Genomic DNA, 70,419 nt, shown 5'->3' with positions numbered 1-70,419 from the left:
CATTAATCATAGCACATTGCAAACACATCTCTACCTTGATAATTATGGGTCGCATCCCTGGGATATGGATTCCTGTTAATCTGTCAGAGCCTTGGGCCTCCACCCCTGCTTTGCACTTCATGAAACTTCTAACTCAGCTTACTCATTGTACCCGTAAAGCCTTAGGCATGATAATTTTTGCTATTATTTCCTTGGTCACACTAATAACTTCTGTAGTAATGTCCTCTGTAGCTTTGCATAGTTCTGTTCAAACAGCTCAGTACGTGGAGAACTAGACATGTACCACCAAGAAAATATGGCTACTTCAGAGTAAAATTAACACTGAGTTACAAACTGAAGTGGCAATGTTGAAATCCATGGTTCCATGGTTAGGGCAACAAGTACAAAGCTTACAATTGCAACAGCAATTGTGCTGTCATTTTAATCACACTCATATTTGTGTAACCAACTTAGAATATAACCAAAGTGAGTATCCACGGGACCTTGTGAAAGCCCATTTGCAGGGAGCTTTCACATCCAATATCACCTTTGATATTGGTGATTTACAAAACAAAATTCTTGGTTTAAATAAGCAAACTCAAGAGTTTCAGCCTTCTTTAGAAGCCTGGACCAAATTCCAGTGAGGTCTGGAGAGCCTCAATCCTTGGACCTATCTAAAGTGCCACATTAACATCTCATGTATAGTTCTGGGAATAATGCTGTTCTGTCTTTGTTTTCTGTTCATAGTCTATAAAATTGGATGGACTGCCAATCAGAAAATGAGAGCTGCCCAACCTGGCCTTACATTCATTCAATTAATGCAAAAACAGAAAGGGGGAGATATTGGGAGCTGAAAACCTGAGGGTCATGACCAACTCAGCATTCCATTGGAGGCTATATGATCAAACAGCAAACTGTTTATCATGAATGCAGGATGTGGGCAAACTCACATCTGTGCCTGCCACCAGAAGGTAGGCTGAGGGCAATCACTCCCTGGCACTGTGCACCTTGAGGTTATCTACTGGAATATCTGGAGCCTACTGTTCAAGGAAAGCAGACATGCAGGCCTGCACTAAATCATGCAACTGGCTGATGATCACCTGCTCCTCCCAATTTCCTTTACTCAATAAATACAAACGGCTCTAGAAGCTCAGGGCCCTTGTTCACTAGAAGCAAGGAGCCCCCTGACCCCTTCTTTTAAAACAGATCTTTTTATCTTTGTCTTTATTCCTGTGTTCATCCTCCTTTGCTCAATCCTCTGGGGTCTGTGGCAGAAGATAAAAAACACTATTACATGAGATTTTCCACCTTTTCATTGTCTATCCATTTATTCACATTTTCATTTATTCTCAGAGAAGGAACTGTTTTAATTCCTTTTAAATGTTTTTATTTAGTGTTCTTTGTAAAGTTTTCTGTACTTTGCTTTCTAGATTATATCCTTTTTTACTTTCTTTTCAAAATACTTTCTAAATAAAATACCTACCAATTCTAAATGAGATAACATGGAGCTATTTTATTTGTAAAGCCAAACTCCTAACATCAGTTCTTTGGTCACTGGTTGCATCTTCTCTTCCATAGAAGATGTGAGCATGCAGAAGAAAGAATCCACAAATTTGAAGATAGAACCTTTGAAAAATATCAACTCTGAGGGGACTAAAGGAAAAAGAATGAAGACCAAACAGAACTTAAAGGACCTGTAGTACACCATGCATCAGACCAACATACACATTATGGAAGCTGAAGAAAGATAAAAGAGAAATAAAGGGGAAGAAGTAAAATGTGAAGAAATATTAAGCAAAACTTTCCAAATTTGATGAAAGACATGAATCCTTAAATCCAAGAAGCTCAACAAAATCCAAGTAAGAGAAACTCAGTCGGGCGTGGTGGCAGGTGCCTGTATTCTCAGCTACTTGGGAGGTTGAGGCACAAGAATCCCTTGAACTTGGGAGGCAGAGGTTGCAGTAAGCTGGGATTGCACCATTGCACTCCAGCCTGGGCAACAAGAGCAAAACTTCATCTCAAAAAAAAAAATTAAAAAAAGAGAGAGAAACTCAGGCCTACAGTGAATCACATTATCATCAAAATGTCAAATGGCAAAGACAAAGAGTGCTGAAAGAAGTGATTCTCAATACTATTAATAACAAATATGTCATCAGAAATCATGGGGGACATAGTCGGTGAGATGACACATTTAAGAGCTGAAAAAGAAACACTATCAACCAAGAATTCTGTGCTCACCAGAAATGTTCAAAAATGAGGGAGAATTTAAGACATTCCTAGAAAAACTAATGCCAAGGACAGTTACCACTACACTTGCCATACAAGAAATGCTGCTGGACGCGGTAGCTCATGCCTTTAATCCCAGCACTTTGGGAGGCCAAGGCAGGTGGATCACGAGGTCAGGAGTTTGAGACCAGCCTGGCCAACATAGTGAAACCCCGTCTCTACTAAAAATACAAAAACTAGCCAGGTACAGTGGTGCACGCCTGTACTGCCAGCTACTTGGGAGGCTGAGGCAGGAAAATTGCTTGAACCCAGGAGGCAGATGTTGTGGTGAGCCAAGATCGTGCCACTGCACTCCAGCCTGGGCAACAGAGTGAGACTCTGTCTCAAATAAATAAATAAATAAACAAATAAAATAAACATAAAAGAGATGCTAAAAGGAGTTCTTCAGGATGGAATAAAAGGATGCTAGACAGTAACTCAAGCTGTGTGGAGAAATAAAGATCTCTAGTAAAGGTAAGCATATTGGAAAATATAAAACCACATTTATGGTATTTTTGTATCTAACTCCAGTTTTTACTTTTTACTGAATTTTTTAAAAATCAATAAAAATTATGTGTATGTTTTAGGCATACAATATATAAAGATATTTTGCAAAAAAAAAAACAACAGAAGCGTGCAGTCGTATAGCAGAATTTTTGTATGCTATTGAAGTTAAGTAGGTACAAATTCAAATAATATAACTTTGGAATGGTAAATATAATCCTTATGAGGGCTGTTAAAGTTCTGGCTGGGTGCAGTGGCTCACTCCTGTAATCCCAACACTTTGGGAGGCTGAGGCAGGCAGATCACCTGAAGTCAGGAGTTTGAGACCAGCGTGGCCAACATGGTGAAACCCTGTCTCTACTAAAAATACAAAAATCACCCAGGCGTGGTGGTGCGTACCTGTAATCCCAGTTACTTGGGAGGCTTAGGCAGGAGAATCACCTGAACCCAGGAGGTGGTGGTTGCAGTGAGCTGAGATCACACCACTGCACTCCAGCCTGGGCAACACAGCAAGAAGACTCCATCTCAAAAAAAAAAAGAAAGAAAGAAAGTAAATATGAATGAAAGCCTGGTGTGGTGGCTCACACCTGTAATCTCAGCACTTTGGGAGGGTGAGGTGGGCAGATCACATGAGGTCAGGAGTTAAAGATCAGCCTGGCCAACATGGTGAAACCCTGTCTCTACTAAAAATACAAAAATTAGCCAGGTATAGTGGCACAAGCCTGTAGTCCCAGCTACACAGGAGGCTGAGACATGAGAATCACTTGAACCTGGGAGGCAAGATTGTGCCACTGCACTCCAGCCTGGATGACACAGCAAGACTGTCTGAAAAACAAAACAAAACAAAACAAAATCAATGAAAATTAGAAGAGAGTTAAATGATTCACTCTAAAAATCAAGTAAACACAAAAAAATCAGCAGTGGAGGAAATAAGGAGCTAAAAGTATAAGACATTCAGAACACATATAGCAAAATGGCAGGAAGAAAATCCTTCTTTATTTTTACTTTAAATGTAAATGAATCAAACACTCCAAGAAAATGTCATGCTGTTGAAGAATGGATGAAATAATAAAGACCATGATCAAATCGTATTCTGTCTACAAGAAATTCACTTTATATAAAAAGCAACAGATAGGCTGTTACTGAAATGATGGGAAGAAGATATTCCATGCAAATAGCAACCAAAAGATAATTGGATTGACTATAATGATATCAGACAAACGAACTTTAAGTAAAAGACTTTATAATATACAAAAGATGGCAATGTATTGATAAAAGCTTCAATTCATTAAGAGATGTAATAAGCCATGCATGACGGTATATGCCTTTAATTCTAGCAACTTGGGATGCTGAGGCAGGAGGATTGCTTGAGCCTAGGAGTTTAAGTTCAGTGTAAGCAACGTAATGAGACTCTGACTTTTATTTATTTATTTATTTATTTTTTTGAGACAAAGGCTGACTATGTCGCCTGGATGGAGTGCAGTGATGCAATCTCGGCTCACAGCAACCTCCACCTCCCAGGTTCAAGCGATTCCCCTGCTTCAGCCTCCTGAGTAGCTGGGACTACAGGTGTGTGCCACCACACCCAGCTGATTTTTGTACTTTTAGTAGAGATGGGCTTTCACTATGTTGGCCAGGATGGTCTCAATCTCTTGACCTTGTGATCCACCCTCCTTGGCCTCCCAGAGTGCTGGGATTACAGGAATGAGCCACGGTGCCCAGCCGAGACTCTGTCTCTTAAAAAAATAAAAAATTAGAAAAAGAAGATATAGCAATCATAAACATGCATGCACCAAAAACAGACCCCAAGGTTATATGACAAAACTTAAGGGAGAAATAGATTGTTCTATAGCAGTAATTGGAGAGTTATGTATGACACTTTTAATAAAAGGACATCTACATAGAAGATTAGTAAGGACATAGCTTGAAAAATACTGTAAGCCAACTAAGCCTTCAGAGACATGTAGAACAGTCCATCTGATATCATGAGAACACACATTCTTAAGTTCACATGGAACATCTTCAGGATATGTCAAATGTATATGCCACAGAACGAGTCTCAGGAAATTTATTTTTTTTAATTTTTATTTTTTTTGAGACAGAGTCTTGTTATGTTGCCCAGGCTGGAGGGCAGGGGTGCAATTTTGGCTTACTGCAACCTCCATCTCCCAGGTTTAAATGACTCTCCTGCCTCAGCCTCCCAAGTAGCTGGGATTACAGGCATATGCCACCACACCTGGCTAACTTTTGTATTTTTAGTAGAAGCAGAGTTTCACCATGTTGGCAAGGCTGGTCTCCAACTCCTGACCTCAAATGATCCATCCACTCTTGGCCTCCCAAAGTGCTGGGATTACAGGTGTGAGCCACCACACCCAGCAGAGTCTCAGTAAATTTAAAAGCACTGAATATATATAAAGTACCTGTCAGAACACAACAGAATTAAGCTAGAAATCTATAATGGCAGAAAAACATTAAAATACATAAATATGTGTGAATTAACACACACTTAAAAAACAGGGGATCAAGAACAAATTACAAGGCACCTGTTTTTACCACAAAATATAATAAGTACTTGAGGTGGTGGATATGTTAATTAGCTTCGTTTAATTATTCTGTATTATATTCATAAATTATAATATCACTTTATACTCCATTAATATGTACGATGAAAATTTGTCAATTAAAGCAATTAGGTTGGGCACAATGACTCATGCCTGTAATTCTAGCACGTTGGGAGGCTGATGCAGGAGGATCACTTGAGGCTGCGAGTTCATGACCAGTCAGGCAACATAGTGAACCCCTGTCTCTACAAAAAATTTTCTAAAAAATTAACTGGGTATGGTGGCATGTGCCTGTAGTCCCAGATACTCTGGGGATTGAGGTGAGAGGATTGCTTGAGCCCAGTTGGTTGAGGCTGCAGTAAGCTGTGATTTTTGCCACTCTACTCCAGCCTGGCCAAGAGAGCAAGATCCTTTCCCAAAACATATCAAAAAACAAAGTAATTTTAAAATGAGAGGCCCAGATAGCTGCCTTTCCCTTTGCACTATGTGAAGACACAGTGAGAAGACAATCGTATGAATCAGAAAGCAGGCCCTCCTGAGACATTGAATCTGCTTGTGCCTTGTTCTTGGACTTTCCAGCCTCTAGAGCTATAAGAAAAAAATTTCTGTTAGTCACAAACTACAACAACAACAACAAAAACAAATTACAAAAGAAAACATGTAGAGAAAAACAAAAATGGACAGGACAGACCTAAACTTATAGGATGCAATGAAGAGAGTGCTCAGTGGAAAATTATTATTATTATTATTTGAGACAAGGTCTGGCTCTGGTCCCCCAAGCTGCAGTGCTGTGGCACGATCACAGCTCACTGCAGCTTTGAATTCCTGGGCTCAAGCAATCTTCTCACCTTGGCCTCTCAAAGTGCTGGGAGTACATGTGTGAGCCACATTACCTGGCCTCAGTAGGAAATTTATAGCTGTAAATACCTATAAATAATTTTATATCTTGAGGAACTACCAAAAAAGAGGAAAGTAAACTAATCTAACAGAAGAAAGGAAATAATAAAGAAGGGAAATACGTGAAATGGAGAATAGTTAAGAATCTATTCAATGAGAACCAATGAAACTAAAAGTTACTCTTTGCAATGATCGATAACATTGAAAAACTTCACCTAGATTGACAAAAAAGGCAGAAGATGCAAATAATTAAAATTAGAAATGAAACTGGGCACACTACAACAAACTATTCAGAAATAAAGATTATAAGAGGATACTATGAACAATTAATTGTACAACTAGTTAGATAACCTAAATGAAGTGGACACATTTCTAGAAACACAGAAAGTAACTGGATTAAACAGTAATGAAAAATCTCAAGAGACCTATAACAAGAAAAGAGATTAAATCAGCATTTCAAAACTTTCCAACAATGAATTGTCAATTCACAAATGAATTGTACTAAACATTTAAAGAATAATCAACACCAGTGTTTCTCAATATCCTCCAAAAAAGTAGAACAGGAGGCCGGGTGTTGTGGCTCATGCCTATAATCCCAGCACTTTGGGAGGCTGAGCCAGGTGAATCACACGGTAAAGAGATCAAGACCATCCTGGCCAACATGGTGAAACCCCATCTCTACGAAAAACACAAAAATTAGCTGGGCGTGGTGGTATGCACCTGTAGTCCCAGCTACTCGGGAGGCTGAAGCAGGAGAATTGCTTGAACCTGGGAGGTGGAAGTTGCAGTGAGCCGACATTGCGCCACTACACTCCAGCCTGGCAACAGAGCGAGACTCTGTCTCAAACCAAACCAAACCAAACCAAACCAAACCAAAACAAAACATGAGAGAACACTTTTTTTTCTTTTTTTCTTTTTTGAGATGAGATCTTGCTCTGTCACCCAGGCTGGAGTGCAGTGGCATGATTTCAGCTCACTGCAACCTGCGCCTCCCGAGTTCAAGCGATTCTCCTGCCTCAGCCCCCCCAGTAGCTGGGATTACAGGTGCGTGCCACCATGCCCAGCCAATTTTTTGTATTTTTAGAGCCTGGCTTTCACCATGTTGGCCAGGCAGGTCTCAAAGTCCTGACTTCAAGTGATCCACCTGCCTTGGTCTCCCAAAGTGCTGGCATTACAGGCATGAGCCACTGTGCCTGGCCAGAGAGAACACTTTCTAAATCCATGAGGCCATTCATTACATTGTTACTGAAGCCAGATAAAAAATATCTCTTGCTGGGAGTGGTGGCTCATGCCTGTAATCCTAGCACTTTGGGAGGCCCAGGTTGGTCAGATTGCTTGAGCTTAGGAGTTGGAGGCCAGCCTGGGTAACATGGCGAAACCTCATCTCTACAAAAAAAAAATACAAAAATTAGCCAGGTGTGGTGGCTCATGCCTGTAATCCCAGCACTTTCGGAGGCTGAGATAGGTGGATCACCTGAAGTCAGGAGTTTGAGACCAGCCTGGCCAACATGGTGAAACCCTGTCTCTACTAAAAATAGAAAAAAATTAGCCAGGTGTGGTGATGCACACCTGTAGTCCCAGCTACTTGAGAGGCTGAGGCAGGAGAATCGCTTGAACCCGGGAGGCGGAGGTTGTGGTGAGCCGAGATCACACCACTGCAATCCAGCCTGGGCAACAAGAGCAACACTCCACACACACACACACACACACACACACACACACACACACACACACACAAAGTAGCCAGGCATGGTGATGCGTCTGTGGTCCTAGCTTCTTGAGAGGCTGAGGTGGGAGGATGGCTTGAGCCTGGGGTGGTCGAGACTGCATTGAGCCAAGATTGTGCCACTGCACTCCAGCCTGGGCAATAGAGTGAGACTCCATCTCAAAAAAAAAAAAAAAAAAAGCTAAAGAGAAAGAAATTAGAGACTATCTTTCATGAATATAGATGCAAAAATCCTTAAAAAATATTAGCAAATCATATCCAACAGCACATTAAAAGCACTGTACACCATGACTAGTGAGATTTATCTAGGAATGCAAGGTTGGTTCAACAAAAGGAAATTTAAAAAATGTAATTCTTCACATTAGTACAAAAGACAAAAAATCCCACAGAATCACCTCAACTAATGCAGGAAAGGCATTTGATGAAACCCAACACTTTTCCTTGATAAAAATTAAGAAAACTGGCCAGGCGTGGTGGCTCACGCCTGTAATCCCAGCACTTTGGGTGACCAAGGCAGGTGGATCATGAGGTCAGGAGTTGGAGACCAGCCTGGCCAAGCTGGTGAAACCCCGTCTCTACTAAAAATACAAAAAAATTAGCCAGGTGTTGTGGTGGGCACTTGGGAGTGCCCACCTACTTGGGAGGCTGAGGCAGAGAATTGCTTGAACCTGGGAGGTGGAGGTTGCAGTGAGCCAAGATCATGCCACTGCACTCCAGCCTGGGTGACAGAGCGAGATTGTCTCAAAAAAAAAATTAAGAAAACTAGAAATAGAAGGGAGTTTATTCAACGTGACAAAATGCACTTATGAAAACACAGCTAACATGATATTCAATAGTGAATGCCTGAAAATTCTCCCTAAGACCAGGAAGGAGAGAAGGATGTCTGATTTTTCTATTGTTATTCAACATTCTACAGGAAATTCTTTTTTTTTTTTTTTTTTTTTGAGATGAAGTTTTGCTCTTGTCGCCCAGGCTGGAGTGCAATGGAGCCATCTCCACTCACTGCAAACTCTGTAACCTCCGCCTCCCAGGTTCAAGTGATTCTCCTGCCTCAGCCTCCCGAGTAGCTGGGATTACAGGTGCCAACCACCACGCCTGGCTAATTTTTTGTATCTTTAGTAGAGATGGGGTTTCACCATGTTGGTCAGGCTAGTCTTGAACTCCTGACCTCAGGTGATCCACCGACCTCGGCCTCCCAAAATGTTGGGATTACAGGAGTGAGCCACCGTGCCCAGCCTCTACAGGAAATTCTAGCCAGAGCAATTACACAAGAAAATAAAATAAAAGGTTTCTCAATTAGAATACAACAAATAAAAATATATTTATAGGTGATATTTGATATATAGAGAATTTTGAAGAATCTACAAGAAAACTAGCAGAGCTTGTAATAAATTCCGTAAAGTTGCACAGTACAACATCAAGAGATGAAAATTAGTTTTGTATCTATACACCAGCAATGAACAATCAGAAAAGGAAACTGAGAATGTGATCCCTTTTACAAATAAGTTACATGGGAATAACTTTACCCCAAGAGGTAAAATATTTGTAAACTGAAAATTTCAAAACATTACTGAAAGAGTTTAAAGAAGACCTAAATAGAGAGATATTGTATATTCACACATAGGAAGACTCAGTATTATAAAGATACCAATATAAACCGAAGATTCAACTAAATCTCTACCACAAGTCCAACAGTCTTCTTTTTTTTTCTGCACAGAATAAGTGAAGAATGCCTGGTATCAGTGGTATTTCATAAAGTAGTACAGGAGGCTTTGAATCATTTGATAAGATTTGAGAAATAGTAACAAATACATTGTTGAAGAAGAAAAAAAATACAATAAGGCCAGGCATGGTGCAAGATGGCTCACGCCTGTAATCCCACTTCGGGAGTGCAGGGCGGGCAGATCGCTTGAGCCCAGGGGTTCCAGACCAGCCTGGGCAACATGGTTAGATCCTGTCTCTACAAAATAATAATAATAATGATAATAATAATAATAATACAAAAATTAGCCGGGTGCGGTGCGCCCGTGGTCCCAGCTACTCGGGAGGCTGAGGTGGAAGGATGGCTTGAGCCTGGAAAGGTCGAGACTGCAGTAAGCCGTGTTCCTACCACTGCATTCCAGCCTGGGCAACCGAGCCAGACCCTACCTCAAAGAAAAAAAAAAAAAGAAAAGAAAAGAAAAAAGAAAGAAAAGAAAAAAATTGCAATATTTACAGAAAGTATCGATAATTGAAAACGCAGAGGAATCAATGATTAGAGTTTAGCAAGGTCAGATAAATAAAAAGAAATAAGAGAAAATAAAGTTCTAAAGACGTGATCGAATGCAGGAAGCAGGCCATTTTGTGGATTGGCACGTTATCAACTGGAGAGAATCCTGAAAGGGGTCCAGGAACGTGGGGAAACTTTCTAATGAGCATCCTGAGGGGCAAGTCCATCGCCCGACGTTTCGCCTTCCTGGTCCATTCTGCCACCAAAGCCACCGGCTGGGTCTGGTCCCACCTCCAGCCCCGCCCCCGGGCATGGGCCCCGCCCACAGCCCCTCCCACAGCCCTGATTTAACCCCCATCTTTGTCTGTGGGCTCATTTCTCTCTTGCCCACCCAGGCACTGAGCCGACCCCTTGATACCTCCGCACCCACGCGGAGGGAAACTAGAATCCTGAAGAGTTTCATCCTGTCCAACTGCCCACACAACGAGCCACGCCCCTTCCAATGCCCCAAACGGAAGTGACGTTAGCGGCGCGCCAGTTCTCTCTTTTGGTCGCTGGCGCCTATTGCCTCAGAGCCACTTTTTCCTTTGTGTTGTCTGGTCGTTCACTACTTTGGTGAGGCTTGTGTGGACTAGTGGGTTGGGCGGTGTTTCGGGGGGTGGCAGAGGTCACAATCGACCCAGGGTAATCGAGGAACCTCCTTACAGAGGCCTGGACCACTCCACAGGAGTCCGCAGGAGTCGCGGAGCCATCGGGTGAGGCCACGTCGAAGAGGCCATTGGACCTTCGGTCCCCTAGAGGAGCCGGGTGGGAAGTGCAGTATGGGCGCGTCCGAGGGATGTTTTCAGCCGTGTGTTCCCGTCTTCAAAAGTGTCCAAGCGTTCTGAGGCCTTAAAAAATAAGTCTCCAAGGCAACGTTTGTGAATTGTGTTTCAGAGGGAAAAGAATTTTGCCGTTCGCGTTCGATTGACTCCGTCCCCAAGATCCTGTAGCCCCACGGACCTGGCGACTCCACCGTGTTCGGGTGAGCATTGGGAGAAAGTTGGTTTAAGGGGGCAGCTGCTTCCTTTTTTATGCAAACGAGTGTTTCATGTGAGATTTTGGCATTTCGCCTTTGTGAAACCTGTATATTTTTTATTGACACATTACGTTCCGGTAGAAAGGTGCTTTCTTAGTTGTCTAGGGTGTGCGTATTTCTGCATGTGCATATAAACGTTTGTAGACCGCGAGTCTTTCTACTAAAGAAACCTAAGAATACTCAGCCATTCTTTTCATCTGAAGTTCCTAGCTCTGTACGTCTCCAAAGAGCTTCATAACCAGGCTGCCTGGAAGAAAGGATGGAGGGTTTACACACTAATACTAGAATAATCGAATTTACCATTAACAGGATGACTGTACTAAGTGTATTTTTCCCGCATTTTTCTTTCGAAAAAACTTAAACCTATGGGTATGTTGACCATCCAGTACGACGAATAAATATTCATTGTAGCTGCACCTGTTTTTTAGCGTTTTGTGTATTCGCCGTCTCGTAAATAAATTTCACGGTGAACAGTTTGAGAGTCAATGGGAAATTCATTGCAGAGATGAAGCTCGACTTTTTTTTTTTTTTTTTTTTTGAGAAGGGGTCTAGCTCTGTCGCCCAGGCTGGAGTGCAGTGGCGCGATCTCGCCTCACTGCAACCTCTGCCTCCCGGGTTCAAGGGATTCTCCTGCCTCAGCTTCCCAAGTGGCTGTAATTACAGGGGCGTGCCACCATGCCCGGATAATTTTTTGTATTTTTAGTAGAGATAGGGTTTCACCGTGATAGCCAGGATGGTAAGCTCGACATTTAGTTAGTGGGTAATGCCTGACTCAATGATAAGAGTGTTGTTTTACTAAAACCGTAATACTATTTGCATCAATAAAATTAAAAATAATAATGTTATCTAATATTTACTATGTATAATAAATGAAAATTCTCCAAATTGTTCTAAAATATAACGGAATGTTTTTGGATCTGAGCTCTATTCAAGATTTTTTTTTTTTTTGAGAGTTTTTTTGAGGCAGGATGTTGCCTTGTTGCCCAGGCTGGAGTGCGGTGGCATGATATTGGCTCGCTGCAACCACCGCTTACCACGCCCAACTTTGTGTTTCTGTGTCTGGTTTATTTCACTTAACGTACTGTCCTCCAGTTCTATCTACGTTGTTGAAAATGACAGGATTTCATTCTATTTTTTTTTGAGACACAGTCTCGCTCTGTCGCCAGGCTGGAGTGCAGTGGTGCGATCTCGACTCACTGCAACCTCTGCCTCCCTGGTTCAAGCGATTCTCCTGCCTCAGCCTTTTGAGTAGCTGGGATTTCAGGCACGTGCCACCAAGCCCAGCTAATTTTTGTATTTATAGTAGAGATGGGGTTTCACCATGTTGGCCAGGATGGTCTTGATCTCCTGACCTCGTGATCTGCCTGCCTCAGCCTCCCAAAATGCTGAGATTACAGGCGTGAGCCACCGCGCCTGGCCAGGATCTCCTTTGTTGTCTTTTGTTTTTCTTGCCTTCCTCCCTGTACCCCCCACCCCCACCTTTCTTTTTTTCCCAAGTTCAGCTTTTTATTGAACACATTTCAGAAGAGGTTTAGTCAAAAAGACCAAAGCCAGGCCTGGTGCGGTGTCTCACGCCTACAAGCCCAGCACTTTGGGAGGCTGAGGCAGGTGGATCACGAGGTCAGTAGTTCTCTACCAACCTGGCCAAGATGGTGAATCCCTGTCTCTACTAAAAATACAAAATACAAAAATATATATATATTTGCGGGTTTTTTTTTGAGATTCGTTTTGTCGCCCAGGGTGGAGTGCAGTGTCACGATCCTGGCTCACTGCAGCCTTGAACTACTGGGCTCAAGTGATCCTCCCACCTCAACCTCAGAAAATGTTGGGATTACAAGCATGAGCCACCATCCCTTGCAGGACACCCAGAATATCTTGTTCCTCGGCAACGTTCCTACTAATTATTTTAGCATCCATGAGTAAGCTGCAGTAAATGAACTTCTTTATATGTAGTTAACATTTTTATAAGTGTATTACTAGGTTAAACCTTTAATATTGGACTTTAGGTCAGAGGACAAATATACATTTAATTTTGCTGGATATTATAAATTCCCATCCATAGGTCTTGTAACATTTGGCAGTTTCTGAATGGATGTATTGTAAAGTGTAAAAATTATTCTGGAAAGAAATAAGGAACAGACTTTAGTTTGTTTTTTGTTTGTTTTTTCTGTTTGTTTGTTTTACTGTTGCTACATCTGAAAATAGATTTCAGTTTTAACTGAAAGCCACTTGTTTTCAAAAAGAAAGTCAGTGTCTTATTCAGTTTCATCCTGAATAAGAATACTCAAATATATTTTCAGAAGTATAGTGTTCTTTCTCTCTTTTCTTTCTTTCCCTGCCCCTGACTTTTTGATACAGATTCTTGCTCTGTTGCCCAGGCTGGAGTGCAGTGGTGCCATCTCAATACACTGCACCCTCTGCCTCCTGGGTTCAAGCGATTCTCATGCCTCAGCCTCCCAAGTAGATGGGATTACAGGCATGCACCACCACGCCTGGCTAATTTTTGTATTTTTTTGTAGAGATGCGGTATCATCATGTTGGCCAGGCTGGTCTTGAACTCCTGGCCTCAAGTGATCTGCCCACCTTGGCCTCCCAAAGTGCTGGGATTGCAGCCGTGAGCTACTACTGTGGCTGGCCAGAAGTGTAGTGTTTTGGTTTATATTTTATGTGTGAGACATTTTGTATGAGTGTTGTTTAATTCTTGTGTTGTATATTGTTTCTTTTTTAAAAATAAATATCCTATTTATTCAGTGTATCACTCCAGCCTGTGGCCGTAATTTTGAATCCAGTTCTATCAGTCATCAAATTCTATAGTCCATTTACAAATTTGATAAGCATGCTGTGTCTTGTTTAATTGCCTTAGCTGAAACCTACGGTACAATTTTATTATTTTTTTTTATTTTTTGGTGATAGAGTCTTGCTCTGTTGCTCTGGCTAGAGTGCGGTGGTGCGACCTCGGCTTGCTCCAACCTCTGCCTATAGAAGAATGTATTTCCACACTCAGTCAATAGGCAAAATTCATTTCCTTGTAGTTACAGGACTTGTTGCTGGCTGTTGCTGGAGACTGCTCAGCTCCTAGAATCTACCTGCAGGTTTTTTGTTTGTTTGTTTGTTTCTTTTTTTTTGTTTTGTTTTGTTTTTTTTTGAGACAGAGTTTCACTCTTATTGCTGTCTGGAGTGGAATGGTGTGACCTTGGCTCACCACAACCTCTGCCTCCCAGATTCAAGTGATTCTTTGGCCTCAGCCTACTGAGTAGCTGGGATTACAGGCATTCGCCACCATGCCTGGCTAATTTTTTGTTTTGTTTTGTTTTGAGACGGAGTTTTGCTCTTGTCGCCCAGGCTGGAGTGCAGTGGCGTGATCTTGGCTCACTGCAACCTCTGCCTCCCGGGTTCAAGCAATTCTCCTGCCTCAGCTTCCCGAGTAGCTGGGATTACAGGCACCTGCCACCATCCCTGGCTAATTTTTTGTATTTTTAGTAGTGACAGGGTTTCGCCATGTTGGGTAGGCTGGTCTCGAACTCCTCACCTCAGGTGATCCACCCACGTTGGCCTCCCAAAGTGCTGGGATTACAGGGGTGAGCCCCTGCACCTGGCCTCCCTCCCATCTTTTAATGCAACATGACAAAGCTTAACATGTTCCATTAAAAGATAAATGCTTAAGGAATGCAGCCCTTTGTTCCGTAGCAGATATGATCGTGAATTTGGAGCTGAGATGGATAAATTGGTAACTGGCATGTTCACAGTTTTGCCTAGTCAGCATCCACATGTGCCTATCTATACACACTTTGCTTCTCTTATAATGGTTAAGTCTGCATTTCCACTTAACAAGATTGAAGGGAGAATTTCTCACCCCTAAGTGAGAATGTGCACAGCCCCTCATCACAGGCCATATTAATTTCTTTTTTTTTTTTTTTGTGAGATGGAGTCTCACTCTTTTGCCCAGGCTGGGAGTGGTGGTGTGATCTCAGCTCTCTGCAGCCTCCACCTCCCAGGTTCAAGTGATTCTCCTGCCTCAGCTTCCAAGTAGCTGGGATTACAGGTGCACACCACCACGCCCAGCTAATTTTTGTATTTTTAGTAGAGACAGTGTTTCATCATGTTGGCCAGGCTGGTCTGGAACTCCTGACCTCAGGTGATGGGCCCGCCTCAGCCTTCCAAAGTGCTGGGATTACAGGTGTGAGCCACCACGCCCGAAGCCATGTTAATTTCTACTGAAATTTAGTCATATTCTCCTTGAATATTCTGTTATCTGAAGACTAAATTAAAAATTTAACCTCTAGTAACTTATATACAAAATAGAAATAGAAAAGAGACAGAAGTGAATGATTGGTTTATGTAAATACATGCTTAGAAACTAACATGTATACATAACAATCAAAGAGAAAACCTGGGGCTGGGTGTGGTGGCTAACACCTGTAATCCCAGCACTTTGGGAGGCGGGTGGATCACTTGAGGTCAGGAGTTTGAGACCACCCTGGCCAACATGGTGAACCCCTGTCTCTACTGAAAATACAAAAATTAGTTGGGCGTGGTGGGCGCCTGTAATCCCAGCTACTTGGGAGGCTGAGGCAGGAGAACTGCTTGAATCTGGGAGGTGGAGGTTGCAGTGAGCTGAGATGGCACCACTGCACTCCTGCCTGGGCAACAGAGTGAGATTCCGTCTCAAAAAAGCAAAAACAGAAAACCTGCCAGACTACTGCAGTTGTTGTTTCTGTCATTGATCTTGAAGTTATAGTTGATATCCATGGTTTTACTTTTTCAGTGAACATTTTTTGTATTTTCCTTGCCCTCAGCCAGAAACTCAGCAGCTCTGGGTTCTGTACCTGATGGAGTGACTCAAACCTTCCTTCTGAAGGGATCTTGGGCCTCCATTTTCCTGCCCTTTTTCTACTGTAATTTTTTGTTAACCTTTCTAAGTGGTATGGAAGTGCTAGGAGGTTCTAGACATCATTCTTTTTGCCTCAGTTGTATAGCTGTACCCCAGTTTCCCTTTGGTAGTTGAGACTAATCCCTTCAGTTAATAGATTATTCCCTCTCACCTCCTTATTTTTCTTTTTCTTCTTGGTTTAATGGATATGAAACTTATAAGGACCAGATGTTAATCTCACTTTCCAGTGTATTGGGACCAAATAGTTGCCCCTGGGGAAGCATTCCCCATTATGGACTCAGATCTCCAAATTACAGTGCTCTACATTGCTGGGATTGGAAGCAAAATTTTTGTCTTAGAGCTAATTCTGCCTTCACCCATCAATTCCTGGGCCTGTTTGTTCTGACTGTGGTGAGATAGTAGTATCTAGTGATCTCTGATTCAGAGCATACACTGTGTCTTGTGAAACAGAATCCCATTCTTTCAGAGGTTGTCTCCCAGTTGGCCCTGTATCTGAATTTTCAGTAAGCTATTTCACCTTTCATTTAGACTAGCTGCTTCTGAGTGATGGGGTGTGTGATGAGACCAGCTGATGAGAGGGACATGTTCCCACTGTTGCACTTCCTTTGCAGTGAAATGGGTCCCTTGATGAAAGATGGTATTGTGTGAATGCTGTGACTGCAGTGAAAGCATTTTGTGAGTGCATGGATTATGCATTGTATAGGCAAAAGCCTAGTGGATTTGCCTCTCCCCTGTACAAATCTGCCTCTATACAAATCCTATATGGATTTGCCTCTCTACTAGTTAGGCTTCTGGTAAATCCATATCCAGAACACGAGTCTATTCCAGTGAAGATGAATCTTAGTCACCTTCATGATAGGAGTGGTCCAATGTAATCATCTTGCCACCAGCTGGCTCCCCTGGTTACTCTAGAAATTAATGCCCTTGGTTCAAGACTAACCTGGGCAACATGGTGAAATCCCATCTCTACAAAAACAAAAAATCAACCCCCCCACGAAAACCACCCAGATTAGCCAGGCTTGGTGATACATGCCTGTAGTCCTAGCTACTCAGGAGCATGAGGCAGAAAGATTGCTTGAGCCCAGGAGATTGAGGCTGCAGTGAGCTGTGATCATGCCACTGCACTCCAGCCTGGGTGACAGAGTGAGACCCTGTCCCCCTCCCCCCAAAAGAAAAAAAAGAAATTAATGCCCTTATATATTCAGTTTTGGTTTTTGCTTTTAGCAGATTAGGCACCTAGCAGTAGCATTAGCTGCATTAGCTTTGGTAAATGGAAGTCCATACTGTTGAGCCATAGTAGCCTTTATCCCTGTTTTTATGGCCATCTTATTCAAGGGCCTATGGAGCAAACATTGGGGTGGCAGGGGAAAGCAATTGACTTCTATATAGAGTATCATTTTGTCCACCTGATTATTAAAAGTCTCATTTTCAGTGGATTGCCTTTGCTGGCCATTTACATGGGACACAAATATCTTCACGGCCCATGTCCTTTAAAAGAGATCTATCCATACATGTTTTTCTAGACTTACCAGTCTTGTTCCATATACATCCTTGACCATTCAGTGAAACCATTAGCAACTGCTCATGGATCATTGTTTACATGTCCTTCTGGCCATGTCCTCCAGACCCAGAGGATAGTCAGATATACTACGAGAAGTTCTGCCACTGGGATGCTATTTTTATCTGAAAGATATTACAGTCTTTTGGTGTCATCGTTCAGCTGAGCTATTGTGTTTGTGCTCCCACTTTTGGGTCGTGCTAGCATATTGTGCAGACACAGCCGTAAACAGGACTTGTCTCAGATAGGCATAAGAAATAGCTCAGGAAGCCACAGGCATGGATTGAGGGAAATGAGACAGTGGGAATGGAGCTTGTGTTGAGTCTTTGCCATTTGCTCATGCAGTTTACTTGTACTCGCTGGAACTTCTAGAGCTCAATGTCTTCTGTGCCATTTCCATTTGATAACAGATTGCTGCTGCATTTTCCCCAAACTTGGAGTTTTGTGGGTCAGACAACCTCAAGTTCATGGTAGGAAGCTCAGGCCACTTGGTCACTTGATGTCCCATGTACAACTTCTGTGTTGAACCCAGTGGTAACTGTTTACTCAAAAGGAGACTAGTTTCCTGCAGAAGAGGGAATATATTTATTCTGAACTACTGCTATGATTTTCCTACTGGTGCTTGCTAGAGGCTTCCAGCAACATATTATTTATTATGGATACTTTGAGTATCATTGTATCTGGTGGATTATATTGACCAAGTGCTTAAAAATCTTGTACTGCAGTCTGAGCTTGGTGCACTGCAATCACTTGGTGTTCGCTCACTTGTAAGCATTATAACCATCTCTGTAGATGGGTTAAAGCACATTGAAATGTGGTATATGCTGTCTTAAGAATTTTTTTTTTTTTTTTTTTTGAGACGGAGTCTCGCTCTGTCGCCCAGGCTGGAGTGCACTGGCGCAATCTCGTTTCACTGCAACCTCTGCCTCCCAGGTCCAAGTGATTCTCCTGTCTCAGCCTCCTGAGTAGCTGGGACTACAGACATGTGCCACCACACCCAGCTAATTTTTTGTATTTTTAGTAGAGATGGGGTTTCACCATGTTAGCCAGGATAGTCTCAATCTCCTGACCTCATGATCTGCCAGCCTCAGCCTCCCAAAGTGCTGGGATTACAGGTGTGAGCCACCATGCCTGGCCAAGAATCTTATAGGTCTGCCAAGTGTTGCACCTAATTTTGGGGAGCACTAACTAGGAATGACACCTTGGAGGGGATATCTTGATATGGTCTAGACAACTGAACCCCCAAATCTTTGCTGATTGGATGGGGCATGGTGGCTCAGGCCTGTAACTCTTAACACTTTGGGAGGCCAAGGCAGGCAGATTGCTTGAGGCCAGGAGTTCGAAACCAGCCTGGCCAACATAGTGAGATCCCATCTCTACCAAAAAAGATTAAAAGAAAAAAAATTACCTGGCGTAGTAATGTGCACCTGTAGTCCCAGATGCTTGGGAGGCTGAGGTGGGAGGATCACTTGAGCCTAGAAGGTGGAGGTTGTGGTGAGCCATGATCACACCACTGCACTCCAGCCTGGGCAACAGAGCAAGACCCTGTCTCAAAAAAACAAAACAAAACCAACTTTGTTTATTTAGCTGGCTCTTGAATCTCCCATTCTCTACTTTGTAGCCTGTAAAGGTATCCAAACTATTTACTGTTTCCTGTTCATGGGATATCATATACAAAATATTTTCAATGTGATGGAGTGTTGCAATGTTTTGTGTAATAGCAAAACCTCTGAAGACTATTTTGGTGGAAAACAGGAGAATTGATATAAGTTATGATAGTCCCCCGTAATTCTCCAAAGTCGATGTGACTTCTACACAATCCTGAGTGGTGTGTTACCTAGGTCTGGTGATTGGGCGAGAGACTTTGAATCTCCCCTGTGGTGACACTTATCAGGTTTTTGGCCATTAGACTTGAGACTTCTTGTTACATAGATCAAGCAATATTCCAAGACTTACATTGGCAAACTATGGCTTATGGGACACACCTAATCTTCAACCTGTTTTTGTAAATTATAATTGGAACAGAACAACCATGTTCATTTGTTTATATATTTTCTGAGGCTTCTTTCATACTACAGGGACAGAGTTGAGTATTTGTAACAGAGACTGTGTGGCCCACAAAGTATAACATTTACTATATGTCACATTATAACAAGATTTATTAATCCCTGTTGTAGTAGGGTTCTTATCTGTTTCATGCTAGGGATGAAATGTGATCAGTTTGCTAACACCAATAATCTCTGCAGGCCAAAGCGTTCCAATTACTGGTACATTCAGTATGCCCTTGACATTCGATGTAGCCTCATTGTCTTTGATAGTTAAGTGCTACCCACTTGGTTTTTGGCACTCAAGGTTCTCATCATCCCCATTGAAACAGGGAACTCATCTTAATGATTGTTATCTCCTATAGTCTTAACAAATGTTTAAAGGAGAATAAACAGAACTTTTCAAGAATGGAAGTATTCCCTTCAGTTATCTATTTCTGAATGCCTTTGTGAAGAGGGTGTCTTCTGGACCCTTAATGTAGGTTGAAGAAGGGAAGCTGTGCAGATCACATGTGATAAATTCAGTGCAACCTTCCTATGTGTCTAGGATTCCCTCCTTTACATTAGCCAGGGAAGCTCTTACATATTAACTCTGTTAACTAGGTCATGAGTACAAGTTTCAATCATCCAACCAGTTTAGCTATTAGAATCATGCCATGGTCCATTAGCTAATATGTAAAACTCAAAATGTCTAGTAAGTGCCTGTATTAGGCTATTCTCACATTGCTATAAAGAAATACAAGAGACTGGCCGGGTGCAGTGGCTCACACCTGTAATCCCAGCACTTTGGGAGGCCGAGGTGGGCAGATTGAGGTCAGGAGATTGAGACCATCCTGGCTAACACAGTGAAACCCTGTCTCTACTGAAAATACAAAAAAATTAGCCGGGTGTGGTGGCAGCTGCCTGTAGTCCTAGCTACTCAGAAGGCTGAGGCAGGAGAATGGTGTGAACCCGGGAGGCGGAGCTTGCGGTGAGCTGAGGTCACGCCACTGCACTCCAGCCTGGGCGACATGTCTCAAAAAAAAAAAAAATACATGAGACTGGGTAATTTATAAAGAAGTTCCCGGCCGCCCAACTGTCTGGGAAGTGAAGAGCACCTCTGCCTGGCCGCCGCCCTGTCTGACAAGTGATGAGCACCTCTGCCCGGCAGCCCCACTGTCTGGAAAGTGAGGAGCGTCTCTGCTCAGCTGCCTACCATCTGGGAAGTGAGGAGTGCCTCTGCTCAGCCGCCACACTGTCTGGGAAGTGAGGAGCACCTCTGCCTGGCTGCCGCCCTGTCTGGGAAGTGAGTAGCGCCTCTGCCTGGCCACCACCCTGTCTGGGAAGTGAGGAGTGACTCTGTCTGGCCACTGCCGTGTCTAGGAAGTGAGGAGTGCCTCTAACCGGCTGCCACACTGTCTGGGAAGTGAGGAGCACCTCTGCCTGGCCGCCCCACTGTCTGGGAAGTGAGGAGCACCTCTGTCGAGCCACTGTGCAAGCCTCCAAGTGTGAAGTGACAGCCTTGTGTGTGATCTTTCTGCCCTGTCCAAGTTTGCATTTTCAACATTAAAGTTTATTTTTTAATTAAAAGTTTTAAATTGCAGAATAAAAAAAGTTTAATTGGCTCACAGTTCTGCAGGCTGTACAGGAAGCATAGTGACTTCTGCATCTGGGGAGGCCTCTAGAAGCTTCCAGTCATGGCAGAAGGTGAAGCAGGAGTAGGTACATCTTATATGGCAGGAGCCAGGAGCAAGGGAGAATGAGGGGGAGGTGCTGTACACTTTTAAATGACCAGTTCATGAGGACAGTATCAAAGGAGATGGTGCTAAACCATTCATGAGAAATCTGCCCCCATGATCCAATCATCTCCCACCAGACCTCACCTCCAACACTGGGGACTACAGTTCCACATGAGATTTGGTGGGGACACAGATCCAAACCATATCAGTGCTTCATATCAATGAATTTGGGCCTATCTAATGTTACATTTTAACCTTCTTGATCTAATACCCTTAGAATCCATCCCATACATGTTCCCTGGGTTTCTTGTGATACGTTATCAGAGTTGGAATTTTTTTGTTGTGTGAGCTTTTTTCTCTTGCATTATGTTGTATATCTTTGCCCCTGGATTTTGGAAGAATTAGGACTCTAGTGATAAAAATAAGTGATAATGGTGTGGATCTTGAGGAGAATATATATTACCTTCCAAGGTATCTGGACCAAATGAGATTGTCACAAAAATTTCAAGCAGAAGGCTTTCTCCTCAGAAACCAAAGGGTAAGCTATATCCCTGGTAAGGGAGGCTCAAAGTGTCTTAGGCTGTGTTAGTCTCTTTATTGTTGCTATGACATAATACCTGAGTAATTTATAAAGAAAAGAGGTTTCTTTGGCTCAGGATTCTGCTGGTTGGAAAGTCTAAGAGCATGGCCCCAGCATCTGCTCTACTTCTGATGAGGCTCACGTGTTGCAGCAAAACATGGTAGAGAGGCAGAAGAGGAAGCAGGCTTGTGCAAAAGGGGCCAAACACAAACAGCAGCCTTGCTTTATAACAATTAGCTCCTGTGGGAACTAATTCAGTCCTGTGTGAGCTAAAATTCACTTCTGCCTGACAACATTAATCTTTTTTTTTTTTTTTAGAATTTTATTTTATTTAATTTATTTATTTTTTTTAATTGATCATTCTTGGGTGTTTCTCGCAGAGGGGGATTTGGCAGGGTCATAGGACAATAGTAGAGGGAAGGTCAGCAGATAAACAAGTGAACAAAGGTCTCTGGTTTTCCTAGGCAGAGGACCCTGGGGCCTTCCGCAGTGTTTGTGTCCCTGGGTACTTGAGATTAGGGAGTGGTGATGACTCTCAACGAGCATGCTGCCTTCAAGCATCTGTTTAACAAAGCACATCTTGCACCGCCCTTAAACCATTTAACCCTGAGTGGACACAGCACATGTTTCAGAGAGCACCGGGTTGGGGGTAAGGTCATAGATCAACAGCATCCCAAGGCAGAAGAATTTTTCTTAGTACAGAACAAAATGGAGTCTCCTATGTCCACCTCCTTCTACACAGACACAGCAACAATCTGATTTCTCTATCTTTTCCCCACATTTCCCCCTTTTCTATTTGACAAAACCGCCATCGTCATCATGGCCCGTTCTCAATGAGCTTTTGGGTACACCTCCCAGACGGGGTGGCGGCCGGGCAGAGGGGCTCCTCACCTCCCAGAAGGGGCAGCCGGGCAGAGGCGCCCCCCACCTCCCAGATGGGGCAGCGGCTGGGCGGAGGTGACCCCCGCCTCCCTCCCTGATGGGGCGGCTGGCCAGGCGGGGGCTGCCCCCCACCTCCCTCCCGGACAGGGTGGCTGGCCAGGCGGGGGCTGCCCCCCACCTCCCTCCCGGACCGGGCGACTGGCCGGGCGGGGGCTGCCCCCCACCTCCCTCCCAGACGGGGCGGCTGGCCGGGCGGGGGCTGCCCCGTACCTCCCTCCTGGACGGGGCGGCTGGCCGGGTGGGGGCTGCCCGCCACCTCCCGGATGGGGCAGCTGCCGGGCGGAGACGCTCCTCAGTTCTCAGACGGGGCAGCTGCTGGACGGAGGGGCTCCTCACTTCTCAGATGGGGCGGCCAGGCAGAGACGCTCCTCACCTCCCAGACAGGATGGCAGCCGGGAAGAGGCGCTCCTCACTTCCCAGACTGGGCAGCCGGGCAGAGGGGCTTCTCACATCCCAGATGATGGGCGGCCAGGCAGAGACGCTCCTCACTTTTCAGACAGGGTGGCGGCCGGGCAGAGGCTGCAATCTCGGCACTTTGGGAGGCCAAGGCAGGCGGCTGGGAGGTGGAGGTTGTAGCGAGCCGAGATCACGCTGCTCCTGGGCAACATTGAGCACTGAGTGAACAAGACTCCATCTGCAATCCCGGCACCTCGGGAGGCTGAGGCTGGCAGATCACTCACGGTTAGGAGCTGGAGACCAGCCCGGCCAACACAGAGAAACCCCATCTCCACCAAAAAAATATGAAAACCAGTCAGGCGTGGCGGCACGCGCCCGCAATCGCAGGCACTCGGCAGGCTGAGGCAGGAGAACCAGGCAGGGAGGTTGCAGTGAGCAGAGATGGCAGCAGTACAGTCCAGCTTCGGCTCGGCATCAGAGGGAGACCGTGGAAAGAGAGGGAGAGGGAGACCGTGGGGAGAGGGAGAGGGAGAGGGAGACCGTGGGGAGAGGGAGAGGGAGAGGGAGCATTAATCTATTTGTGTGAGATCTACCCCCATGACCCAAACATCTCATTAGGCCCCTCCTTCCAGTGCTGTGATATTGAGGACCAAGCCTCAACAGGAGTTGTGATGGGGACAGACCACATCCAAATCATAGCGGGGTTTAAGATCATGTCTTTCATCTGGATCCAACCAAATGTCTTCATTCCAGGTTCCATATTGTCATTCTTCCCTGAATACATTGTACATTTTAAAAAATTCATATTTTCTTGATGCCTCAGCATTCTAACAAACAGGCTGTGAGCTCCCTGCTCAAGTGACCAGATGTACAAGGATGATAAGGTACTTATGCTACAAGTTCTTCTGTTGGCCCTCCCCTGACCATGACCTAGTAACATTCAAATGCACCAATGAAATCTAATGCCTTTTGCTTTAGTACTATACCCCAATCCCCAGTAAAGGCAGTTGCCCTCAAGGGAGGCTTCTCTCTCAGCTCCCTACATGCTTGTCAGAGCCTCCTGCTTTGGTCCTCCTCCAGCATGGACCCCTGCATGGCGTGGCATGCCTCCCTCTCTAGGATCTATGAGTGTAATAAATCTAATATCATGAGCCTCTCCAAGTGTAATTGCAAGAGTGTGTTGGAGGGATCCTGAAACATCCCACAAAAGTGACTTAGTGCCCCATTTACAACACAGTTGGTAAAAAGGGTGAAGATCACTTTGAACTGGGGTGGAAAGTCTCTTGTGAGTGCGCTTTGACCTTTCGTGGCTTGCTGATTGGCCATATAAGTAAAATGCTTATTCCTTTAGAAATGCTTGTTCCTAGGTGCTGAGAAGAACTAGCACTCAAAGAATTTTCTCAGCAAGGCAATTTTACTTTCTGCAGAAAGGGTGCTCCTCGCAGATGGAACAGTGGCGAGATGACACATGAACAAAGGAGGGAAGCAATTTTTATCCCTTATGGAGCTTGTCCCCGCTACTGTGTCCTGTCTTCATTGGCTGGAGGGGGACCACACAATCTAAGCTAAACCTGACTGGCTAATAACTTAAAACTTTCCTAAATAGGTAAAGGCAAGGGAAAACAAAGGAAAAGAGGAAGTTGCTTACGAAAAGACTTAGAGAAGTAATAACATTTCCAAATAAGGAAGGGGCATAAGCTGTGAGCTGGGACATGGCTGAGCATGTCTAGAATAAATATCTTGGTTAAAGTACAAGGACATAGAATGTACTCATTCCCTTACATCTAACAGCTGCATAGGATAGGGCTTAACAAAGAGTTATTAGCACAAAGCAAGGAGGCTTGAAGGAAGTTAGTCTTTAAAAGAAACTATTATTTCTTTTTTTTTCTTTTCTTCTTTTTTTTTTTTGAGACAGAGTCTCACTCTTGTTACCCAGGCTAGAGTGCAGTGGCATGATCTTGGCTCACTGCAACCTCCACCTCCTGGGTTCAAGTGATTCTCCTGCCTCAGTCTCCCAAGTGTCTGAGATTACAGGCACCTGCCACCACGCTTGGCTCATTTTTGTTTATTTGCTAGAGACAGGGTTTTGCCATGTTGGCCAGGCTGGTTTCAAACTCCTAACCTCAGGTGATCCACCTGCCTCAGCCTCCGAAAGTGCTGGGATTACAGGTGTGAGCCACTGTGCCCAGCCTAAAAGAAAATATTATTTCTAACACTTATGATTTATTCTTTAACAAGAAGGGAAACTTTGAAGAGGAACTTTTTTACTTTCCACCCTGTACCATTTGGGAAGGCTGCCTGTCTTGTTGGAGTTTATGTGTATTGCTGTGTCATGCTTTGTGTTGTCCCTTCCAAGTGTTGGCCAAGAGTCTTTGTCATAAAGTTTGGACCCTGTGCTAGTCCCCGTAATGCACCCCAGGATACTGCTTACCAGCCATGATCCCAGGAAGAGGGGTAATTATCCTGTTCTTCTCCAGGATCTGGAGTCATTTGTTCATGTGAATTGGGCATTTCTTAGTGCACATACAAGTGACTGTGATTTGAAGAAGGGATGCTGGCAATAGAATTGGGCTCCTCTTTTGTATATTTGCACCAGCTACACCTTGCTAGGTGCCTCCTATATTGCGATGCTACTCTGGTTTGGTGCTGATGCTGCCTGCCCCTGCCAGCTCCATGGGTTATGGCAGATGCCTTTCATGGAGAATGGTAGCTCAATGTTTTTTAAAAAGATGAATGGAAGGAGTACTTGATCCCTCTCCCCCTAAGATACTTGAGCATGTTTCTCAACTTATTTGAGGTTACAAATCTTTTGGGGCTGGGCATGGTGGCTCATGCCTCTAATCCCAGTACTTTGGGAGATAGAAGCGGGAGGATCACTTGAGGCCAGGAGTTCAAGACCAGTGTGGCCAAACCCTGTCTCTACTAAAAATACAAAATTAGCTGGGTGTGGCAGTGCACGCCTGTCATCCCAGCTACTAGGGAGGCTGAGGCATGAGAATCAATTGAACCCAGGAGGTGGAGGTTGCAGTGAGCTGAGATCACACCATTGCACTCCAGCCTGGGTGACAGAGTGAGACTCTGTCTCAAAAAAAAAAAAAAATCTTTTGGTTAATGTTCTTCAGCACTTTTTTTTTTTTTTTTCTTGAGATGTAGTCTTGCTCTGTCGTCCAGGCTGGAGTGCAGTGGTGTGATCTCATCCTTTTTCTGCATCTGTTGACAAGATCATATGATTCTTATACTTAATTCTGTTAATGTGGTTCTAATCACATTGATTTGCATATGTTGAACCATCCATGCATTCCAGGGATAAATCCTACTTGATCATTATGAATGATAATTTTAATGTGCTGTTGAATTCAGCTTGCTAGTATTTTGTTGAGGATTTTTGCATCTGTATACTTAGAGATATTGGCCTGTAAGTTTCTCTTTGTAGCATCCTTCTTCAGTTTTTTGGAATAATTTCAGAAGGATTAGTTTAGATATTCTTAGATGTCTTATATAATTCAGCCATGAAGCAGTCAAGTCCTAGGTGTGTGTTTGATGGGAGATTTTTAGTTAGTGATTTGGTCTCCTTCTTCATTATTGGTCTGTTCAGATTTTCTCCTTTTTAGTATTTAGTGTTTGGTAGGTTGTGTGTGTCTAGAAATTTGTACATCTCTGCTAGGTTACCCAGTTTGTTGGCATGTAATTTTTCCAAGTAGTCTTTTATGATCCTTTGTATTTCTGTAGTTAACAGTTGTAATGTTTCCTCTTTCATATCTGATTTTATTTGAGTGTTCTTTTTAATTTTTTCTTTCATTTTGAGAAAGGGTCTTGCTCTTGCCTGTGCTGAAGTGCAGTGCTGCAGTCATGGCTCAATGCAGCCTTGACTTCCTGGTCTCAAGTGATCCTCCTGAGTAGCTAGGACTACAGGTTTGTGCTACCATGCCTGGCTTCCTTCCTTTCTTTCTTCCTTCTCCCCCTCCCCCCCTTCCTTATTTTTATTATACTTTAAGTTCTAAGGTACATGTGTACAATGTGCAGGTTTGTTACATATATATACATGTGCCATGTTGGTTTGCTGCACCCATTAACTCGCCATTTACATTAGGTATTTCTCCTAATGCTATCCCTCCCCCATCCCCCCACCCCACAACAGGCCCTGGTGTGTGATATTCCCCACCCTGTGTTCAAGTGTTCTCATTGTTCAGTTCTCACCTATGAGTGAGAACGTGCTGTGTTTGGTTTTTTGTCCTTGTGATAGTTTGCTCAGAATGATAGTTTCCAGCTTCATCCATGTCCCTACAAAGGACATGAACTCATCCTTTTTTATGGCTGCATAGTATTCCATGGTGTATATGTGCCACATTTTCTTAATCCAGTCTATCATTGATTGACATTTGGGTTGGTTCCAAGTGTTTGCTATTGTGAATAGTGCCGCAGTAAACACACATGTGCATGTGTCTTTATAGTAGCATGATTTATAATTCTTTGGGTATATACCCAGTAATGGGATGGCTGGGCCAAATGGTGTTTCTAGTTCTAGATCCTTGAGGAATCGCCACACTGTCTTCCACAATGGTTGAACTAGTTTACACTCCCACCAACAGTGTAGAAGCATTCCTATTTCTCCACATCCTCTCCAGCACCTGTTGTTTCCTGACTTTTTAATGATCGCCATTCTAACTGGTGTGAGATGGTATCTTATTGTGGTTTTGATTTGCATTTCTTTGATGACCAGTGATGATGAGCATTTTTTCATGTGTCTGTTGGCTGCATACATATCTTCTTTTGAAAAGTGTCTGTTCATGTCCTTTGCCCACTTTTTTATGGGGTGGTTTGATTTTTTTCTTGTAAATTTGTTTAAGTTCTTTGTAGATTCTGGATATTAGCCCTTTGTCAGATTTGTGGATTACAAAAATTTTCTCCCATTCTGTAGGTTGCCTGTTCACTCTGATGGCAGTTTCTTTTGCTGTGCAGAAGCTGTTTAGTTTAATTAGATCCCATTTGTCAATTTTGGCTTTTGTTGCCATTGCTTTTGGTGTTTTAGACATGAAGTCCTTGCCCATGCCTGTGTCCTGAATGGCATTGCCTAGGTTTTCTTCTAGGATTTTTATGGTTTTAGGTCTAACATTTAAGTCTTTAATCCATCTTGAATTAATTTTTGTATAAGGTATAGGGAAGGGAGCCAGTTTCAGCTTTCTACATATGGCTAGCCAGTTTTCCCAGCACCATTTATTAAATAGGGAATCCTTTTCCCATTTCTTGTTTTTGTCTGGTTTGTCAAAGATCAGATGGTGTAGATATGTGGTGTTATTTCTGAGGCCTTTTTTTTTTTTTTGAGATAATCTCTGGCTGTATTGCCCAGGTGGAATGCAGTGGCATGATCTCAGCTCACTGCAGCCTCTCTCTCCTGGGCTCAAGCTATCCTCCTACCTCAGCCTCCTGAATAGCTGGGACTACAGGCATGCACCACCACACCCAACTAATTTTTGTATTTTTTGTAGAGAGGGTTTTACTGTGTTGCCTAGGCTGGTCTCGAACTCCTGAGCTCAAGCAATCTTCCCACCTTGGCCTCCCAAAATGCTGAGATTACAGGTGTGAGCCACCATGCCCAGTCCCAGCTATTTTTGAAAGCATTTTTTGTACAGATGAGGACCTTGCTATGTTGCTCAGGCTGGCCTTGAACTCCTGGGCTCAATTGATCCTTTTACCTCAGCCTCCCAAAGTGCTGCGATTACAGTTGTGAACCACTGTGCCCAGCTTTTTTTTTTTTCTTCACCCCTTGATCTATCTAAAGGTTTGTTCATCTTTTCAGAAAACTTTTAGTTTCCTTTATCTTTTGTGTTTTTTTTTAGTTTCATTTATTTCAGTTCTGGTCTTTATTATTTCCTTCCTTCTACTAACTTTCAGCTTACTTGTTGTTGTTCTTCTAAGTCCTCAAGGTGCAGTGTTAGGGTGTTTACTTGTGATTTTCTTTTTTCATATAGGCATTTATTGCTATTAACTGCCCTCTTAAATCCTTTGCTTGTTCAGGTGTGTGTTACTTCATTTCCACTTATTTCTGAATTTTCTAATTTTCTTCCTATTGTTGATTTCTATTTTCTTACAGCTGTAGTCAGAAAAGATGTTTGATATGATTTTAAGCTTCTTAAATTTGTTAAGACTTGCTTTGTTGTTGTTGTTGTTGTTTTGTGGCCTAATATATGATCTATCTTGGATAATGTTCTGTGTGCACTTGAGAAGAATGTGTATTTTGCTGCTGTTGGATGGAATGTTCTGTGTATGTTGTTAGATTGTTTTGGTCTAAAGTGTAGTTCTAGTCTCATGTTTCTTTGTTGATTTTCTGTCTGAATGATCTGTCTGTTGTTCAAAGTAGGGTATTAAAGTCTCCCATTATTTTATTGCAATCTATCTCTGTCTTCAGATCTATTATTAATTTGCTTTATATATTTATGTGCTCTGTTGTTGTTGGCATATGTAGTCATCCTTTGGAATCTGTGGGGGATTTGTTTCAGGATAACCCCCCTTCCTATAACCCCTCCCCCACCTGTGGATACCAAAATTTAGGCATGTTCAAGTCTCTTATAAAATGATGTTGTATTTGTTTGAAAATCATGCACATCCTCTCATGTACTTTAAAATATCTTTAGATTACTGTAATACTTAAAGTAAATGCTATGTAAATAGTTGTTTTGCTGTATTATTTGGGGAATAATGAGCAGGGAAAATATGTGCACATATATAATAAAGTTGGACCCATGCATTTTTTTTTCTGGATATTTTCAATCCATGGCAGGTTGAATCTACCCTAATAAGTGGAGATGTGGTACTCATGAATTCAGATGGCCAATTGTATATTTATAATTATTCTATCTTATTGATTGGTAGATCCCTTTATTATCATATAACGACCTTTGTGTCCTGTTACAGTTTTTGACTTAAAGTTCACTTTGTCTGATATAAGTAATACTTAACCTAGCTGTCTTTTGGTTTCTATCTGTGTGGAGTGTTTTTTCCCCTGCCCTTTTGTTTTTAATTTATGTATGTCCTTAAGGATGAAGTGAGTCTCTTGTAAACAACATATCATTTGTGTCTTTGTTTGTTTTTTTAATCCACTTGGCCATTCTGTCTTTGAATTGGAGAATTTAGTGTGTGTACATTCAGAGTAATCATTGTAGGTAGGTACCTACTACTGCCATTTTGTTAATAGTTTTCTTTCTTTCTTTTTTTTTTTTTTTTCCATTTTGGAAAAAAAAAAAGCCCAGGCTGGAGTATAGTGGCATGATCTTGGCTCACTGCAACCTTCATCTGCTGGGTTCAAGCGATTCTCCTGCCCATTCAAGCGATTCTCCTGCCTCAGCCTCCTGAATAGCTGGGATTACAGGTGCCCGCCACCATGCCTGGCTAATTTTTGTATTTTTAGTAGAGGCAAGGTTTCACCGTGTTGGCTATGGCTAGTCTTGAACTTCTGGCCTCAAGTGATCCACCTGCCTCCACCTCCCAAAGTGCAGGGATTAGTGGCATGAGCCACTGCACCTGGCTCGTTAAGTTTTCTGGGTTTTTTTTTTATATTCTTTGTTTGTTTCTTCCTTTGTCTATTTTTGTGATTAATAATTTTCTCTAGTGGTGTACTTTTGATTCTTTAATTTTTATCTTCTGTGTGTTGGCTATACATTTTTGCTTTGTGGTTACCATAAGACTTATATGAAACATCTTATAGCAGGATATTTTAAGCCGATAACTGTGATCACATAAAATAACTATACTTTAACTCAACCTCTCCTCATTTTATTTTTCTGATATTGTAATTTACATATTTTTATATTGTATATCCCTTAACAAATTATTTTAGCTCTTACTGTTTCTAATACTTTTATCTCTTAACCTTCATAGTAAGGATATAATTCATTTATAAACTGCCATTACAGTGTTTGAGTATTGTGAATTTAGCTACGTGCTTATTTTTACCTGAGTTTTGTGCTTTGTTTTCTTGTTACTAATTAGTGTCCTTTTTTTAAGCTTGAGAACTCCCTTTAGCATTTCTTATTAGGTCTGGTGTCGATGAACTACCTCTGCTTTTGTTTTTCTTTGAAAATCTTCATCTCTTTTTCATTCCTGAAGGACAGCTTTGCTGGGTGTGGTATTCTTTGTGAGCAGTTTTTTCGTTTGTTTGTTTGTTTTTCCTGACAGCAGTTTATATATGTCATCCCATTCTCTCCTTGCCTGTAAGGTCTTTGGTGACAGGTCTGCTCATAACCTTACTGGAACTCGTTCATATGTGATTTGCATCTTTTTTTCATGCTGCTTCCAAGATCTTCACTTTGCTTTTCATTTTTGACTGTTTGATTATATCTTAGGGTAGCCTTGTTTGGATTGAATGTGATTGGAGATGTTTGCCCTTCCTGAGTATGGATATTTATATATTTTCCTCAGTGTGGAAACGTTGTTATTGTTTCTTTAAGTATGTGTTCTCTTTGTTTCTTTCTTGTCTTCTTGTACTCCTGTAACTCAAAAATTTGCTCTTTTGATGATGTCCCTTGAATCTTGTAATTTTTCTTCATTTTTGTTTTTTCTCCTTTATGTATTTCTAAATAGTCTGTTTTCAAGTTCAAAGATTTTTTTCTTTTCCTTCTCTACTGTTGATGATCTCAATTGCGTTTTTCATTTGATTTGTAAGAACCATAAAGAAAGGAAGGAATAAAAATACAAGCAGAAATTTTAGGAAAAAGAGAACTCATGAATAATAATAAAAGGTGATTTTCTGAGAAGACCCATCAAATAGTCAATATAGGGGGCAGAGTCTGATTTGTGATTGCTGCTCTGCATGTTTTTTGTCCTCTTGCAGGAGCAGTGGGCAGAACTCTGAACACTAACTTCAGTGTTTCTACTTGGAACCCTGTTGAAGCAACCAGAGTTGGAAATGAGTTCTGACTTGTTTGTAAAGGATGACATTCTTGTTCTAATTCTTTATAGTCAAAAGTAGAATAGCACATTTTAAGTAAGCCAGGTATCAATTCCTAGAGTCCTTTATATGGCAGTCATTATGGGGGAGTAACAACAACCACAGAGGATTAGACTTAGGGACAAACTTGACTGCATTCAAGTCCTGGTTCATCACTTCCTAAGTAGATGATATTAGAAGAGTCATTTGTGTTTTCTGAATTTAGATTTTTTTCAGCACTAAATAGGGATATTGTTCAGATAAGTGAGCATATATATATATGTATATATGTATATGCACATATATGTGTATATATATGTAATGTCTAACATATAACAGTCCCTAGTAAATGGCAGTTGGTGTTATTAATACTCATTTTATACAGAACATATACTATTTCTAGTGGGTTTCACACATATCACCAGCAGTAAAGATTTAATATATGATATTTGATGACTGATAAGTAACGCTTGTTGATTAATGATTGATGTCTACATGAGTCCGGATACTCTATATAAAGAGGAATAGATTGCCAGTTATCCACTTAGATTTATAAGCTACCCTGACATGTCCTTGGAATCACAAAAAACTGTGTCCAGACATATTTCACTGTCAGCCTCACAGGATAGAAGTCATGGATTTGCCCTATGGTAAGTTTTTCCAAAAATCCGCTTTAGGTAACCATATTAGTCTGTTCTCACTGCTATGAAAAAATACATAAGACTGGATAATTATAAAGAAAAGAGGTTTAATTAACTCACAGTTCCACATGACTGGGGAGGCCTCAGGAAACTTACATCAATGGCAGAAGGCACCTCTTCACAGAGTGGCATCAATGGCAGAAGACACCTCTTCACAGGGTGGCAGCAGAGAGAATGGGTGCAGGCCGGGGAAATGCCACATACTTATAAAACCATCAGATTGGCCGGGCGCGGTGGCTCACATCTGTAATCCCAGCACTATGGGAGGCCGAGGCGGGTGGATCACAATGTCAGGAGTTCGAGACCAGCCTGACCAACATGGTGAAACCCTGTCTCTACTAAAAATACAAAAGTTAGCCAGGTCTGGTGGCACATGCCTGTAATCCCAGCTACTCAGGAGGCTGAGGCAAGAGAATTGCTTGAACCCGGGAGGCAGAGGTTGCAGTGAGCCGAGATCTCGCCATTGCACTCCAGCCTGGGTGACAGAGCAAGACTCTGTTTCAAAAAGAAAAACAAACAAAAAAAACCCCCCATCAGATCTTGTGAGACTCACTCATTATCACGAAAACAGCATGGGGGAAGCTGCAAGCTGCCCCCATGATCCAATCACCTCCATCTGGTTCTGCCCTTGACATGTGGGGATTATCACAATTCAAGATGAGATTTGGGTGGGGACGCAGAGCCACACCATATCAGTACCCCATACAGAATATATAGTCCAGGGCTCTAGGCCTTAGTATTCACACTAGTAGTTCCTTTCTGAGGTGTTGAAGTGCGCCAGAGAGGGCTGTTGTGTAAGTTAGCCCCCTTATGTGTGTACTTTGAGAAGAGGTGCTGCATAATCTCATTTGTGAGTTATATCACCATGGGCACAAAAAGACTTACATTCCTCAGGTCTTAAGTTTCTTTACCTGGCTAGGTGCAGTGGCTCATGCCTGTAATCCCAGCACTTTGGGAGGCCAAGTTGGGCGGATCACGAGGTCAGGAGATTGAGAACATCCTGCGTAACACGGTGAAACCCCATCTCTACTAAAACTAGAAAAAATTAGCCGGGCGTGGTGGCGGGCACCTGTAGTCCCAGCTACTTAGGAGGCTGAGGCAGGAGAATGGCGTGAACCCAGGAGGCAGAGCTTGCAGTGAGCCGAGATCGTGCCACTGCACTCCAGCCTGGGCAACAGAGTGAAACTCCATCTCGAAAAAAAAAAAAAAGTTTCTTTACCTGTGCAATGAGGATATTATACTTTTACTTACGACAGCTTGGCTCACAGTTCCTTTTTCTTGCTCTAGGTTAGACAGAAGTACAGTGGCATTTTATGGATGTAATGTATATTTATGTGAGTTTATATGAATTATAAGAGAATTTCGAACCAGGTTGGAATAACTTCCATGCATGCGAATGTTGGAACTGTGATTATGTCTGGGCTCTTATGCCTTCTTTCTTTTCCAGGTCTTTCTAGGAACCCAATCTGCCTTCATGAAGAAAAGACAGAGGCAGAAAGGAAGATGGCTTACTGTCTGACCAGTTGTTATCAGGTATGCAGAAAATGTATACTTCCACAAAATGACATATTTGCATCACCAGGTAAACACATTTCCTTCTAGGCAGATGTGTCTCCAGAGCTTCTTTAAGTAAATAAAGACTCACTCAAGCACTGAGTCACTTGTTGAATTTCCCCAGGGAGTGGAGGTTCTCATACTGATAATCCTTGAAAAGCATTTCAGCATTTCAGTAATTGTTAATTAATTTTGTCCCTTATGGTGCCAGATATATGTTTCTTATTTTGCTGAGTGGTCTGGCAGATGGAAAGGAAGATGAAAGCATCCTTTACTCAAAGGGTAATCCTGGCCAGGTGCAGTGGCTCACACTTGTAATCTCAGCACTTTGGGAGGCTGAGAAGTGAGTGGCATTATCTCTTGATCTTAGGAATTTGAGACCAGCCTGGGCAACATACTGAGACATTGTCTCCACAAAAAAAAAAAAAAAAAAAAAATGCCAGGCATGGTGGCGCATGGCTGTAGTGCTAGCTACTCAGGAGGCTGAGGCAGGATGATCACTTGAGCCCAGTAAGTCAAGGCTGCAGTGAGCCATGATCACACCGCTGCAGTCCAGCCTATGTGACAGAGCAAGACCCTGCTTCCCAAAAAAATAAAGGCTAATCATTCATCGCTGTTTATCAAGTATATGATGCAGTGTACTCTGGGATATCTTTTAGTAGAGGGAAATAAGTTGAGAAAGCACTCACAGTCTGCTTGTGATGAGAAGTTCATGTTTGAGATGTGCCATTAAAGCCATACAACTGGAATTGTTAAGTAGTGAAAGAGCAAGGATAGAGAGAGGAATACCTGAGATTTACCTGGGATTATTAAGCTTTGGGTAGATAATGAGAGACCTCACAACTCTTTATAGGCATTGGGGTCTGTTAACTGATTCTTCAGTGAACACTGGTTAATCTGTTACTTGGCTCAAGTCAACATGTATGTGATGGTTTAGGACTCGGTGACCTTTGAGGACACAGCTGTGGACTTCACCCAGGAGGAGTGGACTTTACTGGACCCAGTTCAGAGAAACTTATACAGAGATGTGATGCTGGAGAATTATGAGAATGTGGCCAAAGTAGGTAAGACTGCCATCATTTTATGCAGCCTCTTAGGGAAGAGATATACATTGTGTACTTGCTGTGTTCCAGAATTGGTTTGTTCAACACTGAATTCACCAGAGACGTTGTCCCTGCCATAATAGGTCTTAATTACTGTGGTCGTTTTCAAAGTGTGGTCCAGTTTCGACAGCATCGCTGTTACTCCCTTAGAAATGTACAGTCTTAGTCTCTGCCTTTGACCTACTGAATCAGAAACTCTCCACTTGGATTGTCATCTGTGTGTTAACTATCCTTCCACATCAATTTGATGCACTATAATATTAAGAATCACTGGTGTAGTTTTATTCTCCAAGTATACAAGGGTCTCTTTGTTTCACTTTTTTTCTTTTTTTTCTTCATTCAGGAGTTTGACAACATACTTTATTTCTGTGAATAAAAGGTTATTGCTTTGTAAATGTGCACATAAGCATGAATTTGCATTTCAGAGGTCAGAGATAGCCAATTTTGGGGTGCACAGAAATAAGAGATATTTTCAGTTTTAGTCCATTTGAAATAATTTCACTGCTTTCTCTAAGAACTATAGTTCTATAATGTAAAGTTTATCATCTCTTGCATGAGCCTCTTCCATTATTTTTTTTTTTTGAGATGCAATTTTGCTCTTGTTGTCCAGGATGGAGTGCAGTGACATGATCTCAGCTCACTGCAACCTCTGCCTCCTGGGTTCAAGCAATTCTCCTGCCTCAGCCTCCCAAGTAGCTGGGATTATAGGCACACGCCATCACACCCAGCTAATTTTTGTATTTTTAGTAGAGACGGGGGTTTCACCATCTTAGGCTGATCTTGAACTCTTGACTTAAGGTAATCCACCCATTTCAGCCTCCCAAAGTGCTGGGATTACAGGCATGAGCCACTGTGCCTGGCCTGAGCCTCTTCCATTAATGTATCATTTGTTTATGTAAAGGATTTCAGCTCCTTAAACCTAGTGTCATCTCTTGGTTGGAAGAGGAAGTGTTGAGAACCTTGCAGCAAGGAGTTCTCCAAGGTGAGTATTTGTGAAGAACAACCTTGGTCAGTGAGAAGTTCAGTATGTTTGGAAGCTGTGTTAGTCTGTTCTTGTGTTGCAAGAAAGAAATACCTGAGACTGGGTGATTTATAAAGAAAATAGGTTTATTTTGGCTCACGATTCTGCAGGCTCTACAGAAAGCATGGTTCTGGCATCTGCTTCAGGTGAGAGCCTCAGAAACCTTACAATCATAGCAGAAGGCAAAGGAGGAGCAGACAAATTACATGATGAGAAAGGGAGTAAAAGAGAAGTTGGGGGTGGTGTCATAGTGTTTTAAACCAGCGGTCCCCAGCCTTTTTGGCATCAGGGACCAGTTTCATGGAACACAATTTTTCCACAGACCAGGTGGCAGGGAGATGGTTTCAGGATGATTCAGGTGCATTACATTTATTGTGCACTTTATTTCTACTATTATTACGTTGTAATATATAAGGAAATAATTATACAACTCTACCATAACTCTACCGTAATGAAATAATTTACAATTCTACCATAATGTAGAATCAGTGGGAACCCTGAGGTTGTTTTCCTGTAACCAGGTGGTCCCATTTGGGGATCTGGGGGTGATGGGAGACAGTGACAGATCATCAGGCATTAGATTCTCAAAAGGAGCGTGCAAGCTAAATCTTTCACAAGCACAGTTCATGATAGATTTTGCTCTTTTATGAGAATCAAGTGCTGCCACTGATCTGACAAGAGGCGGAGCTCAGGAGGCAATTAGGATGGAGAGCAGCTATAAATACAAATGAAGCTTCACTTGCTCTCCTGCCACTCAATTCCTGTGCTGTGGCCTGATTCTGGTCCATGGCTCTGGAGTTGGAGACTCCTGTTTTAAACTACCAGGTCTCACATGAACTCAGAACAAGAACTCACTTATTACTCCGAGTATGTCACTAAGCCATTCATGAAGGACCCACCCCCATGATCCAAACATCTCCCACCAGGCCCCACCTCCAGTATTTGGTGTTGCATTTCCATATGAGATTTGGAGGGAACTAACATCCAAACCATCAGAAACATAATGAGGGAACTTTTTTTTTTTTTTTTTTGAGACAGAGTCTCACTCTGTCCCCCAGGCTGGAATGCAGTGGCGCGATCTTGGCTCACTGCAACCTACGCCTCCCAGGTTCATGCCATTCTCCTGCCTCAGCCTCCTGAGTAGCTGGGACTACAGGTGCCTGCCAACATGCCCGGCTAATTTTTTGTATTTTTAGTAGAGATGGTGTTCCACCGTGTTAGCCAGGATGGTCTTGATCTCCTAACCTTGTGATCCGCCCACCTCAGCCTCCCAAAGTGCTGGGATTACAGGCGTGAGCCACCACACCCAGCCCTCTGAGGGAACTTTTTAAGATGCACCTTCTCTCACAAGCTTAAGGCCATTTATCTCAGAAGTTAGAAAATATTCAATTTCTGATACTCTTTAAATTTCCATCTACTCCAACTTTCTATGATTTTATGAAACTATATATTTTGTTTTTCAAGTTCTTTGCTTTGAAATATGGCTTTGGCCCAGATCTTTCCTACTTTTCTGATAACATTCTTTCTGTTTAACATTAGTTTTAAATCTAAATGAGTCAATTTGTAGCAAATTAGCTAAAATTTTGACCCTTTAATCTCATTATTGCCAATTTTTTGACACAGTCTAAATGTTCAAATTTAGCTTTCTTTTTTTCTTATGTTTATTTTAAAAACAAATATGAATGAGGCCTATAATTTTTAACTCTTTCATTTTACCTTTTTTTTAAAAAAAAAAACACCTCAGTTTATGTTTTTGTTTCAGACTGGGCAATAAAACATCAGACCAGTGTTTCAGCACTGCAGCAGGATTTTTGGAAAATACAAACTTCTAATGGGATACAAACGGTAATGTTAAGAAAGGGTATTTCTTATTTTTCACACTCAGAGAATATTGGGACTTCCAATGTAGAAAATAAGCACAAAAGATAATTGAGAGGAATAGCATTCACTCAAGAGGGAGCAGTGTCTCTGGAGAGATGCTCTGATAATGATGAATTTGGGGAGATCTAAACTTAGTGCGAAAGTTGTATCCTTCTAAAATTGGAGTAATGATATCAACAAAGACTCATTTTCTTGTAGGTACTCCTGTCTGTTTTCTTCTTTAAAGCAAATATAGACCCTAGTTGAATTTTTCCCAGAAAGTCATACCTCTCATATTGGTGAGGAATTACCCTGGAAATTATCTCAGTATTTTTGTATTTATGAATTAGTGTTCATTTTCCTGGTGCCAACTGCATATTTATTTTTCTGGGTGCCAGGACAGATGGTAAGGGGTATGAAAGTGTTCTTTTCTTAAGGAATTTATCCATATCCTCATTTATCAAGTATTTGTCATGTGCTCAGGAGTGTATTGCAGTAGAGAGGAATCAAATGAGATGAGCTCCCGGTCTAGTTATGGTTGATAAGTTTCTGTGTAAGAGGTTCTGTTACAGCCATGTTATTGGAGGAAATTGACAGTGAGTGAATGTGGATAGAAGAGTTCCTAGGGCCACTGAACCTTGGGGTGTAGATAGTGGAAGCACTCAGTACCCTGTACAGGGATTGGGTCCCCCTTCCTCATTCTTCAGCCAACACTGGTGGAGATGTTGCTTGGCTCAAATCAGCATGTGTCTGATGGTTTAGGACCTGGTAACCTTTGACAGTGTGGCTGTGGAGTTCACCCAGGAAGAGTGGACTTTACTGGACCCAACTCAGAGAAACCTGTACAGTGATGTGATGCTGGAGAACTACAAGAACCTGTCCTCAGTAGGTAAGTCTGGCATCATCCCTTGTAGCCTATTCTGGAACAAGATACAAATTATGTACTTACTGTATTCTAGGATTAGTGATGTCAAATCTGAATACAGTGGGATATATACACACTGAAAAAAGATTTTTTTTAATGAGTAAAATAGGAAATAACAGAGACAGTTCCTGTACTAATGGGTTTTAATCTTATATGGTAGTTTGCGTCAGTAGCATCACCATCACTGTCTTAGATATGTGTACATTCTCAGACTCGATGTACTAAATCAAAAAGTCTGCTGTTGGGGCCCTGTATTCAGATGAGTAATTCACTCTAAAGTTCAGAACTACTGAATGGGAGTTTTCCCAGGAGAATCAAGATCTCTCTTTGAGCTTCCATTAGTTTCTATTTTAATAAAGGTTTTAGTGGTTTTTAGAATTTGTATTTAACATTTGCCATTTAGAAAGAAAAAGTGCAGCTCACTGCTAGTGCTTATTTCTTGGGGCAAACAGGAAATGGGTTAAGCTTGAATGTGAATTTCAGAGGTCAGAGATAACCAGTGTCTTCAGAGAACAGAAAGATGGGATATATGCAATTTAAGTGCTTTTCACTGCTTTAATTAGAAACGTAGTCCCTGTTTCATGGAAAAGTTTGCCATTTCTTGCATGAGCCTCTTCCATTGGTGTATCTTTCCCTGTGTACAGTTTACCAGCTCTTCAAACCCAGTCTGATCTCTTGGCTGGAGGAAGAGGAAGAGTTGAGCACACTGCCAAGAGTTCTCCAAGGTGAGTGTTTGTGAAGAACAACCCTGGTCCATGAGAAGTTCTCAGTATGTTTGGAAGCACAATGAAGTTTTATAAGATGCCCTTTGAATCAGAAGGCTGTCCACTGGACTTGGATGTTTTGGGATATCTTAACTTTTCATACTCCATTGCTTTGCATCTATCCAGACTTCCCTAATACCTAACAAATGACCTTCTTTATGTTTATGGATTTATTGTATGCTTTTGTTCCAATTTTTCCGACTTTTCCTTCCCTGATAGTATTGTTTCTGTTCACCATTGTGTTTAATTTTCATAGAATAAGTTGTTTTAAAAATTACTAAAACTTGACCCCATATGATTGCCAAATTTTAGACATATATAAATTGCTCAAATCTATCTGCTTTTTATTTAATCTACCATTTCATGTGTAAACTCTCATGTATATTTTTCTCTTTTATTTCAGAATGGAAAATGTGCCTGAAAACCAATGGGCCAGCCCTTTGGCAAGATAATTTTTGTTTAAAAACATTAAATGGGATACAGTTGGTAAGATTAACAAAAGAACTTTCTTATTTTTCACATTCAGAGAAGACTGGTATTGCATTATAGAAATCAGCAGAAATGGCCAGGCACGGTGGTTCATGCCTCTAATCCCAGCACTTTGGGAGGCTGAGGCAGGCAGATCATGAGGTCAGGAGTTCGAGACCAGCCTGGCCAATATGGTGAAACCCCATCTCTACTAAAAATACAAAAATTAGCTGGGCGTAGTGGTGTGCACCTGTAGTCCCAGCTACTTGCGAGGCTGAGGCAGAAGAATTGTTTGAACCCAGGAGGTGGAGGTTGCAGTGAGCTGAGATCATGCCACTGCACACTCTAGCCTGGGCAACAGAGCGTAACCCCATCTCAAAAAAAAAAAAAAAATCAGCAGAAATGATAGATATTTGGGAGAGGTGGCATTCACCCAATTCACCCAAGGGGAGAAATATCTGGAGAGAGATCCCATACCTTGTGTGAAGCTTGGTACTTAAGACTTCCCATGAATGTTCATTCTGACATGTATAACTAGACATTTGAGTTTTTAAAATAACTTCATGAAAAGCTACAGGAATCTTGCCAAGATTAGAGCAGATGACATAGGATTCTTACAGTAGGGTTCCATTATTCAAGTTGAAGGAAATCCAAAAGGTAGAAACTATATGCATGTTATAAAAGTGGCAAAAATAATAATTATCATGTTTCTTAGAAGAGTGGTATCTATTAATAAGTCTGCTAAAATGCTTCCTTTATTGTTCATTCCTGTGTTAACAGGCAAGAAACCAAAATGGAGAGGAACTCTATGACTGTAAGCAATGTGAAGATGTCTTCTGTAAACATCCATGCCTTAAGACCAACATGAGTACTCAAAATAGAGGCAACACGTCTGAATGTATTCAGTATGCAAAAGACCTCTTTTCTCTATACAATAAAACCTCTACCATAAGGAAAGTTTCTGTGTTCAGTAAGCATGGAAAATCTTTCCGCCTGATTTTAAATGTTCAGGTCCAGAGAAAGTGTACACAAGATAAATCCTTTGAAGGTACTGACTATGGGAAAGCCTTCATTCATCAGTCACACCTTGAAGCACACAGGAAAACTCAGAGTGGAGAAAAACTCAATGAATGGAAGCAATGTGGGGAAGCATTTACTCACTCCACAAGCCATGCTGTAAATGTTGAAACACACATTATTAAAAACCCCTATGAACGTAAGGAATGTGGAAAAGATTTTAGATACCCTACCCACCTTAATAATCACATGCAAACCCACATTGGGATAAAACCTTATAAATGTAAGCACTGTGGCAAAACCTTCACTGTGCCGTCAGGCTTTCTTGAACATGTACGAACTCACACTGGAGAGAAGCCCTATGGGTGTAAGGAATGTGGTAAAGCCTTTGGTACATCTGCAGGCCTTATTGAACATATAAGATGCCACGCCAGAGAGAAAACCTTTAAATGTGACCACTGTGGGAAAGCCTTTATTTCTTACCCATCTCTTTTTGGACATTTGAGAGTTCATAATGGAGAGAAGCCATATGAGCATAAGGAATATGGGAAGGCCTTTGGTACATCCTCAGGTGTTATTGAAGATAGAAGAAGTAACACAGGACAGAAACGCTTTGATTGTGACCAGTGTGGGAAAGTCTTTGTTTCTTTCTCATCTCTTTTTGCTCATTTGAGAACTCACACTGGAGAGAAGCCCTTTAAGTGTTACAAATGTGGGAAACCATTTACCTCTTCTGCCTGTCTTCGTATTCACATGCGAACTCACACAGAAGAGAGACTCTATCAATGTAAGAAATGTGGTAAAACTTTCACTAAGTGCTCATATCTTACCAAACATTTACGAACACATGCTGGAGAGAAACCCTATGAATGTATGAAATGTGGGAAAGCCTTCACTGAGCGCTCATACCTTACTAAACATTTACGAAGACACAGTGGAGAGAAGCCATATGAATGTAAGAAATGTGGAAAAGCCTTCACAGAACGCTCAGATCTTACTAAACATTTACGAAGACACACTGGAGATAAGCCCTATGAATATAAGGACCATGGGAAAGCCTTTGTTGTCTCCTCCAGGCTAGTTGATCATTTAAGAACTCACACTGGATATAAACCCTATAAATGTAATGCATGTGAAAAAGCTTACAGTAGGTCTTGTGTACTAACTCAACACTTAAAAACTCATGCAGCAGAGAAGACCTCTGAATGTAATGCATGTGGAAATTCCTTTCGAAATTCCATGTGCTTTCATGATCGCTTAAAAACTCTCACCGAAATAAAACCCTATAAATGTAAGGACTGTGGGAAAGCCTTCACTTGTCATTCAGATCTTACTAATCATGTGCGAATTCACACTGGAGAGAAGCCCTATAAATGTAAGGAATGTGGGAAGGCCTTCCGTACATCCTCAGGACGTATTCAACATTTAAGAACTCATATGGGAGAGAAACCCTTTGAATGTGACCAGTGTGGGAAAGCCTTTGCTTCTTTCTCAGCTCGTATTGCACATTTGAAAACACACTAGAGAGAATCCCTGTGGATGTGAAGAATGTGGAAAAACTTTTGCTGTTTCTTCAAGCCAAACTGAACATGTAAAAATTCACAGGAGAAAGTAACACAATCAATGTAAGGAATGTGAGAAAGCCTGAACAGTTGAATCTTTCTAGATATGTACAAACTCACACTGTAGAGAAACCCTGTAAATGTAAGGGATGTAGGAAAACACTAGTTCTTCTCTCTTTTTTTTTTTTTGAGGAGTCTCGCTCTGTCACCTAGGCTGGAGTGCAGTGGCATGATCTTGGCTCACTGCAACCTCTGCCTCCCAAGTTCAAGCAATTCTCCTGCTTTAGTCTCCTGAGTAGCTGGGATTACAGGCATGCACCACCACACCTGGCTAATTTTTTATATTTTTGGTAGAGACAGAATTTAACCATGTTGGCCAAGCTAGTCTCAAACTCCTGACCTCATGTGATCATGTGCTTCCACCTCCCAAAATGCTGGGATTACAGGCGTGTGCCACTGCACCTGGCATTCTTCTCATCTTACTGAATGTGTAGAAACACCATGGAGAGAAACCATGTTTTTTTTTTTTTTTTTGAGATGAAGTCCCACTCTGTAGCCCAGGCTGGAGTGCAGTGGCATGATCTTGGCTCACTGCAACCTCCACCTCCTGGGTTCAAGCGATTCTCCTGCCTCAGCCTCCCGAGTAGCTGGGATTATAGACACGCACCACTGCACCTGGCTGATTTTTTGTATTTTTAGTAGAGACGGGGTTTCAACATTTTGGCCAAGCTGGTCTTGAAGTCCTGACCTCAGGTAATCTGCCCACCTTGGCCTCCCAAAGTGGTAGAATTACAGGTGTGAGCCATCGCGCCTGGCCAAGAAACCCATTTTATGTAAGGAATGAGGAAAATCCTTTTGGAAGTCTATATGCCTTAATAGTCACATTGTAATTCACACTGGTGAGAAAACATCAATGTAAGCACTGTGTCAAAGTGCTCATTTGTCCCTGTTCACTTCAAAGATAGGAAAGAACTTACACTCTGATGATGCTCCATAAAGTTAAAGGCATGTGGGAGAACTGTTGGAATCTGCTGACAATACACTGTGTAAGAGTTCATCCTGAAGCTGTACAATGTTAGAAACATAGAAAACTGGCCAGGCGCAGTGGCTCATGCCTATAATCTCAGCACTTTGGAAGGCTGAGGCAGGTGGATCACAAGATCAAGAGATCGAGACCATCCAGGCCAACATGGTGAAACCCTGTCTCTACTAAAAATACAAAAATTAGCTGGGCATGGTGGTATGCCCCTGTAATCCCAGCTACTCGAGGGGCTGAGGCAGGAGAGTCACTTGAACCAGGGAGGCGGAGGTTACAGTTAGCCAAGATCACGCCACTGCACTCCAGCCTGGTGACTGAGCGAGACTCCATCTCAAAAAAAAAAAAAAGAAAGAAATAGCTTTCACTGTTTCCTTGGGTTCTTGGAATGGAGATAAACCCTTTTTATGTAAGATGTTTGACGTAAGATATGTTCAGAAGTTTTATTCTTGCCAAATACTTTGGTGTTTACCTGTAATTTTATAGTGGAGAAAAACTTCATGAAGGTAATAAATGTTGGAAAGTAATTTTTTATATTCTTCATCCTTTAGTGAATATGAGGGGCATTCACACTTATGAGAAACTGGGCATGTATGGAATATCAGAATTGCTTCTCTGAAACCTGTCAGAGACATGGCTTTCTTGGTGGTTCTATAGAACTATTTTGGGAGTTTCTTATACCCCGCTGCTCATTCCTGGCATGGTATGTCTTTCTCCTATAGCAACACCATTCTAGTTGCTATACATCCTCTGGGTTACAACTGACCTAAAGTGGGCCTTCAGGATTCAGACAATCCTGTTTTAACAGTGTAGATTCTCTTTTTGGTTTGTCATATTTTTAGACATGGTCCACCTGTAGTGGCTCACACTGGCCAAGGTAAAAGTTATAATACAGCTTTAAAATGTAAAAATACTCTTGTTCCTCTTTTCAAACCTGATCTTTTCAGATAAATGGTCAGGGTTGAAGAAGGGTCTGAGTGGAGAAAGGTTGCACTAACAGATAGTAACTTAAGATACTGTGAGTTCATGGCCGTGGAGGGACACCCATAACCCTTCACCTGGAGAGGTGGGAACTCTTGTACTATCAGGCAGTGCAGAGAGGTGGTGGGAACCACGAATGTTGTCTTTGATGCCACTGTTTGGCAAAGCAGTCATATATGCCTGACTCAGTTAACTGCTATGATTGGCAGTATGACCTATTTCTGGGGTTTCATTTTGCCCATGTGCTATGAAAACAGAAAAACTCCTGTGAACATGGATGATCATGATATTCTGCTGTGCTTGACAACCATCACTGGCACTTCCCGAACGTGGCCCTGGAATACACACACACACAAGCTGCATAACCAGGTTCCAGTCTGAGTGGTACAAATTTAAATATTTCTGTTATATCATGTACAGCAATTAAGGCTGTTTCTTGGTGATTCTTTCTGTGGTTCTTAATCCAGCCAGTGTAATGGTAATCCAAAGCTTCAGGTAAATTTACCAATCCTGAATCAGCTGGGTGTAATAGCTGATGCCTGTAATCCCAGCACTTCGGGAGGCCAAGTCAGGCGGATCACTTGGGCTCAGGAGTTCAAGACCAGCCCGGGCAACATGGCAAAACCCTATCTCTACAAAAAATATAAAGATTAGCCTGGTGTGATGGCACGTGCCTGTAGTCCAACCTACTCAGGAGGCTGAGATAGGTGTCTCACTGACCCCAGGGAGGTCATGGTTGCAGTGAGCTCAGATCGTGCCATTGGACTCCAACCTGGGTGACAGAGGCCTTGTCTCAAAAACAAAACAAAACCAAAAAAACTGAATTGAGGTCCGTGCATTTTCATGTTACATGTTTTCTTATGGAGAGGAACGGGTTTTAGAGTGGTTCTCTTGTGGTATAAGTGTGATTATTTTAACCCATCTTTGTTGCGTTTAACTGTTACCAGTGACACAAAAGACGCAGATTAGTTTTAATTGCCTTGTGTGACTTCTGTCACCTCATAGACTGTCCTTAGATGCCATCCTGATTGTCTCAAATAAAACCTATAAGTTCTTCCTGAAACTTTTTCACAGTTGTTGGAGTATGAGCACTTGTGGGTCATGGGTGAGGTCAATACTGTAGGTTGGCCTCATCCTGGTGCTTGGACTAATAGTGATGTATCACTAAGAAATGATACCCTAGTCTCACAGCCTAGAAATTGCCTAGCTTCAGAAGCTGATTTCCTTTATTTTTTTAGAAGCTGATTTCTGATTGTTTATATAAAGTCACTTGATCTTTGTATACTGAATTTTACTAGAAGCCTTGTTCAACATTCTTTAACATCCTAGTTTTATGTATTGTTTTGGGTTTTCCACATTTCATATTATCTGTAACTGACTTAACGTGTAACCTTCAGTCATTTATGTCTTGTCTAGGCAGAAAATACTAGAATAACAACTAGAAGTAGTAAAACAAGCATACTTTTATTTCTAATCCTAATGGCAGATGTTTTCCATCATTACTAATCATTGTATTGGTTGCTGTAGATTTTTAAAAGGTCAAGGCTTTTTTCTACTTTTCATTGCTTAGGGAATCTTTCCCATGAATGGCTTAAGAATTTATTGAATGCTTTTCCCTGATTCCTCTTTGATGATCTTGCCTTACTCAGAAAATTCAGGTACCTAGGACTGACTGCACTTGCCCTTGATAGATACCTAATATTTAAATGTGTAAGTAAATAAAAGTTTTTTTAAAATGTGGAAAGATAACTGATTGACATTCCAATGTTATATTATCTTTGTAATTCCAGAAAAATGCAATTTGAGTATAATGGATTAACTTTTTTTTTGCTAGAATATTTTATATACCTATAGTGTAAAGATTTTTAAAAAATATTAACATTGGCATGTAATATTTGCCAAGACCAGGTCGGTCATGAAGACCACAATCCAGCAGCACTAGAGGAATAAAGACATAGACAGAAATAGAGTGCAAAGTGGGATCAGGGGGCTAACAGCCTTCAGAGCTGAGAGCCTCGAACAGAGTTTGACCCACCTATTTATTGACAGCCTGTGATAAACATCGTTTCTGTAGTTTATAGATTAACTGAAAGTATTCTTTAAGGAGAACAAAGGGACAGGCTCTGGCTTGTTATCTGCAGCAGGAGCATGTCATTAAGGCACAGATTGCTTATGCCATTGTTTGTGGTTTAGGAACACCTTGAGCGGTTTTCCGCCCTGGGTGGGCCAGGTGTTCCTTGCCCTCATTCCGGTGAACCAGCAGCCTCCAGTGTGTGCATCATAACCATCACGAGCATGTCACAGTGCTGCAGAGATCTTGTTTATGACGTTTCTTATGGCTTGTTTATGGCCAGGCTTGGGGCCTATTCCCAGCATGTCCCCCTTTTTGTTTTACCAGGGCAATAAAAGCAAAGGCGGCTTTATCACAGTGAGCTACTTCTTGCAGGAGTCAGGATCTGCATCTGCAGACTACACAAAGACAAACAACACAGATTAATAGGACAACCATCATAGAAATCACAGAGCCTCCAAGTGTTTTTATGCATTTCATAGGATTTATGGCTGCCAATCCATCTGCAACTCCTTCAAGCACTCCAATTCCTGGCATTAAGGTCAGGTGTGCCTGGGATGCTTGAAGTATTTGTTCTCTTAATTTTGCAACATCCAAAGACAAGTTTGTAGAGTGTCCTTCCAGATACTTTTTTAAATTCTTTCCCATTCATGGTCTAATTCATTGTAAGGGTGAGGAGTGATACAAAAGTCAGAAGTATTCCAGTCGCATTTCAGCTGCATTCCATATTCCAAACTAGCTACTTGATCTCCCAGCCACATTACAGTTGGTTGGAGATCATTGATTGGATTAACTATCTTTTGGTCTATTTTAGTTTGAGAGTTCCACAGCAGAGTAGAGTTCTTTTGCCATTATTTACAAAATCTGCTGTCTGCACTGATGAATGTAGTGCCACTCCAGCTACTGCAGCAGTAGCTGTGACAGCAATCAGTCCCATAATAATCAAGATTAAAGTAGCAATGAAACACTGAGAACTTCTTAGAATTTTCTGAAGAATTTCAGTAATAATATGTACAGAGGGAGAGGGTTCCCAAGGATGGGAAAGCTTCGCCGGTAACCAACTCCTTCTTGAGCTCTCACTGCTAGTATAGAATGATTAGTATTAAACAAGGAAGAGTTCACACGAGGACAATCTACCTTCCTGGCAAGTTACATGATAATTAGGGGTGTCAAACTTTAGATCGCCCATTACCAACAAAAGGAGGGTGAACACAACTTTGTATCCAAATTATATTATTTTCAACAAGTTCTAAAATGTAATTAGGATTATATTGTGACAGCATAGTATATTTTCCTTCCCAAATCTTGATCTTATCAAGAACTATTAATAGTTTCCTTATGTTTAGCTCCTACAGTGGGCCATATCATTTGAGGTGCCACTATACCGCCATGTTTCCAGATAATAGGAACTCTTGTGGTACTTCTTATCATTTTTACCATCTGATCGTCTTATTCAGACCAGCTGAACATACTGTGGCCATCACATGCAGACAGAGGTGCAATTCATGCTAAACATCCCCTTAGGGGACCAATCAATAATGATTCCATAGGAATCATGCAGCACCTCTGCCTGTCCTGCAATGCAATCTTCCCAAATGAGTACATTCATTTTTTCTGACCGGGTCCAATCCTGTTTACAAATAGGTTTTTGAGGGCGGTATGCCTCAATTAGAGGAGCAGATTCATTATGGTAAATACTGAGACCAGAAAGCATGTGTAACTGTGCCATAGAGTGATTACGTCCAGGCATTATTGCCAGCCAAGATTGATACTGAGGGGGTGGGCAACTAGCGGCCTTTCCCAAACAGATGGGTGGATGTTTAAATCCTAAAGAAATACTCATAACAGTTCCTTCCTTGTGTGGGTGAGATGGGCCTCTATCATCTGTAGGACCAGGCATCCAAGAGCTATTATTAGTGTATACCTCCACTGGGGGGTCCAGCCAAGTTACAGGCCATGGAAGTGGTGGAAAAGGTAAATATGCCCAATGAGTATAATTGCTCTTTTTGTCAGTCCTTGCTGAAGGAATACTCATGGCAATGGTTATCACCGCTATCATAAAATTACTCACTGTGACTGCTTGTCCTGCTTTCCTCAGGTTTTCTTCCACCATCTGTGACAGCTTCTTGATCTGTCCCCAGGTAGGTGGCTGCTTTCGATGAGTGTTGCTCGTGACAGTTGGGGGTCATCCTCAGCATCAACTTGGACAATGCTGCCACCAATGGGTGTTTGGGATCCTCCCAAAACCTCTTCCTCGTTATCTGGCTCATAGTAGGGCTTTAGATATCTCGATGGCACCCAAATTGGCTGTTGATTCTGTCCTGGAGAAACACAAGCATAACCTCTGCCCCATGTTATTATTTTACCTGTTTCACAACCTTTTGTTATCAGGTCTTTCCACCAAACCTGTTGTTCCACTTCTGTGTCAGTAGAAGGGCTGAGGCAGGGCCTGCTTGTCTGACATAATGTAAAAGAGTCTTGGAACATGTCCTGGGTCCAGGGTCTAAAACCCCTTGCGGCCTATGGAACACCAAGCTCTGTGCCTAAGGATGGAAGGCTGCCCCGCTGCACTACAGTCTAAGCCCAGGGCATAAAACCCCTTGTGGCTCATAAATTGATTGTATCTTGAGTTAGAAGAACCTATTCTCCATTATCTCAAGTAGCAGAGCATATGCTAAACCATCACAGCTACCTTTCTACCCCCACATCCTCACCTGTCTACCCCCACATCCACACGTCCTCACCACCTGCTTCTTTGATCACCAATAAATAGTGTGGGCTCCCAGAGCTCAGGGGCTTCGCAGCCTCCATACTAGTGTTGGCCCCCTGGACCCACCCTATGAACTCTTAACTTGTCTCATTCCTTTGACTCTGCCATACTTCATAGCCCCCATGGCCTGGTGTTCGGTCTGATCACCCCAACATAGTAGGGCTTTAGATGTCTCAATGGCACCCAAATTGGCTGTTGATTCAGTCCTTTAGAAACACAAGCATAACCTCTGCCCCATGTTATTATTTTACCTGTTTCCCAATCTTTTGTTATCGGGTCTTTCCACCAAACCCATTGTTCCACTTCTGCCTTTGCAGCTGTCTTCTGTAAATGTTTTTCAGCTGCTGATAACAATCGGCCTTTAGGTAGCCTCAAAAATTTTAAAGTTAATAATGCTAGATTTAGTTGCATGTGTGGAGTCCTATAGTCACTGTCTCCCCCTTTCTGTTTTTGCAACTGCTGTTTTAGGGAGAGATTCATTCTTTCCACTATAGCTTGTCCTTGAGAATTATATGGGATACCAATAATGTCTTCAATATTCCATATAGAGAAAAATGTAACTAGAGCTTGCCTAGTATAGCTTGGGGCATTATCTGTTTTAATAGAAGCTGGAATGCCCATCACCACAAAACACTGCAAAAGGTGATGTTTAACACAGGCAGAAGACTCTCCTGATTGGCATGTAGCCCAGACAAAGTGAGAAAAGGTGTCTACACATACATGTACATAAGCTAGTCTCCCAAACGAGGGAACATGTGTGACATCCATTTGTCAAAGAGAATTAGGTTCCAATCCTCAAGGAATCATTTGGCAAGTTGGGCATCGCTGGTTAATAGCTTTAGCTTCTTTCCAGGTAATGCTGTATCTGTGTCTGAGACCAGAGATATTAACGTGTTAAATTGTGGAAGTGTCTAGCATTAGATATTGCAGTAGCAACTAGGTGATCAGCCATTTGATTCCCTACAGTCAAAGGTCCTGGAAGAGGTGTATGAGCCCTAATGTGAGTGATGTAAAAAGGGTGCATTCTACTCCTAACTGCTGTTTGCAATTGGGTAAATAAAGTCATCAGTTGCTCATATGTGTGGAATCGTAGCTGAGCATTTTCAACTAACTGTGTAGAACCACATATGAAGAATCAGAAATCATATTAATAGGCATATTAAAAGCAGTCAATGCCTCAATTACGGCCTCAAGCTCTGCTTTTTGAGCTGAAGTATAGGGCATCTGAAAAACTTTACCTTTCGATCCAGAATAAGAGGCTTTACCATTACTAGACCCATCTGTGAGGCTTTACCATTACTAGACCCATCTGTGAAGACATTCTCAGTACCTTCAATTGGTTTGATTTAGTTATTTTAAGGAGAATCCAATTAGTTAATTTCAAAAATTGAAACAGTTTCGTGTTAGGAAAATGGTTATTGAGAATACCCACAAAGTCAGCTAAATGGGTTTAACAAGTAAGACTATTTATAAAATCTTGCTGTATTTGTGTCTTTGTGAGAGGGATAATAATTTTTCCAGGATCATATCCATGTAATTTAACAATCTGAGTTCTCCCATTTCCTATCATAGTAGCAATTTGATCCAAATAAGGAGTCAAAGTCCGTGAATTAGTATGTGGAAGGAAAAGCCACGCCACAAGATCTCGCTCTTGAACAATAACACCAGTAGGTGAATGCTGAGTTGGAAAAATTAGCAAATCTAGAGTATTCTCTGGATCTATTCTATTTATTTGGGCCTTATGGACTTGCTTTTCAATTAGCTGCAGCTCTGCCTCAGCTTCTTTTGTTAATTGCCAAGGGCTTGTGACACTAGGATTTCCTCTAAAGATAGAAAACAGAGTACTCATGGCATAAGTCAGAATGCCTAGAGCAGGCGGTATCCAATTAATATACCCTAGTAAATTTTGAAAGTCTGATTCAATGTTTTCAATTGATCCTACATATGGCTACTTTCTGTGGCACTATTGTGGTGACATTTACTAAGGTTCCCAAGTAGACGTAAGGAGTAGTAGTCTGAATTGCGTCAGGAGCTATAATTAAACTGGCATGAGAAATTGAATTTTCCAAGTGATCGTAACATTGGAGTAATATTTCCGGAGTGGGGGAAGCGCAAAAAATATCATCCATATGATGAATAATGTAACACTGTGAAAATCTTTTTTGAGTAGGTTCAATTGCTTGCCCTACATAAGTCTGGCAAATTGTTGGACTGTTTAACATGCCTTGTGCAACACTTTCCAATTAAAACGCTTAGCAGGCTGCAAGTTGTTTACCACAGGAATCATAAATGCAAACTGTTCACAGTCCTGCTGAGCTAAGGGGATAGTAAAGAAACAAGTCTTTTAAATCTATGACTATTAAAGGCCAATTTTTGGAATCATAGCAGGAGAAGGCAGTCCTGGCTATAATGCCCCAATAGGTTATATAGCTGAATTAATGGCCCTTAAGTCAGTTAACATTCTCCATTTACCTGGTTTTGTCTTAATTACGAAAACTGGGGAATTCCAAGGGGAGAGCGTTTGAGCTATATGTTCCTTTTGAAGCTGTTCTTTGACTAGTTCATTTAAAGCCTCCAGTTTCTCTTTACTCAGCGGCCACTGTTCTATCCATATTGGCCTGTCTGTCAGCCATTTTAACGGGAGAGGCTCTGGAGGTTTAACAATGGCCACCATCAAAAATGGTATCCTAAGTCTTGGCGGGAACTTTGTCTTTCTGCTTGAAGAGATTCCTTCAAACCTTGCAAATTTTTTCCTAGTTCCATACCATGGACATACCCCATTTCATGCATCATATGTTGACTTTGAGGGCTGTATAATTGCTCAGGAATTAGAACTTGTGCTCCCCATTGTTGTAATAAATGTATGGGGGGAGAGCCCCCATAAATTTATAGGTATAGAAGTTATAATTGGTTGAATAGTCCCAGGTTGTCCATCGGGCCCTTTACAATGCAAAGTATAACTACTTTGATATACTTCAGGGGCTTTATCAACTCCAACTATGTTAAATTGAGCGGGCTGAATTGGCCATGCAGATGGCCAGTGATGTAGAGATATGACTGAAATGTCCACTCCTGTATCTACCAAACCTTTAAATTTCTTTCCCTGAATAGTTATTTCACAGGTAGGATGGTTATCAGTAATTTGATTTACCCAGTAGGTGGCTCTCCCTTGTTTATTTGTACTGCCAAATCCCCTTGTTCTTTTAGTTTCACTTTTTCCTAGTCCCACATACGGTAAAATCAGAAGCTGCACTATACGCTCTCCTGGTTCTGCCTTTTAAGGAACGGAGGGAGATATAACGATTTGAATTTCCCCATTACAATCCAAATCAATTACTCCTGTATGAACCTGCACTCCTTTTAAATTTAAACTAGATCTTCCCAGAAGTAGTCCTACCATTCCTGCTGGCAGAGGTCCGCAGACTCCTGTTGGTACTTTCTGCAGTGGCTTTCCAGGCAGGAGACTCACAGCCCTGGTGCAACACCGATCTACTGCAGCACTACCAGCCGTGGCGGGGGACAAGCATTATACAGGGTTGAGGGAGTGGTCTGAGCCAGGAATGCCCTGGTTTGGAATGTGGCTCAGGATTGGCCCCTCATGGCGTTTCTCGAAATCGGGTTTCCGTCTTTATCAAATTTAGAATGACACTGATTGGCCCAATGCTTTCCTTTTTTACACTTCAGGTATAGACCTGGTTCAGCAGTTTTCTTTTTTCCATCAATGGGCAGTTGGACCCTCTGATTTTTTCTACATTCTCTCTCAGATGCCCATGTTTCCTGCAGTTGAAACAAGCTTCAGGAAATGGAGCATTTCCTTTACCCACTCTCAGTCCTCCCATGGCTTGCATTAACAGAGTAGCTTTATGCAGATTACCTCCAATACTGTCACAGGCCTTGATATAATCAACTAAATGTGCTTTCCCTCTAATAGGTCACAGAGCAGCCTGGCACTTGGGATTAGCATTGTCAAAAGCTAATAACTGCAACACTGTATCCTGAGCAGTTGAATCTGCAATCACCTTTTTAAGAGACTCCTGTAACCAAGCTATAAAATCTGCATAGGGTTCTTTTGGCCCCTGCTTAACAGCACTAAAATAAGGGTATTGTTCTCCACCTGAAGAAATTTTTTTCCCAAGCTCTAATGCACACTCCTCTAAGCTGATCTATAGCATCATCCTGCATGACCACTTGTGCGTCTAATGCAGCCCAGCCACCAACTCTCAAAAGTTGGTCGGTAGTTACATTAATTGGAGGTTGAACTTGTGCACTGCAGGCAGCTTGAGTAGAAGCTTCATCTGGTCACCAGGTCTTAAACTGTAAAAACTGAGCAGGAGCCAGACAGGCTCGAGTAAGGGTGTCCCATCAATGGGAATCATCTGACTGGAGGTAGCAACATTCTTTAACAGACCCATCACGAAAGGAGAACGTGGTCCATACTGATTGATAGCCTGTTTAAACTCGTTCAGTAATTTAAAGGGAAAAGCCTCAAATGTAGCCATAACATTCCCCTGTTGATCTGGGTGATGTATCCTAACAGGGAACTGCCAAGCCTCTAAATTACCCTCTCTTCTAGCTTGCTGAATTCCTGCCTGAAGAGAACTGAGGGCGGTCACTCGGGGTGCTGCTCGAACAGTTGCTGGGGAGACTACTTTTCACTCAGTGTCCTCCAGAAAAGAAAGATCCAGAGGGTCAGGCCATTCCCTATCTTCAAGGTATTGAGGAGGTGCTGAGGGGCAGGGACAAGCTTCCCCTTCTTGGGTCTCTTTAAGTGGTTGACGGATCTGTTCTTTTATCTCTTCCACAACATTATCACACTCCCTCTCTTCTTTGTCTCCTTCCTCCTCATCATCAGTGTGAAAAGCTTCCAAGGTGGAATGAATCAGAGCCCACACTGACCACACAGTTACAGGAATATCCTCAGCACCATCCTTATATGCCTTTTTCAGTGCACTGCCTACCTCCTCCCAGACCTCTACATCCATATTTCCTCGGTCGGAAACCAGGGGCAATATTTCTCTACCACACTAAAAAGCTGCATAAGTCGGCTAGTGCTAACTTTCACTCCTCCTTTTCTGAGGAGCTGCCGAGGCAGACTCAAATAAGCCTTGTGCCTGCTTGACCCTTGTCCCATTGTTACCCTGATGCTTCTGAGCTCCCCTTCTTACTCACCACGGGGATTGCTTAAGAGTACTCAGGTGTGCTCCAGCATAGTTCCACGTTCTCCAACCATCACTCTGGCGACCCTTCAACCCGGGTTCGAGCCCCATGTTTGGGCGCCACTTGCTGAGACCAGCTTGGTCATGGAGACCTCAACCCAGCGGTGCTAGAGGAATAAAGACACAGACATAAAAATAGAGTGCAATGTGGGATCAGAAGGCTAACAGCCTTCAGAGCTGATGGTCTCAAACAGAGTTTGACCCACCTATTTATTGACAGTAAACTCATGATAAACATCGTTTCTGCAGTTTATAGATTAACTGAATGTATTATTTATGGAGAACCAAGGGACAGGCTCTTGCTTGTTATCTGCAGCAGGAACATGTCCTTAAGGCACAGATTGCTCATGCCATTGTTTGTGGTTTAGGAATGCCTTGAGCAGTTTTCCGCCCTGGGTGGGCCAGGTGTTCCTTGAGCTTATTCTGGTGAACCAGCAACCTCCAGTGTGTGCATCATAGCCATCACGAGCATGTCACAGTGCTGCAGAGATCTTGTTTATGGCCAGTTTCTCATGGCCTGTTTATGTCCAGGCTTGGGGCCTGTTCCAAGCAGTATTCTTTTCTTAGTCTATCATTGCCTGTTTTTTGTGTGAAGGTTGGAGTATTTTCTCCTTTCTTTAACTCATACAGTACTTTCTTATTACAAGTATTATCAGTCACAATTCACTGGCAGAATCAGCTGAATCTGGATTATTTGTTGCCATTGTTATGGGATTTTATTTTCATGTTTTGGAATGAATTCAAAGCATGGACTCAATTATTTTTATATTTTGTAGGCACTAGTAAGGTTTCCAACTTCATCTTTTTAAAGTTTTTATTTATTATTTTCCAATTTCATCTTAAGTCTGTTTTGGCAAGAGTTGTTTTTATAGGTAGTTTTGTATTTTAAAATTTATACTCAATGTTTATAATATTTTCTGATATTTTAAGTATTTGTGCCTTTTGCTGTTGCATACCTTTTGCATACCCCTTTTCATTCCTGATATCATTTCCTTGTGCCTTTTCTCCTTAATGAAAAACATTAATGTTGCTAGAATTTACTTAGTTTTGTTAATTCCTTTCAAAATAAATGGATTTGATTAGTATATTTTTGGTTTGATTTCTGTAGTAAAGTTGTGTTGACATAACAAATTATCACAGGATGGCTTAAGCAACAGAAATTAATTTTCTCAGTGCTATGGAGGCTGTAAATGTTTTCAGGGTGCCAACATGGTTGGTTTTTGGTGAGGGCATCTTCTTGGCTTGTAGAGTGCTGCTTTCTCATTATCTCTCATTCTGCTGGCTCGCCTTTGGCTGACAGATACAGCAAACACTCTTGTGTCTCTTCTTTATAAGGTACTAATACTATCATGAGAGCCCCATCATCATGATCTCATCCAACCCTAATTACCTCTAGAAGCCCCCATATTCAAATATAAACACCTTAGGAGTTGGGATTCGAAGATATGAACATTGTGGGGGGAAGAGGGTATACACAGTTCAGTCTATAGTGTTCTATTTTGTTAGTTTCTATTTTTAATTTTTGCTTCCATTGTAGTACATTATTTTTTCTCACCTTTAGGTTCAGGGCATACATGTGCATGTTTGTAACATGGGTAAATTGTGTATTGCTGGGGTTTGTGATATGAATGATCCATCACCCAAGTGGTAAGCATAGTATCCCGTAGGTAGTTTTTCAACCCTCTCCTCCTCCCCCAGCCTCCCACCCACCCGCCCAGTAGTCTCCAGTGTCTATTGTTCCCATTGTTGTATCCATGATTACTCGCTTAGCTCTCACTTACAAATGAGAACATGTAGTATTTAGGTTTCTGTTCTTGTGTTAAGCTGTTTAGGATGATCACCTCCAACTTCAACCATGTTGCTGCAGTGGATATGATCTTGTTCTTTTTTATGGCTGCGTAGTATTCCATGGTGTATATGTACTACGTTTTCTTTATCCATTCCACTGTTGATTGGCATTTAGGTTGATTCCATGTCTTTGCCATTGTGAAGATTGCTGTGATGAATATATGAGTGTATGTGTCTATTTGATAGAAAAATCTATTTTCTTTTGGGTATATACCTGGTAATGGCATTGCTGGTTAGAGTGGCAGCTTTGTTATAAGTTCTTTTGAGAAGTCTCCACACTCCTTTCCACAGTACATTCCAACCAACAGTGTATAAAAATGTTCCCTTTTCTCTGCATCCTGGCCAACATGTTTTTTGACTTTTAAATAGTAGCCATTATGACTGGTGTGAGATGGTATCTCATTGTGGTTTTGATTTGCATTTCTCTAATGATTAGTAATGAGCATTTTTTCCTATGTTTATTGGCTGCATGTATGTCTTCTTTTGAGAACTGCCTGTTTATGTTCTTTTGCCCTGCCCCCCACTTTTTTTTTGGCTTACATGGAGTCTCACTGTGTCACTCAGGCTGGAGTGCAGTGGCACAATCTCAGCTCATTGCAACCTCCGCCTCTTGGATTCAAGCGATTCTCCTGCCTCAGCCTCGTGAGTAGCTGGGATTACAGATGTTCGCCACCATGCCCAGCTAATTTTTGTATTTTTGGTAGAGACGGGGGTTTCACCATGCTGGCCAGGCTGGTCTCGAACTCCTGAACTCAAGTTATCCTCCTTACTTGACCTCCCAAAGTGCTGGGGTTACAGGTGTGAGACACTGTGCCAAACCATTTGCCCATTTTTTAATGGGATTTGTTTTTTGCTTGTTGAATTAAGTTTCTTATAGATTCTGAATATTAGACCTTTGTCAGATGCATAATTTGAAAATATTTTCTTCTGTAGGTTGTCTAACTCTCTTGATAGTTTCTTTTGCTGTACAGAAGCTATTTAGTTAAATTAGGTCCTACTTATCAATTTTTGTTTTTATTGCAGTTGCTTTTGGGGACTTATTCACAGATCCTTTGCTAAGGCTGATATCCAGAATGGTATTTCCTAAGTTTTCTTCAAGGATTGTTACAGTTTTAGGTTTTACATTTAAGTCTTTAATCCATCCTGAATTTTTGTATATGGTGAAAGGTAGGGATCCAGTTTTATTCTTCCGCATATGGCTAGCCAGTTATTCCCAGCACCATTTATTGAATTGGGAATTCTTTCTCTATTGCTTGTTATTGTCTACTTTGTAGATCAGATGGTTGTAGGTATGTGGCTTTTTTTATTTTTTAACCTTGATCCATTGCTGTATGTGTCTGTTTTTGTAACAGTACCATGCTATTTTGGTTACTGTAGGCTTGTAGTGTAGTTTGGAATCAGGTAGGGTGACGTCTCTGGTTTTGTTCTTTTTGCATAAGATTGCTTTGGCTATTTGGGCTCTTTTTCAGTTCTGTATAAATTTTAGAATAGTTTTTTTTTTTCTAATTCTTTGAAAAATGACACTGAGAGTTTGATAGGACTAGTGTTGAATCTGCAGATTGCTTTAGGCACTGTGGCCATTTTAATGATACTGATTCTTCCTGTCCATGATCATGGGATGTTTTTCCATTGTTTTTCAGCAGTGTTTTGTAGTTCTTCTTGCAGAAACTTTAACCTCCTTGGTTAGATGTATTCCTAGGTATTTTATTTTGTGGTTATTGTAAATGAGATTGCATCTTGATTTGGCTCTCAGCTTGAACATTACTGGTGTACAGAAATGGTGATTTGGTGTGGTGGCTCATGCCTGTAATCCCAGCACTTTGGGAGGCTGAGGCAGACTGGTCAGTTGGAGGCAGGGATTCAGACCAGCCTGGGCAACATGGTGAAACCCTGTCTCTAGTAAAAATATAAAAATTATCTGGATATGGTGCTGCATGCCTGTAATCCCAGATACTCGGGAAGCTGATGTGCAGAGGTTGCAGTGAGCCGAGATCGTGCCACTGCACTCCAGCCTGGGCAACAGCGAGACTGTATCTTTAAAAATAAATAAACAAACAAATAAATGCTGATTTTTATACATTGATTTTGTATCCAGAACCGAATTGAGTTTTCTAAATTCTGAAGTTGTTTATCAGCTCCAGGGGCCTTTTGTCGGAGTCTTATAGAGTTTTCTATGTACAGACTCATATCATCAGTGAAGACAAATAGTCCTATTTGCATGCCTTTTATTTCTTTGACTGATTGCTCTGGCTGGGACTCCTAGTACTATGTTGAATAGCAGTGGTTAGAGTGCGCATCCTTTTCTTTTTTCGGTTCTTTTTTTTTTTTTTTTTTTTTTTTGAGACAAAGTCTTGCCCTATCACCCAGGCTGGAGTGCAATAGCGTGATCTCGGCTCACTGCAACCTCCGCCTCCCGGGTTCAAATGAGTTTCCTGCCTCAGCCTTCTGAGTAGTTGGGATTACAGGCGCCTGCCACTGCGTCCAGCTAATTTTTGTATTTTTAATAGAGACAGGGTTTCACCATCTTGGCCAGGCTAGTCTTGAACTCCTGACCTCATGATCCAGCTGCCTCAGTGTCCCAAAGTGCTGGGATTACAGGCACAAGCCATTGTGCCTGGCCTTTTTTTTTTTTTTTTTTTTTTTTTTGAGACAGAGTTTTGCTCTTGTTGCCCAAGCTGGAGTGCAGTGCAATGGCACAATCTTGGCTCACTGCAACCTCCACCTCCTGGGTTCAAGTGATTCTCCTGCCTCAGCCTCCCGAGTAACTGGGATTACAGGCACAGACTGGCACACCTGGCTAATTTTTGGACTTTTAGCAGAAACGAGGTTTCACCATGTTAGCCAGGATGGTCTCGAACTCCTCACCTCAGGTGATCCACCCACCTTGACTTTCCAAAGTGCTGGGATTACAGGCATGAGCCACTGTGCCCAGCCTTTTCAGTTCTTAAGTGGGGTGCTTCCAGCTTTTGCCCATTTAGTATGATGTTGACTGTAGCTATGTCATAGATGGCTCTATTATTTTGAGGTATGTTCCTTTTTTGTTTTTTTCACTTCATATGGTGCTGACTTTCTAAGTTTTTGCTGTAGCTGTTTTAGCACTCTAAACATTTCTCTTAACCCTGCTTTAGCTGCATCCCAGAGATTTTGGTATCTTGTTTCTTTGCTTTCATTAATTTCAAAGAATTTTTAAATTTCCACCTTAATTTAGCTGTTTACCCAAAAGTCATTCAGAAGCAAGTTGTTCAATTTCCATGTAATTGTGTGATTTTGACAGATCTTGGTATTGATCTTTATTTTTATTTCTATTTCACTGTGGTCTGAGAGTATGGTTGGTATGATTTTCAAATTTTGAATGAATTTATTGAGACTTGCTTTATGGCTGAGAATGTGGTCTTTGAGTGTTCTGTGTGCAGACGAGAAGAATATGTATTTTGTGGTTGATGGGTAGAATGTTCTGTGGATATCTATTAAGTCCAATTGGTGAAGTTTCAAATTGAAGTCCAGAATTTGTTAGTTTTCTGCCTCAGTGATCTAACACTGCCAGTGGGGTGTTGATGTCTGCCACTATTCTTGTTTGGCTGTCTGTTTGTAGGTCTAGAAGTACTTGTTTTATGAATGCGAATGCTCCAATGTTGAAGGTTAAGTCATCTGGTTGGATTGAACCCTTTATCATTATATAGTGCTCTTTGTCCTTTTTTCCTGTTGTTGGTTTAAAGTCTATTTTATCCAACAAAAGAATAATGATCCGTGCTCTTTTTTGTTTTGCATTTGCATGATAGCTCTTTCTCCCACTTTTTGAGTCCATGGGTGTCTCATATGTGTGAGACAGGTCTCAGAAGGATAGTACTTGTTTTTATCCAGATTGCCACTCTGTCCCTTTTAAATGGGGTGGTAAGACCATTTACATTCAAGGCTAATATTGATATGTGAGGATCTGATCCTATTATGAAGCTGTTAGGTGGTTGTTTTATAGTTTCTATTTTGTTTTTGCTTCAAAAGGTCTGTGGGCTGCGTACTTAGGTTTGGTTGTTTTGCGGTAGCAGGTATCATTCTTTCATCTTCATGTTTAGAACTCTGTTAAGGGGCCAAGTGAGGTGGCTCATGCTTGTAATCTCAGCACTTTGGGAGGCTAAGGAGGGTGGACACCTCAGGTCAGGAGTTCAAGACCAGCCTGACCAACATGGAGAAACCCTGTCTCCACTAAAAAAAAAAAAAAAAAAGAAAAAGAAAAAAAAAAAAAAGCCAGGCATGGTGGCGCATGCCAGTAATCCCAGCTACTCCGGAGGCTGAGGCAGGAGAATCACTTGAACCTGGGAGGCAGAGGTTACCGTGAGCCAAGATCACGTCATTGCACTCCAGCCTGGGCAACAAGAGTGAAATGTCTGAAAAACAAACAAACCCCCCCCCCAACACGCACACACAAAAACTCCATTAAGGATTTATTGTAAGGCTGGTCTACTGGTAATGAAATCCCTTAGTGATTGCTTGTCTCTAGAAATGTTTATTCTACTCTTATGAAGCTTAGTTTGGTCAGGTTTGAAATTCTTGGTTGGAGTTTCCTCTTCAAGAATGATGAAAATAGGCCCCCAGTCTTTTCTGGCTTGTAGGGTTTCTCCTGAGGAGTCTGCTATTAGCCTGATGACGAGATTCCCTTTGTACCTGATGCGCCGTTTCCTCTAGCTGCCTTTAAGCTTTTTTCTCTAGCATTGACCTTAGGCTGGTGACTGTATGTCTTGGTGGTGTTCATTTTATGTAGTATCTGGCAGGTGTTGTCTGGATTTCTTATATATGGATGGCTATCTCTCTAGCACAATTAGGGAAATTTTCTTAAATTATTCTCTCAAGTATGGTTTCCAGGTTGCTCACTTTTTCTCTTTCTCTCCCTGGAATGCCAGTAATTTGTAAATTTGATCACTTTACATCATCCCATATTTCTTGGGGACTTTGTTCCTTACATTTTTTTCTTTGTGTTTGTCTGACTGGGTTAGTTGAAAGACCAGTCTTCAAGCTCTGAAATTCTTCTGCTTGGTGTAGTCTGTTGATGAAGCTTTCAATTTTATTTTAAAATTCCTTAAGTGAGGTTTTCAGTTCCTGTAGCTTTGATTAATTACTTCTTAAGATGTTTATTTCTTATTTTGTTGATTGCTTTATGTTTGTGTTGATTTTCAATCTTGTCTTGGATCTAGCTGAGTTTCCCTGCAGGCCAAGCTTTGAATTCTCCACCTCTCATCTCTGTGCCTCCATTTTGGAAAGGGACCATTGCTGTAGAGTGAGAGTGACCCTTTGGTGGTGTCACAACATTCAGCTTTTTCATGGTGGCAGAATTCTTACAGTTTCCTTCTCATCTGGAGAGGGTTGGGGCTAAAATATAGAAGAATGTGCTTCTAATCTGTGTCAGATTGTTGGTAGAATTAATGTTGTTATGGCTGTAGAATTCCTTACAGCTTATTTTGTCAATGCCAGCAACAGAGAGTATGTCTGCTATTTTTTTTTTTTTTTTGCGATGGAGTCTCGCTCTGTTGCCCAGGCTGGAATGCAGTGGCGTTATCTTGGCCCACTGCAACCTCCGCCTCCCAGGTTCAAGCGATTCTCCTGCCTCAGCCTCTCGAGTAGCTGAGACTATAGGCACGCGCCACCATGCCCAACTAATTTTTGTATTTTTATCTAGAGATTGGGTTTCACCATATTGGCCAGGCTGGTCTCAAACTCCTGACCTTGTGATCTGCCCACCTCGGCCTCCCAAAGTGCAAGTGTGAGCCATGGCGCCCAGCCGTCTGCTATTTTTTAGTCACTGATATCCAGATCCCCTTTGAAGGGACTCATCTAATTTTGTCAGGTGAATATCTCTAGATATCTCTATACTATAAGTAAATCAAGTTCTCCTAGGAATATTCTAGGAGATTATTCGCTTTGTGTAATGTGTAATCGACTGAATAGGGACTTGAATTGTATCTGGAAAATTCCTTCATTGTTGCCACATAATGTAATACAGGGTTGATTGACATTGCATCACTTTTGCTATATTTTCTTGATTAGGAGGAAACTGTTTATCCTACCAACACTCAACAGGAGGGGATTATACCAAGGCATACCAGAGTGCAGGACTCATAAGCACCATCTCAGAATTCTGCCTACTATACAGGTAAACCCCCTAATGTGGATGAATCTCACAAACATGATGTTGTGAAAGAAACCAGAAGTAACAAGAGAATGCATCCTATATTTTATGTGTGTGTGTGTGTGTGTGTGTATGACTTGGCAAAATTGGTTCTGGTTTAGGGAAAGGTGGAGTAAATGCAGTTATCCTGTCTGTCCCACTGAATGCAGGTGTAACACCTGGACAGAATGCATCAGCTATGTGAAGAATCTGAAAAGTAAATAGCACCAGGGAGATGGAAAAAAAAAATCAGCGTTCAAAGTACCACCAAGCAGGCAGTAAGTTTACTAGTTTTCCCCCTTCTGGTTTCATCTGGTCTGTACTCAGTGTGGCTGAAAAACCAGAGGCACACATCATGACCAACATGGAGAGCTCCAGAAGAAGCCCTCTGGTTCTGGTAATATCAACAAGAGGGTGGGAGGGGTGGTTTCTAATGCTCAATGAGAAAGAGAGGGAGATAAATACCTCCGTTTGTTTTCTCCATTTACTTGGTTCCAGCCTCCAAGCAATCCTGTGGTGGCAATGAGACATACCATAGACTTTGAGAGCTGGAATGTGAGATAGACGACCTTCCGTGTAGTCTAGCCTCCAGGTAGAGACACAAAGAGTACAACAAAATCTTTGAAAATAAAGCTCCCATTGAAACCACAACTCAGAGTGTTGACTAAAACTTGCAAGCTGAACCCAACTGGGTAATTGTCCAGATTAAAAAAAAAAAATCAGCTGAGTGCAGTGGCTCATGCCTTTAATCCCTGCACTTTGGGAGGCTGAGGCGGGTGGACCACGAGGTCAAGAGATCGAGACCATCCTGGCCAACATGGTCAAACCCCGTCTCTACTAAAAATACAAAAATCAGCTGGGAGTGGCAGTACATGCCTGTAATCCCAGCTACTAAGGAGGCTGAGGCAGGAGAATCGGTTGAATCGGGAGGTGGAGGTTGCAGTGAGCCACGATCGCACCACTGCACTCCAGCCTGGCGACAGAGCTAGACTCCATCCAAAAAAAAAAAAAAAAACTACGTTCTCCATAGGACTTAAAGGCCCAGAGTGTTATAATATTCAAAGTGCCCTGAATATAAACCCAAACTATTCAGCATACTAGTAGCAGAGCCTCACAGGGCTGTGTAACAGTACAAAAGGCTAACATTCATGATATTAGAGTCCTAAAAGAAGAAGATGTGTGATGCAATAAGTTTTTGAAAAGGTAATGATGAAAAACTTCTCAAATTTGATGAAAGACACAAATATTCAGATTCAAGAAATTTAATGAACCCAAAACATAACCCCAAAGAAATATAAGCCAAAACATATAATAATTAAAGTTGTGACAGCTAAAGTTAAGTAGAACATCTTGAAATTAGCGTGGGAAGTAATAACATGTTACTTATAAGAGAACATTTCGTGGCTCATGCCTGTAAATCCCAACAATACTTTGGGAGGCTAAGGCAGGCAGATCACTTGAGCCCAGGAGTTCGAGACCCGTCTAGGCAACATGGAAAAATCCCACCCCTACAAAAAAATTAGCTGGGTGTGGTTGCGTGTGCCTGTAGTCCCAGCTACTTGGGAGGTCGAGATAAGAGAACTGCAGTGAACTGTGAGCCTGCCACTGCGCTCTAGCCTGGGTGATAGAGACCCTGTCTCACAGTAAATAAATAAAAGAACAGTTCAGTTGACTGTGGATTTCTTTTTCCTTCCCTCCCTTCCTTCCCCTCCTTTCCTTTCCTCCTTTCCTTCTCTCTTCTCTTTCTTTTTTCCTTCCTTCCTTTCTCCCTTCCTCCTTCTCCTTCCTTTTTTCTTTTCTCTTTCCTTTCTTCCCTTCCTTCTTCTCTTTCTTTCTTTTTCTTTCCTCTTTCTTTTCTCCTTGTTTCTTTCTTTCTTCTCCCCACCTTCTCTCTTTTTTTCTTTCTGAGATGGAGTCTCACACTCCAGGCTGGAGTGCAATAGCACAATCTCGGTTCACTGCAACCTCCACCTCCCGGATTCAAGTGATTCTCCTGCCTCAGCTCCCCGAGTAGCTGGGATTCAGGTGCCTGCCACCGCACCCATATAATTTTTTGTATTTTTAGTAAAGACAGGGTTTCACCATGTTCGCCAGGCTGGTCTCGAACTCCTGGCCTCATGATCAATCCACCTTGGCCTGGGATTATAGGCGTGAGCCACCACTCCCGGCCGACTGTGGATTTCTTATAGAAACTATAAAGGCCTGGGCATGGTTACTCATGCCCTGTAATGCCAGCACTTTGGGAGGCCAAGGTGGATCACTTGAGCCCTGGAGTTCAAGGCTGCAGTGAGCTATGATTACATCACTGTGATCCAGCCTGGGTGACAGCAAGACCCTGTCTCAAAACAACAAGCAAAAAAACCCACCAATGGCTCACATCTGTAATCCCAGCACTTTTGGAGGCTGAGGTGGGCAGATCACTTGAAGTCAGGAATTCAAGACCAGCCTGGCCAATACAGCAAAACCCTGTCTCTACTAAAAATACAAAAATTAGCTGGGCGTGGTGGCACACATCTATAATACTAGCTACTGGGGAGGCTGGGCACGAGAATCACTTGAACCTGGGAGGTGGAGGTTACAGTGAGCCGAGATCGCGCCACTGCACTCCAGCCTGGGTGACAGAGTGAGCCTCTGTCTCAAATAAAAAACAAAAAACAAAAACAAAAACAAAAAAACACACCACCATAAAGGCAAAGAGCAAATTAAATGACATTTTTTAAGGGCTGAGAGAAAAGGAACAACCTTAAAGTTTCTTTGGATGGCTATGTGAAATACTTTCTTAGACTTCTGCCCTCTTTGTTTGTTTGTTACCTGCGTGCAGCCAGCTGCTCAAGCTCCCAGGTCACACCATCTGCACGCACAGGAACTGTGTGTGTGTGCTCGTTTCTCTGTGTGTGTGCATGGTGATTCAAAATGTGGAATGGCTTCCATGTATTCATGTAGTGGAACTGTGTGTAGGCCTGGATTCACATGCCTCTTTCATATCCTTGTGGTCTCCTTAAGGGACTTTTTTTTTTTTTTTTTTTTTTTTTCTGAGACGGAGTCTCGTTCTGTCTCCCAGGCTGGAGTTCAGTGGCGCAATCTCGGCTCACTGCAAGCTCCGCCTCCCGGGTTCACACCATTCTCCTGCCTCAGCCTCCCGAGTAGCTGGGACTACAGGCACCCACCAACACGCCCGACTAAGTTTTTTTTGTATTTTTAGTAGAGATGGGGTTTCACCATCTTAGCCAGGATGGTCTCGATCTCCTGACCTTGTGATCTGCCTGCCTCAGCCTCCCAAAGTGCTGGGATTACAGGCATGAGCCACTGCGCCTGGCCTCCTTAAGGGACTTATATCTCCTTTTTTTTTTTTTTTTTTGAGAGAGAGTCTCGCCCTGTTGCCCAGACTGGAGTGCAGTGGCACAGTCTCAGCTCACTGCAGCCTCCACCTCCTGGGTTCACGCGATTCTCCTGCCTCAGCTTCCCAAGTAGCTGGGATTACAGGCGTGTGCCACCACACCCGGCTAATTTTTTGTATTTTTAGTAGAGACGGGGTTTCACCGTGTTAGCCAGGATGGTCTCGATCTCCTGACCTCGTGATCCACCTGCCTTGGCCTCCCAAAGTGATGGGATTACAGGCGTGAGCCACACACGTGGCTGAGACTTTTATCTTAATGAAGAGAAAACAAGAGAAAAGGATAGGGGTTGAAGTACTGAAACATTAATTTTAGGTAAGGGGAGTTGGTCCTCCAAATATATACTAATTTCAGCCAGGTGAGCATGAAAATAAATATCTCAGGCCAGGTATGGTGGCTCATGTCTATAATCCCAGCACATTGGGAGGCTGAGGCAAGCGGATCACTTTGAGTTCAGGAGTTAGAGACCAGCCTGGGCAACATGGTGAAACCCTGTCTCCACTAAAAATACAAAAATTAGCCCTGCATGGTGATGCATGCCTGTTATTCCAGTTACTTGGGAGGCTGAGGCACAGTAATCACTTGAACCCAGGAGGCGGAGGTTGCATTGAGCTGAAATTGTGCCACTCCAGCTTTGGTGATGGAGTAGACTCTGTCTCAAAAAAAAGAAAAAAAAGAAAAGAAATATCTCAGGGCATTTCACAGAGGTCAACACATTTGAAAAGGTGAGGAAACTTTTAAAGCTGTACTGGTCATAGAGCAAAGTGAAGTACAGAATAGAGTCAGACTGCTAGAGTACACGTCTTGGCTCTGCCTCTTGCTGGCTACGTAATTTTGTAGAAGTTAAATGGCCTCTCTTGGCTCAGTCTGATCTTCCTTTTTTTTTTTTTGAGACAGAGTCTGGCTCTTTCACCCAGGCTGGAGTGCAGTGGCTGATCTCGGCTCACTGCAAGCTCCGCCTCCCGGGTTCACGCCATTCTCCTGCCTCAGCCTCCTGAGTAGCTGGGACTACAGGCGCCCGCCACCGCGCCCGGCTAATTTTTTGTATTTTTAGTAGAGACGGGGTTTCACCATGTTAGCCAGGATGGTCTCGATCTCCTGACCTCGTGATCCGTCCGCCTCGGCCTCCCAAAGTGCTAGGATTACAGGCGTGAGCCACCACGCCTGGCCACCTCAGTCTGATCTTCTGTAAACTGTGGATGAATTTTATAATAAGCTGCCTGATTTGGTATTGTAAGAATCAAATAAGTGAATGCATCCAACTCAAATATGATAAGACAAGATTTAGTGGTACTTAATAAGATTAAATTAGTCCTAGGTAATGATATTTTAAAGAAAACTCATCTGTATGCAAATCTTCTAAATAAAATTTCTAGCAAAACTAATCCAGTTATGAGAAAAAATAGTGCCCTATGACCAGTTTTACTTTAGGATTGCAAGAATGGCTTATTATCAGGAATGTTTTCAACACAACTAATTACTACATTTGAGAGAGAGGAAAGTATTGTGAGGGAAGATGAAAAATTCCATATCCATTTGGAATTTAAAAAGTAAGTGAGCAAGGAAAGGAAAATGAATCCAGAATGGAATGGAGAAGTTTATCTACTGATGTGATTTTTTATGTAGGAAATCCTAAGGAATCCACTAAACTATTAAAACTGATAAACAAGTTCAACAAGGTTACAGGTAACAAGATCAACATAGAAAACTCAGTTGTATTTATGTATACTATCACGGCACAAGCCAAAAATGAAATTAAGAAAACAATTCTGGCTGAGCGTGGTGGCTCATGCCTGTAATCCCAGCACTTTGGGAGGCCTGAGGTCAGGAGCTCGAGACCAGCCTGGCCAACATGGTGAAACCCCGTCTCTACTAAAAATACAAAAAAAAAAATTAGCTGGGTGTGGTGGCGCGTGCCTGTAGTCCCAGCTACTCAGGAGGGTGAGGCAGAAGAATCGCTTGAACCCAGGAGGTGGAGGTTGCAGTGAGCTGAGATGGCACCACTGCACTCCAGCCTGGGCAATAAGAGCGAAACTTCATCTCAAAAAAAAAAAAAAAAAGAAAAGAAAAGAAAACAATTCCATTTATTATAGTATTAAAATAATAAAATACTTGGGAATAAATCTGATAAAAGATGTGCGAGACTTGCATACTGAATACCACAAAATGTTGATAAAGACGAAAAGTAATGGAAAGTCACCCCATGTTGATGGATTAGAATACTTATTATTTTTGAGAGGGAGTCTTGCTCTGTTGCCCAAGCTGGAATGCACTGGTGCAATCTCGGCTTATTGTAACCTCTGCCTCTGGGTTCAAGCAGTTCTCCTGCCTCAGTCTCCCGAGTAGCTGGGATTACAGGCATGTGCCACCATGCCCGACTAATTTTTGTATTTTTAGTAGATATGGGGTTTCACCATGTTGGCCAGGCTGGTCTCAAACTCCCGACCTCAAGTGATCTGCCCATCTCGGCCTCTCAAAGTGCTGGGATTGTAGGCGTGAACCACCACACCTGACCAAGAATACTGAACATTATTTTTAAGATGGCAGTACTCTCCAAGTTGGTCTATAGATTAAACATAATCCCTATCAAAATTCCAGATGGTGACAGAGTCTTTGCTTTACTCAACTATAGTCAAGCTCCTTAAACTTTTCTTAGGCCCATGTGTACACTTTTGTATATTGAGTTTTAGCAAGAACCCTGCTAAGTCAGTGCAATAAGAACCTACCACCCTCAGTATCAGATCACCCTTATAGCTAATCAGGTTCCTGATTCTCTACTATCTTCCAATTACAGGCCAAAGTGATCAGACATCATGTTAGGTCAGTTTATCCACCATCCGCCATACCCCTGATATTCCGCTTAGCAATTTTCCACTCACTGACCTTTACTCTTTAACTTGACTATAAATTCCCATTTGCTCATGCTATAATATTCAGAGTTAGCCTACTCTGTCACCTCCACTGCAAAATCCTACTGCAGTGGTCCCTATACCTAACGTGATGGTACTGAATAAAGTCTGCCTTACTATGCTTTAACAAGTTCCACTGATGTTTTTTTTTTTTTTTTTTTAATTTAGCACTGGCTTCATAGCAGAAATTGACAGGCTCATCATAAACTTTATATAGAAATGGAAAGAACACCAAATAGCCAAACAGTCTTGAAAAAGAGGAACACAGTTGAAGGAGTCACACTTTTGGATTTCATAAAGTGCTACAAAATTGTAGTAATCAAAACAATGTGGCACTGGCTTAAGGATAAACATACGAATTAATGGAATAGAATTGAGAGTCCAGAAGTAAGCCCTCACATATATGGTCAACAGACCTACAAGGCTGCCAGGGTAATTCAATGAAGAATGAAAAGAATGTTTTCAACAAATGGTTCTGGGAGAAATTGATACCATACTGCAAAAGAATGCATTTGGGCTTTTACTTTATACCACATACAAAAGTTAACGGATACCACATTGGGGATTAAGCTAAAAAAATTAAAATATTAAAAAACCCCACAAAAGTTAGCTGACAATGGATCAAAGACCTAAACATACATGTAAGACGTACAATGATTCCCAGAAGTATAGGCAGAAAAGTTTCATGATACTGGATTTAGTACTGTTTTCTTAGGTGCAGTATCAAAAACATTGCAAACAAAAAATTATCAACATTAAACTTGTACTTCAGAGGACACTCATCAATAT

At 42.0% G+C, this 70,419-nt stretch overlaps 1 protein-coding gene across 4 annotated transcripts; it reads left to right on the top strand.

The window, feature by feature from the left end:
- The first annotated feature begins 10,610 nt into the window (after positions 1-10,610).
- On the top strand, positions 10,611-63,970 carry ZNF560 (zinc finger protein 560). 4 transcript variants are annotated; one of them, XR_008674141.1, is made up of 12 exons: positions 11,089-11,165; positions 34,421-34,506; positions 35,465-35,591; positions 36,532-36,612; positions 38,414-38,496; positions 39,274-39,400; positions 40,081-40,161; positions 40,604-40,686; positions 41,449-43,310; positions 63,206-63,311; positions 63,497-63,604; positions 63,825-63,970. XR_008674141.1 is itself a non-coding variant. In XM_019014893.4 (10 exons), the coding sequence occupies exons 3-10, from the start codon at positions 34,477-34,479 to the stop codon at positions 43,207-43,209; spliced, it is 2,373 nt and encodes a 790-aa protein (XP_018870438.2). In that variant the 5' UTR covers positions 10,611-10,756; positions 11,078-11,165; positions 34,421-34,476; the 3' UTR covers positions 43,210-44,810. The 4 variants fall into 4 exon arrangements, 3 of the variants coding, with proteins under 3 accessions (XP_018870438.2, XP_018870439.2, XP_055227671.1); XM_019014893.4 differs by lacking the exons at positions 63,206-63,311; positions 63,497-63,604; positions 63,825-63,970 and adding an exon at positions 10,611-10,756 and having other exon boundaries at positions 11,078-11,165; positions 41,449-44,810; XM_019014894.3 differs by lacking the exons at positions 63,206-63,311; positions 63,497-63,604; positions 63,825-63,970 and adding an exon at positions 10,790-10,896 and having other exon boundaries at positions 11,078-11,165; positions 41,449-44,810.
- The last annotated feature ends 6,449 nt before the right edge of the window (positions 63,971-70,419 follow it).

This window comes from Gorilla gorilla, chromosome 20 (genome assembly GCF_029281585.2).
Source record: "Gorilla gorilla gorilla isolate KB3781 chromosome 20, NHGRI_mGorGor1-v2.1_pri, whole genome shotgun sequence".
Classification (NCBI taxonomy): Eukaryota; Metazoa; Chordata; class Mammalia; order Primates; family Hominidae; genus Gorilla; species Gorilla gorilla.
Note: the sequence above shows the minus strand (reverse complement) of the source record. Positions and strands in the feature narration are given on the sequence as shown.

Coding starts and splice junctions, on each gene's coding strand:
- ZNF560 (XM_019014893.4), top strand. CDS start 34,477: ATGGCTTACTGTCTGACCAGTTGTTATCAG. Junction 34,507..35,464: donor GTCTGACCAGTTGTTATCAG/GTATGCAGAAAA, acceptor GTGATGGTTTAG/GACTCGGTGACCTTTGAGGA. Junction 39,401..40,080: donor CAAGAACCTGTCCTCAGTAG/GTAAGTCTGGCA, acceptor CCCTGTGTACAG/TTTACCAGCTCTTCAAACCC.